The 71,465-nt window shown below is 42.8% G+C and overlaps 3 protein-coding genes, 2 long non-coding RNA genes and 5 pseudogenes across 5 annotated transcripts in view; 6 read left to right on the top strand and 4 right to left on the bottom strand.

Annotated features, from left to right (window-relative positions):
• Positions 1-1,509, top strand: part of LOC148716446 (uncharacterized) — a 1,909-nt gene extending 400 nt beyond the window's left edge. Inside the window, exon 1 of the mRNA XM_088745208.1 lies at positions 1-1,509. This exon is cut by the window's left edge and continues 400 nt beyond it. Within this exon, the coding sequence (XP_088601334.1) occupies positions 1-950 (950 nt within the window). The 3' untranslated portion in view covers positions 951-1,509.
• Positions 1,510-26,029: 24,520 nt separating this feature from the next.
• Positions 26,030-27,768, top strand: LOC111345906 (transposon TX1 uncharacterized 149 kDa protein). The gene has a single exon (XM_022953198.2). The coding sequence runs from the start codon at positions 26,067-26,069 to the stop codon at positions 27,753-27,755; it is 1,689 nt and encodes a 562-aa protein (XP_022808933.2). The 5' UTR covers positions 26,030-26,066; the 3' UTR covers positions 27,756-27,768.
• An 8,000-nt stretch (positions 27,769-35,768) lies between these two features.
• LOC148716444 (uncharacterized) lies at positions 35,769-41,431 on the top strand (annotated as a pseudogene).
• Positions 38,499-41,061, bottom strand: LOC148716445 (uncharacterized). Its single transcript, XM_088745775.1, has 2 exons — positions 40,099-41,061; positions 38,499-39,387 (listed from the first exon to the last, which is right to left on the bottom strand). Exons 1-2 carry the CDS (start codon positions 40,972-40,974, stop codon positions 39,256-39,258), a joined length of 1,008 nt encoding a protein of 335 aa, XP_088601901.1. The 5' UTR covers positions 40,975-41,061; the 3' UTR covers positions 38,499-39,255.
• LOC148716443 (uncharacterized) lies at positions 41,188-43,576 on the bottom strand (annotated as a pseudogene).
• A 7,640-nt stretch (positions 43,577-51,216) lies between these two features.
• Positions 51,217-53,045, bottom strand: LOC148716442 (uncharacterized; annotated as a pseudogene).
• Positions 53,046-56,857: 3,812 nt separating this feature from the next.
• LOC148716441 (uncharacterized) lies at positions 56,858-60,975 on the top strand. Its single transcript, XR_015995579.1, has 2 exons — positions 56,858-56,956; positions 57,569-60,975. It is a non-coding gene; the product is annotated as an uncharacterized LOC148716441 (long non-coding RNA).
• Positions 60,976-62,931: 1,956 nt separating this feature from the next.
• Positions 62,932-64,466, bottom strand: LOC148716440 (uncharacterized). Its single transcript, XR_015995665.1, has 2 exons — positions 64,373-64,466; positions 62,932-63,633 (listed from the first exon to the last, which is right to left on the bottom strand). It is a non-coding gene; the product is annotated as an uncharacterized LOC148716440 (long non-coding RNA).
• On the top strand, positions 63,294-64,553 carry LOC148716439 (uncharacterized; annotated as a pseudogene).
• Positions 64,554-70,196: 5,643 nt separating this feature from the next.
• Positions 70,197-71,465, top strand: part of LOC111340643 (uncharacterized) — a 2,897-nt pseudogene continuing 1,628 nt past the window's right edge.

Here is a 71,465-nt window from a genome sequence, read left to right as displayed (position 1 = left end):
CTTTTAAGAGCCGTGCAGCTAAAGAAGCCGCTCTTGAAACACCTTTTGTCGTGATTGCCGGTCTCAAAGTGTTCTTGGGCGACTGCGAAAATCGTTTGGTCCTCGTCAAGATCCATGAAGCCCCCGCTGAACTACCCGACACTGCCGTGATTGGCCGACTCAGCCACTACGGTCGTGTCCTTTTATTTCGGCGCGACAAAATTGCACAACATATCGAGAATGGAGTAAGAACGGCTCGAATGGCGCTACATCGAACTATCCCTGCCAACATCAACATAGCTGGTGAACCTATTAAAATATGCTACCCAAATCAGCCAAAAGCTTGCCGGAATTGTGGAGCTACTGACCACATGGCCAAAGACTGCTCTGCAGTCCGTTGTTTTAATTGTGAATGCCCTGGGCATCGAGCTCAAGAATGTAAAGACTCGCCAAGATGTTCCGTTTGTTTAGCGGACAACCATTCCATGCCTCAATGCCCCTTCCTGCTCTTCAGCGCGAACGTCGATAGTGAGCCAACGCCACCTAAAACTGAAGAGGAAAAGAAACAAGAGCGAGCCCAGCGCGCCAAGGAAAGAGAAGAAAGGCAGAAAAAACTACAACAACAGAGAGAACAACAGCGACAACAAGAAGAACAACAGAAATTACTAGAAAAGCAGAAACAGCAAGAACAACAGAAACAACAAGATCAAGAGAAACAACGAGAACAACAACGCGACGAAGGTAGAAGAGAACGACCAAGAGAACGAAGAGACGAGCGAGGGAGGGACGATCGAGAAGAACGAAGAGATGACCGGAGAGACGACAGAAGAGAGAGAGATAGAAACGATCGAGATTATTATCGCGGCCGCGATGACCGCGATAGATCTTCCCGCCGTGACTACTCTGGCTCCGAAACTGATGATGATGGATGGGAGAGAGTTAAACCTAGGAGAAGGCGGTACAGACATTAATTTTTTATTTATATTCAATGAGTAAGCTTAAAATAATTTCTCTAAATGTGCGAGGACTCGGGTCCTCCAGTAAAAGTCGAAAAATTATTCAAGAATTAAATTATTCAAACTGTGACATAATCCTTTTACAAGAAACACATGTCTCATGCAAAAAACAAGCGGAGGAATTCGAAATACTCTGGCGCGGCAAATGTCTGTGGTCCTTCGGGACTGGCAGGTCTGCCGGTGTTGCCATCCTCTTTTCTCTAAACTTCCCAGGCAAAATTATCCGTTTTTTGACCGATTCCGAAGGAAGAATATTGAGCTTACTCATTGACTACTATAATTCTAAACTAAATTTAGTAAACATTTACTCTCCCAATACTATTTCGGATCGTAAAAGTTTTTTCTCTTGTCTGCACAATTACTTTCTCCCCCAAGGGGATCTAGTGATCGGGGGAGACTTTAATTGTGTAGACAATGTCCTAGATAAATTAAATTGTTCCGCCATCCTATTGTCTGATCAAAAACTTCTCCGATCCCTTTGTGCTGACTTCTCACTTACAGACATTTGGCACAAAAACAACCCGCGCAAAGTAACTTTCACCTGGTCTAACAAAGACCATACCCAGGCATCTAGAATTGACCGCTTTCTCGTCGCTAAAGGCTTAACCTTAGTAACGAAATGTAATATTCTTCCATGCGTATACGACCTATCCGATCATGACTTTGTAAAAATTAAACTAACGACTAACCCTTCTAATCACGGTCCTGGAATTTGGAAGTTCAACAGCTCTTTACTCTCAGATGTAGAATTTAAAAACATTATGTCAAAATCGATTAATAACTTTAAGCTTAAAATTCCCGAATTCGCCTCCCTTCGCGAATGGTGGGATGCTCTAAAAATTGAAATCCGCAAAACAAGTATTTCATACTGTATCCGTAATAGCAAATGCCAAAAGAATCCTAATTACTAAGCAATTAACCCATGCTAAAAACGCTTTACATTCTAATCGCTTAAATAACCCAGGTGTAATTAGCGATTTGGAAAGCCAATTGTCCTCTCTAATCTCGAAAGAAGCCGAAGGAGCTAAAGTCCGCTCCCGAGCACAATGGTTCGAAGAAGGCGAGAAACCAACACGCTATTTCTTCCGTCTGGAGAAAAAACGAGCTGACATGAATAGTTTTGAATCTTTTTTTGACGAGAACGGTGTTCTCAGAAATTCTCAAAATGATCTTGAAAGAATTTTAACCAATTTCTACAAGAATTTATTCACCAAAGATCCTCTTGATATGCGAATTCAAACTGAAATAATTGACGACCTCGAATTTTCACTGACTGATTATGAGCGCAATCTATGTGAAGGCCCTTTTTTTAATAAAGAATTACTTACTGCATTGGAAGGCCTTCAGACCGGCAAGTCACCCGGTTCTGATGGTCTCCCAACAGAATTTTACTCGTGTTTTTGGAACGATTTGAGCGAATCTCTCCTTTCTGTTTTGAACGAGGCCTTTCTTGCTGGCTCCCTCGCGGATAGCCAGTACGAGGGCCTCCTACGACTCATCCACAAAAAAGATGATCGACGCCTCGCAAAAAATTGGCGCCCAATTTCCTTGTTAAACACTGACTACAAGTTAGCATCTAAAATCATCACTGAACGATTGAAAAAAGTCATGAACTCCATCGTGCATTCAGACCAAACGTGCGGCGTGGTCGGCCGCACTATCTTCTCAAATTTGGCCTTACTTCGTGATGCCCTTGACATGATTGACAAAACTAATGAACCAGGTATTCTCATTTCCTTAGATCAAGAAAAAGCTTTTGACCGAGTTGACCACGAATTCATGATGAGAGTATTGCGTAAATTTGGTTTCGGCCCCTCCTTTTGTGGGTGGGTCGAACTATTTTATTCTAAAGCCTTCTCTAGAATCATTGTTAATGGCTCCCTGTCCCCCCCTGTCCACTTAAGAAGAGGGGTGAGACAAGGATGCCCATTATCTCCTCTCCTTTATGTGCTAGTTTCAGAAGTATTATCAACGCAAATCCGTAATTGTAAAGATATTGAAGGTTTCCTGCTCCCCGGAGCAGGGGGCCTTCAATATAAAATATCCCAGTACGCTGACGATGCTACTTGCATCTTAAAATCCGAAAGATCTCTTTCTTCACTTCTCCGAGTCGTATCAAAATTTGAACAAGGATCTGGCGCTAAACTGAACACGTCCAAATCTGAAGCAATGTGGTTAGGAAAATGGCGAACTAGAATTGAATCTCCCTATGGCCTCAAATGGGTCACTAAAATGAGAGTGCTTGGTGTTTACTTCTCAAACGGCCTCGTCAATGTCGACGACGACAATTGGCGGGCCAAATTAGACAAACTAAGTTCGGTTCTAAATCTTTGGAAACAAAGAGACCTGTCTTTTATCGGTAGAACCTTAATTGTAAACACTTTAGGCGCAAGCCGTTTATGGCACGTTGCTAAAGTCATCCCCCCACCCCGTTGGGTGCACGATAGCTTTAAGTCGATCATTTGGCCTTTTATCTGGAAAGGAAAAATGGAAAATGTAAGTCGCGATCGCTGTTGTGCGCCCCCATCCTCTGGGGGCCTCAACGTCGTTAATTTTAAAGCTAAGTGCGCTGGCCTGCGCCTTTCTGTTTTTTCCAGTTTAAGAGATGACTTTGGCACATCCAAATGGCATTACCTAGCTCGATATTTTTTAGGACATAAGCTAACTATTCTAGATCCCCGTTTTTCTTTTCCCACAAATTCTGGCCCCTCTTCCTTCCTTCCTTCCAATTACTACCGGCTTTGTTTAGATAATTTCCGTACCTTGCATCAGAAAACTGGTGCCTTACCTGATTTACTCACCAGTAAGAATTTATATCTTTTGTTGCTTGACCCCGTCTGCGTTGCACCCCGGTGCTCCGGTTTTTGGGCGTCTGCTATGGACCGCCCCATCAATCGTTGGGCCTGGGTGTGGCGCAAGTCTCGCCTAAAGCTAATTGAGAACAAGAAGAACGATCTAATTTGGCTATTGATCCATAGAATGATCCGCGTAAGATATCTCCTAAAGTCTTGGGGATACATCAATAATGATAAATGCGCGATCTGCGGTAAAACAGAAACTATTGAACACTGTTTCTTGGGATGTCCCAGAGTTGTGAAAGTCTGGGACTATTTCTCTCCCCTTTTTCGTGTTCTACTCGACTCCCCCTTCTCTATCTCCCCTACCTCTATCTATTACCCCTTTTCCCTAGACCAATCTACCACCAGTATATCCTTATCTAACTTTCTCAAGGCAACCATCATATATTGGTGTTGGCTTGCCAGAAATAAAGCTACCTTCGAAGGTTCTCTTTTGAGCTCCAACGCGATTATCGACTTAATTAAAAAAGATGTCCAACTCAGAATTCTTAGCTGCGACACTGATACCTTAAGGAATTTTTGGTCTTTTAAAAACGCATTTTGTTCGGCCGATGCTGGTAAATCTGTCTTCTTTCCCTCTCTTGCTCCCCCCTGAACCTTTGTATATAATAAAACTTGTTAAACCTCGCCCATGAGGGGTCCTTACTCCGGGCTACAGGCCCGCGCGCTGTTTGCGCCCCACATGGTCTGAAATATCTCTTTGTAAATAGTAAATAGAAAACTTTTAAATAGAACTTTGTTACCTCTTAAAGGTGGGCGCTTACTCCGGGCTGTTATAGCCCGTGCGCTGTTCGTGCCGCCTGTAAGAGAAAATGTCATTAGTTAATTGAGACCTGTAATTACCTAAGTAACTCATAATTTAATTCGAATACTTTAATCAATTAGAATTGTAAATAGATATCATTGACGAAATAAAACTGCCTGGTCTCCAGGCTTTTATATTTTTTAAAAAAAAAAAAGTACTGTCTGCAGTTATATATATATATATATATATATAGATATATATATATATATATATATATACATATATATATATATATACATATATATATATATATATATATATATATATATTGTGGGAGGAAAAAGACAAGTAAACTATAAACTGATGGGGCCCAGAAGGCCGAAACAGTACTGTCTGCAGTTAGATATAGCTCTTTGGCGTTCAAAGCTCTGCTTTCATGTACAAATTGAGCACTGTGGGATGAGTCATCGCCGCTAGCATTGTGCATAGCTCACTAGGCTCTTCTAGTTTGAGCACTCTGGCGTGGCTTAGACGATACCACAAGTGTGGGATCGTTTGGGGATACATATCGGTTATCTCCCATCCTAGTATCAGCACTGCACTGACTCGACTTTTGCTTGTTGGTAAGTGTTCGCTCCTTTCCCTAGTGGTTGGGAGTTTGTTTTGGTTTGTTTTTGTGGTTTCTGAGGATTTTTGTTGGATAAGTGAGTACCTGCCGGGAGGGAAAACTTGCAACTTTCTTCCTCCTTGGCAGTGTTTTTTCTTTGGTTCTGTTTGGTCGCCCATCCCTTTTTGGGATTTCTTGGGTGGAGCCGAACTTACCTTGGTCTCACAATGGTTGTTGCTTTTAAGAGGTCAATCGACATTGACTGTCGGGGGCTCCCTGAGGGGTTGTCTTTCCCGGACGTCATGCCCTTGATCCTCGGGTTTTTTGAGACTGAGTCTCAATATGGTGTTGCGGCAGTTCAAGCGTGTCCTGGTCGTGTGGCCAGAGTCACTTTTGTTGCTGGTGGTGAGCCTGCTAAGGCTCATTTTGAGGAGTTAGGTGTAGTGGTACTGGATGGGGTGGAGTGTAGGGTGGCTCAGCCCCCGCCCCCCCCTCCCCAGATGTCAACCGTTGTGGTTTCCTGGTTCCCTTTTGAGGGTCCAAATGAAGCCATCACCTCTGCCCTGTCAGCCTATGGCCCCATTAAGAGCGTGAGGCATCAAGTCTGGCCTGATAGACCGTCTGTATCCACAGGGTCTAGGATAGTTTCAATGGTGGTGAAGAAGGAGATTCCAAGGTTTATCTCCGTACGTGGGGCTAGATGTAAGGTTTGGTATAGGGGTCAGCTCCTACGGTGTGACTTGTGTCACAAAGTTGGCCACCGTTCCTCTGAATGCCCTGTCAAGGGTAAATGTTTCAAGTGTGCTAAAGAAGGTCATCTGGCCCGGAATTGTCCCAATCCAGCAATGGCCCCTGCGGCTATCGAGCCTGTAGCTGATCCCGTGGCTGTTCCTCCAGCGGAGATCACTCCCGCCGAAGAAGAGACCCCCGACACTGTTATTGAAGACTCTGAGGATGAAGTTGGTTCATCTCCAGACTCAGATGCAAGCGAAGACCGGTTCGCCTCTTGTGAGGCGACTGGAAATGAGGTTATTATACCAGCAACCGAGGGCTTTGCTAACCCTGCTGACTCTGACATGGCTGGTGAAAGTGGTCCCTGGACCACTGTTTCCCGGAAACGCCCTGCTTCCTCTGCTCCCGTTTCAGTTAAGAGGACTCAACAGGCCCCGTCTAAAAGTGCTGCGGTTTCACCCATGAGCGATTTCCGCAATAGTGGCCCGGATGTTTTCCTTGAAGTTCCGGAATTGGCAGCCTGTTCTGCAGACCACCGTACAATCCTGTGGGAGATTGCGGTTGATTATCGTAAACCGCCTGATCAGCGAAAACGTTTTTGCCGTTGGACTTCAGATCCCCGCTTTATTGGTTTGAAAGATGAGGACTTTAAGACTGCTATAAAATTTTTCAACAAAAAGTTCCCAAAGTAATTAATTAAGGTCATAAAAAGAAAAACAAAAGAAAATAATTAGTTAAGTAATGAGCGGGTGTGTTTAATTTTTGGGTGTGAGTGTGTTAATTTTTAAGTGAGGTGGGGTTCGATTCCCCAGCGAGTTTGGCGTCTGGTGGCCCTCGTTTCTGGTGGTCTCCTTCCCTAAGGCATTGCACGTAAGCCAATGGGTTGGGATTAGACATGTAGGTCGGCGGGATTGCACCTCCCTTCATCGGGGCCCGGCCGTCCACCTTAAACATAAAAAAAAAACTGCACTGACTCGACTTTTGCTTGTTGGTAAGTGTTCGCTCCTTTCCCTAGTGGTTGGGAGTTTGTTTTGGTTTGTTCTTGTGGTTTCTGAGGATTTTTGTTGGATAAGTGAGTACCTGCCGGGAGGGAAAACTTGCAACTTTCTTCCTCCTTGGCAGTGTTTTTTCTTTTATTCGGGTCGGTCACCCATCTCTTTTTGGGATTTCTTGGGTGGAGCCGAACTTACCTTGGTCTCACAATGGTTGTTGCTTTTAAGAGGTCAATCGACATTGACTGTCGGGGGCTCCCTGAGGGGTTGTCTTTCCCGGACGTCATGCCCTTGATCCTCGGGTTTTTTGAGACTGAGTCTCAATATGGTGTTGCGGCAGTTCAAGCGTGTCCTGGTCGTGTGGCCAGAGTCACTTTTGTTGCTGGTGGTGAGCCTGCTAAGGCTCATTTTGAGGAGTTAGGTGTAGTGGTACTGGATGGGGTGGAGTGTAGGGTGGCTCAGCCCCCGCCCCCCCCTCCCCAGATGTCAACCGTTGTGGTTTCCTGGTTCCCTTTTGAGGGTCCAAATGAAGCCATCACCTCTGCCCTGTCAGCCTATGGCCCCATTAAGAGTGTGAGGCATCAAGTCTGGCCTGATAGACCGTCGGTATCCACAGGGTCTCGGATAGTTTCAATGGTGGTGAAGAAGGAGATTCCAAGGTTTATCTCCGTACGTGGGGCTAGATGTAAGGTTTGGTATAGGGGTCAGCCCCTACGGTGTGATTTGTGTCACAAAGTTGGTCACCGTTCCTCTGAATGCCCTGTCAAGGGTAAATGTTTCAAGTGTGCTAAAGAAGGTCATCTGGCCCGGAATTGTCCCAATCCAGCAATGGCCTCTGCGGCTATCGAGCCTGTAGCTGATCCCGTGGCTGTTCCTCCAGCGGAGATCACTCCAGCCGAAGAAGAGACCCCCGACACTGTTATTGAAGACTCTGAGGATGAAGTTGGTTCATCTCCAGACTCAGATGCAAGCGAAGACCGGTTCGCCTCTTGTGAGGCGACTGGAAATGAGGTTATTATACCAGCAACCGAGGGCTTTGCTAACCCTGCTGACTCTGACATGGCTGGTGAAAGTGGTCCCTGGACCACTGTTTCCCGGAAACGCCCTGCTTCCTCTGCTCCCGTCTCAGTTAAGAGGACTCAACAGGCCCCGTCTAAAAGTGCTGCGGTTTCACCCATGAGCGATATCCGCAATAGTGGCCCGGATGTTTTCCTTGAAGTGCCGGAATTGGCAGCCTGTTCTGCAGACCACCGTACAATCCTGTGGGAGATTGCGGTTGATTATCGTAAACCGCCTGATCAGCGAAAACGTTTTTGCCGTTGGACTTCAGATCCCCGCTTTATTGGTTTGAAAGATGAGGACTTTAAGACTGCTATAAAATTTTTCAACAAAAAGTTCCCAAAGTAATTAATTAAGGTCATAAAAAGAAAAACAAAAGAAAATAATTAGTTAAGTAATGAGCGGGTGTGTTTAATTTTTGGGTGTGAGTGTGTTAATTTTTAAGTGAGGTGGGGTTCGATTCCCCAGCGAGTTTGGCGTCTGGTGGCCCTCGTTTCTGGTGGTCCCCTTCCCTAAGGCATTGCACGTAAGCCAATGGGTTGGGATTAGACATGTAGGTCGGCGGGATTGCACCTCCCTTCATCGGGGCCCGGCCGTCCACCTTAAACATAAAAAAAAACTGCACTGACGAGGCTCAGGTCTCGCATGGTAAGTGTTGCTTCATACTCTTGTAGTTTGAAGTTGGTTCTGGTGTTTTTCGAGGTCTGAGTTGGATAAGTGAGTACCTGCCGGGAGGGAAAACTTGCGACTTTTTCCTCCCTGGCAGTGGTTGTTTTCTTTGGTTCCGTTTTGGTCGCCCATCCCTTTTTTTGGATTTCTCGGTCGATCTGAACTTGCTTTCCTTTTTGCTTTTTCTCTGTTTCGGTCACCCATCCCTCTGACTTGTCTTTGGGTTGGGTCCGAGTTTCAGCATGGTCGTGTCCTTTAATAGGACCATCGACGTTGACTGTCAGGGGCTCCCTGAGGAGGTACTTTTCTCGGAAGCGGTTGGTTTGTTGCTGGGTTTTTTTGACCGTGAGTCTGACCATCGGGTGGCTGCGGTGCAGGCATGTCCTGGCCGTGTTGCGAGAGTCACTTTTGCTGAGAACGGCGATGCTGCTAAGTTATTTTTTGAGGAGCTAGGTGTCATCAAGTTGGGTGATGTAGAGTGTAGGGTGGTTAAACCCCCTCCTCCTCCTCCCCAGCTTACTACTGTTGTAGTCTCTTGGTTTCCCTTTGAGGGATCAAACGACGCCATCAGCGCAGCTTTGTCTGCATATGGTACGGTCAAATCTGTTCGCAATCAGGTTTGGCCCGGAAGGCCTTCAGTGTCCACCGGGTCACGCATTGTCCAAATGGTTATTAGGAATGTCATTTCACCGTTTATTTCTATCCGTGGCGTCCGCTGTAAAATTTGGTATAGGGGGCAACCCCTCCAGTGTACTACTTGTCATAAAGTTGGTCATAAGTCGGCGGAGTGTCCCCTTAGGGGCAAATGCTTCCGATGCCGTCAAGGTGGACATCTAGCTAGGAACTGTCAGACGACCGTGGGTGCTCAACCTGCTGTAGACACATCAGTAGAGATGGACATACCCTCGTCTGTAGCTCAAGAAAATGATGTGACAGCTGAGACAATTGCTCCCGTCCCTAATGACGTTGTTGCTGAGTCTGAAGAGTGCGATTATAACCTTGAGGCCAGCGAGGACCGTTTTCCAACCTGCACATCGGTTGACCAAGTACCATCAGACAATGTCTCCCGTAAACGCGCTGCTCCCCAGACTTCTCCGGTTTCAAAAGGAACTGTAAAGAAGCCTGCTACAACGGATACAACCCAGTCGATTTCCGTACCAGTCGCTAATAAGATAACCGTGCCACCCTCCGTTACGTCGGTCATTTCTTCCAAGTCCAGAAGTGAAATTCTCGAATTGCTATCCACACCTCCTGGCCTTTCAGGTGATAGAGTAGACCTCCTACGGTTAACATCACACCTTCAAGTTCCTCCTGGTTCAATTGCCTTTGTTCTCAACCCGCAAAATGGTCCTCCTAGACATGTGCTAAAGTACACTCCGAAGAAATAGTTTAATATTAGTTTAAAAATTTAAAACCTAAAAATGAAAACTAAAAAGTAGTTTAAGTTATTTAAGTTATCGAGTGTGTGTGTTCAATTTTTGGTGTGAGTGTGTTAATTTTTGTTGAGGTGGGGTTCGATTCCCCAGCGAGTTTGGTGTCTGGTGACCCTCGTTTCTGGTGGACCCCAACCCTAAGGCATTGCACGCAAGCCATGGGTGGGATTAGTCCTGTTGGTCGGCGGGCATTGCACACGCCCTTCATCGGGGGCCCGGCCGTCCACCTTAAACATAAAAAAAAAACTGCACTGACGAGGCCCAGAAGGCCGAAACGGTACTGTCTGCAGTTAACCAGGACCCCACCATTGAGCATTTTGATAAAGTCAAAATTTGGGGACAGAAATGGTTTAGTGAAGGACAGATAAGTCAGGAGATTGCCACTTGGGTTGCCAATTTGGAACCAAAACCGGGGGTGGCTTTTGGCAATGTGAAGACTCACAAAGAGGGCAACCCTCTCCGCCTAATTACATCTTGCTGCGTAACGGCAATCGAAAGACTTTCTGCTTTTACTGAATTTTATCTTAAGCCTCTCGCCCAAAATCTACCCTCGTTTGTTAAAGATACCACTGATCTTATCAACAAGATCCAAACATTTAATTCTGAGAAAGGTCCTTTACCACCTGGGTGTCTGTTGGTCTCCTGGGATGGCGTGGCTACGTTTCCCAATATTGATAATAACTAAGGCATTTCAGCTGTTAGAAAAGCTCTTGATTCTAGATCGATCAAATTTCCATCCACCGAATGCATTGTTGAGGCAATCGAAATTTGTCTCCAAGCCAATAATTGTCAATTTTCCGGGAAAAATTTTGTGCAAAAACATGGTACGGCTATGGGCCCCAAAAACGCATGCAGTTATGCTGAATTATGGGATTAATTGATGAGAAAGCTAAATTTGGAGGTGGTGTGAAACCATTGTTATGGTGGAGATATAGGGATGATGTTTTCGATGTTTGGACACATGGTTTGCCTAAGTTATTAGAGTTTACCGAGTACATCAATTCCCTCTATCCCACTATCAAATTTGAGCTGGAGTACTCTGAACACATCCTCAATGTCCTGGATCTCACACCGCACCTTCAAGATGGGTTCATAATTACTGATATTTATGCTAAGCCTACAGATAGCCATCTTTATTTACCCTTTTCCAGTTCGCACCCGGCATACTGTAAAAGGGCAATTCCCTACGGAGTTGCTTTATGCATTAATCGTAACTGTTCTACGGACGAGTTCCTTTACAAGAGATGTATTGAATATAAAGGGTATCTTAAATCCCAGGGTTATAATGCAGATTTGGTAGACAATCAATTTGACAGAGCGTTGAGATTTGAAAAATCAGTACTCCTCAAGAAAAAAGTCAAGTCCAACAAAAAAGTATTCCCGTTAGTCCTCGACTAAAATCCTATCCTCCCTGATATTCAGAGGGTTATCCAAAAGCATGCTCATCTCTTAAGATCGTCACCTGAATTATTGCAAATTTTTCCATCAAAATCGATTTTTCCAGCATATAGCCGTTCCAAAAACCTCAAAGACATTTTGGCGCCTTCTAGATTGTGTATGAGTGGGAAAGTTAGTCAGGCAGAGAAGGAAACGGGAGGTTGTTTTAAATGCTCCTCTAGATGCGACCTTTGCAAGAATTTTTTAATTCAAGATTCCAAATTTAAGAGTTTTTCCACAAGCCGAACCTATAAGATTTGCCAAAACCTGTCTTGCTCTTCCAGAATTGTTGTCTACTTGGCCTCGTGCAAGAAATGCAATTTACAATACGTGGGTTCTACTTCCACTGAATTCAAAGTGCGTTTTCGTAATCACAAGTCATCTATGCGAACAAACAAAAAAACGTGCGAGCTTGCAATCCACTTCAATTGTACCAAACACGAAATTTCTGAAATTAATTTTATTGTTATTGAGAAAATTATCAGCCAAGGGGACGCAGCTTATATTGATAGATTATTACTTACGAGAGAGGCCTACTGGACCGCACAACTATGTACACTCAGTCCCCACGGACTTAACAAAAGACGCGAATTCAGATCCAAAAATCGCGTCCGCTATAATTCTTAATTAGGGCGTCATTTACACAATGTAATTGAGTTCTTCGCAACCATTTGTGGTTATTTCGCCTATTGCACATTCTTGCCTTTTACTCATTATTACGTCCTATTATTTAGGTCTGGAATGCATTACGCAATACTATTTTTATTTCTTACGTTTAGTATAAATTCAGGTCATTCTGTAATCCTACTAGGATTTTTAGTTTTTAATTTCTATGTAAATACGTTCCACCTGAAGAAGGCCGAAGGCCGAAACGTCGCCACATTAAAGCTGGAACAGTTAGAAGTTTACTTCATGTTTCATCGTTTTACACTTACTTAACATTTTCATTGAAGCACTGTATCCTCCGCGGATCCTTCTACTGGGAGCTCATTATTTGGTTTACCGTTTTATTCTGTTTATATACATAAAATACTAAAAAGTGCTCAATAGCAATACAAATGATAAAATATTTTTCCCACAAACACAAATTGCATCTTTTAGCTACATTGGAATACGAACTAGCTTGTTTCACCTTGCGCCACTTAATATTAAACTTAGTGTCCTTATCTTTAAGACTCCATATATATTTGCTAAGTTCAGTAGCATGCCTGTAACGTTCGTTTCGGAATGAACACAAGTGGTTCCTGTAACGCATTTTAAAAGCCGTGTCACAGAGACCAATGTACGTTTCCTTTGCGGTTTCTGTGGTGACCTCTGCCTGGTAAATTATGCTTTCCATGTTACAGTTCCCATCCATGGGGCATATGTCAGGTATTCGACAGTTGCAGCTTTTCCTAGCTCGATCATTAGCGCCTGCGAGTTTCCGGATTTCAGATTTGTTGTGGTTAGATGTGACAGTTCTAATGCTGCCCATGCAGCTGTAGCTCAGTTTAAGGGTGTTCCGGTTGAAAATTTTGTGAAGAGGATTAGTTTTTGTGAAATGCTTATCAATAAGTGCAAGGAAGCATTTTCCGACGTTAGTTTCCACGTTCTTGCTGTATGGTGGGTTAAACCAAGTAATATTCCGCTGCCTGTTTCTTTGTGGACGTGGTGCCTGGTTTGATGCAGCGTTGAATGACAGGGTGTAGCTGTACCCACTTTTTTTGAGAGCTTCTTGATAAATAGGTTTAGCGCTATCGAAGCATTCTCTGTCGGAAGATATCTCGGAGAGCCTCCTATTGATTGATTCAGGGATGTTGTGCAGAATGGATGGTGGGTGGTTAGATTTTTTATGCACGTACAGGGGGATGTTGCCTTCCTTAGTAAAAGGGTAATACTTCCCACTTGAGAGGTCAAGCGTGACGTCTAGAAAATTGGTTTTGGTGATGTTAGCCTCGACTGTGATTTTTAAGTCATTGTCGCGGAAGACTTTGCAAAAACCTTTCTTGATATTCTCTATTTCCTGCGGTGTTCCATTGAGGGCAGCCAAACCATCATCCCGGTATAAACCAATATTTTGACCATACTTCTCGGTAAGAATCGATAAGAGAAAGCATCCAACCAGCTCACACGTTTCCGCTCCATCGAAGGACCCCATGGTAACATCAAAGAGGTTGCTGGCAGATTTTTTCTCCCATGGGAAATCATCGTTAAATAGCAGAGATCGTTTTGCATGCAAGATAATTTCACGCTCATGGCTGTTGATTGAGCAGTACTTAGAGGCAAAATCTAGTGCTTTGGAAAGCAACTTCTCAGTGATGGAGGGGTAGAATTCACAAACGTCGAAACAGATGAATGAAAGAGAGCTCTTGTTTTCTAAACTATTAAACCATTTGAGGACACTTGAGGTGTTTTTCCACTGGTTTACTTTACTGCTGGCGATGATAGCGTTGTTAATTTCATCGAGGAGATGCTTACTGATTTTCCCAATTTCAGGCTTAGAAGGGTTTATTAAGCGGCACGATGGATTGTCTCGAAAATGGGGCTTATGGTCTTTCAACGTGATGAATGCATCTTCCTTAGCCAATTTCTCAATGCGGTCGTCTAACTTGAGTCGCTCAGCAATTTTGGCAGACTGGGAGTCTAACTTGTCAACAAGATGATCGCTTGACTTTTTGTAGGTTTTGGTAATGTTCTCTTGAAGCAATTCGTCGTATGAGGAAGGATTCATAGTATAGAAATTATTGGTTTTATCGGCGGAAATGAGGAGGGTGCCTGGCTTCTTAATCTTGTTCTTAATGTCACTATGTAGCTTACTTTGAAAACTGCATTTGGTGTCCTTGAATTTTATGTTCTGGATGAGCTGGGTCATAGCATCTTCAAAAGGTAGCAACTCGTTGATTTGTAGCGGAGAGTTTCTGGATTTGAAACCGTATGACTCGTTTGTTGTGGATTCTGTATTATTTAAGAAATGGTAAGCTTTCCACCGCATCCGACGTAGGAAATGCTCTGTCTTCTCGATGAATCTCTTCAAGTATTCGTTCTTTCCTGGCAGTGGGATATTCTTGGTTGAATAGTTCAAATTCACCTTCTCGATATTGATAGGAGATGAGTCAGACACAGTGCTCGACAATAATAGGAGCGAAATAACCAAAATAGCGGAATGAGATCGTCATCTACTAAAAAGTGCTCAATAGCAGGGCTAGAGCCATGGATAATAATACCTCAAGGTTTAGGTCACTTGAACTTTTACTGCAACTCTGAGTTTCATGCCTCTTACGAAGCAATCGTCAGTTTGCGTTACAGGCATGCTACTGAACTTAGCAAATATATATGGAGTCTTAAAGATAAGGACACTAAGTTTAATATTAAGTGGCGCAAGGTGAAACAAGCTAGTTCGTATTCCAATGTAGCTAAAAGATGCAATTTGTGTTTGTGGGAAAAATATTTTATCATTTGTAAACCGCAGATGGCAAGTTTAAACAAAAGAAATGAGCTGACATCAGGTTGCCGACATGTCAGGAAATTCCTGTTAAAGAACGTAACGTTACGATAGCGCGTGCAGTATGTTGCGCGCGCATGTACACATTGTTTTGTCTTTTAAATTTTGGTGGATTGTAACCGTTATTTCTGGCAGTTGCCTGACGATTGCTTCGCAAGAGGCATGAAACTCAGAGTTGCAGTAAAAGTTCAAGTAACCTAAACCTTGAGGTATTATTGCGCATGCTCGCTGGTTTACTCTAGTTTGAGCACTCTGGCATGGCTTAGACGATACCACGAAGGTTAGGTCGTTTGGGGTGACCGTCTCGGTTCTCCCCCATCCTAGCATTAGCACTGCACTGACTCGACTTTTGCTTGTTGGTAAGTGTTCGCTCCTTTCCCTAGTGGTTGGGAGTTTGTTTTGGTTTGTTTTTGTGGTTTCTGAGGATTTTTGTTGGATAAGTGAGTACCTGCCGGGAGGGAAAACTTGCAACTTTCTTCCTCCTTGGCAGTGTTTTTTCTTTTATTCGGGTCGGTCACCCATCCCTTTTTGGGATTTCTTGGGTGGAGCCGAACTTACCTTGGTCTCACAATGGTTGTTGCTTTTAAGAGGTCAATCGACATTGACTGTCGGGGGCTCCCTGAGGGGTTGTCTTTCCCGGACGTCATGCCCTTGATCCTCGGGTTTTTTGAGACTGAGTCTCAATATGGTGTTGCGGCAGTTCAAGCGTGTCCTGGTCGAGTGGCCAGAGTCACTTTTGTTGCTGGTGGTGAGCCTGCTAAGGCTCATTTTGAGGAGTTAGGTGTAGTGGTACTGGATGGGGTGGAGTGTAGGGTGGCTCAGCCCCCGCCCCCCCCTCCCCAGATGTCAACCGTTGTGGTTTCGTGGTTCCCTTTTGAGGGTCCAAATGAAGCCATCACCTCTGCCCTGTCAGCCTATGGCCCCATTAAGAGTGTGAGGCATCAAGTCTGGCCTGATAGACCGTCGGTATCCACAGGGTCTCGGATAGTTTCAATGGTGGTGAAGAAGGAGATTCCAAGGTTTATCTCCGTACGTGGGGCTAGATGTAAGGTTTGGTATAGGGGTCAGCCCCTACGGTGTGACTTGTGTCACAAAGTTGGCCACCGTTCCTCTGAATGCCCTGTCAAGGGTAAATGTTTCAAGTGTGCTAAAGAAGGTCATCTGGCTCGGAATTGTCCCAATCCAGCAATGGCCTCTGCGGCTATCAAGCCTGTAGCTGATCCCGTGGCTGTTCCTCCAGCGGAGATCACTCCCGCCGAAGAAGAGACCCCCGACACTGTTATTGAAGACTCTGAAGATGAAGTTGGTTCATCTCCAGACTCAGATGCAAGCGAAGACCGGTTCGCCTCTTGTGAGGCGACTGGAAATGAGGTTATTATACCAGCAACCGAGGGCTTTGCTAACCCTGCTGACTCTGACATGGCTGGTGAAAGTGGTCCCTGGACCACTGTTTCCCGGAAACGCCCTGCTTCCTCTGCTCCCGTTTCAGTTAAGAGGACTCAACAGGCCTCGTCTAAAAGTGCTGCGGTTTCACCCATGAGCGATATCCGCAATAGTGGCCCTGATGTTTTCCTTGAAGTGCCGGAATTGGCAGCCTGTTCTGCAGACCACCGTACAATCCTGTGGGAGATTGCGGTTGATTATCGTAAACCGCCTGATCAGCGAAAACGTTTTTGCCGTTGGACTTCAGATCCCCGCTTTATTGGTTTGAAAGATGAGGACTTTAAGACTGCTATAAAATTTTTCAACAAAAAGTTCCCAAAGTAATTAATTAAGGTCATAAAAAGAAAAACAAAAGAAAATAATTAGTTAAGTAATGAGCGGGTGTGTTTAATTTTTGGGTGTGAGTGTGTTAATTTTTAAGTGAGGTGGGGTTCGATTCCCCAGCGAGTTTGGCGTCTGGTGGCCCTCGTTTCTGGTGGTCTCCTTCCCTAAGGCATTGCACGTAAGCCAATGGGTTGGGATTAGACATGTAGGTCGGCGGGATTGCACCTCCCTTCATCGGGGCCCGGCCGTCCACCTTAAACATAAAAAAAACTGCACTGACTCGACTTTTGCTTGTTGGTAAGTGTTCGCTCCTTTCCCTAGTGGTTGGGAGTTTGTTTTGGTTTGTTGTTGAGGTTTCTGAGGATTTTTGTTGGATAAGTGAGTACCTGCCGGGAGGGAAAACTTGCAACTTTCTTCCTCCTTGGCAGTGTTTTTTCTTTGGTTCTGTTTGGTCGCCCATCCCTTTTTGGGATTTCTTGGGTGGAGCCGAACTTACCTTGGTCTCACAATGGTTGTTGCTTTTAAGAGGTCAATCGACATTGACTGTCGGGGGCTCCCTGAGGGGTTGTCTTTCCCGGACGTCATGCCCTTGATCCTCGGGTTTTTTGAGACTGAGTCTCAATATGGTGTTGCGGCAGTTCAAGCGTGTCCTGGTCGTGTGGCCAGAGTCACTTTTGTTGCTGGTGGTGAGCCTGCTAAGGCTCATTTTGAGGAGTTAGGTGTAGTGGTACTGGATGGGGTGGAGTGTAGGGTGGCTCAGCCCCCGCCCCCCCCTCCCCAGATGTCAACCGTTGTGGTTTCCTGGTTCCCTTTTGAGGGTCCAAATGAAGCCATCACCTCTGCCCTGTCAGCCTATGGCCCCATTAAGAGTGTGAGGCATCAAGTCTGGCCTGATAGACCGTCTGTATCCACAGGGTCTAGGATAGTTTCAATGGTGGTGAAGAAGGAGATTCCAAGGTTTATCTCCGTACGTGGGGCTAGATGTAAGGTTTGGTATAGGGGTCAGCCCCTACGGTGTGACTTGTGTCACAAAGTTGGCCACCGTTCCTCTGAATGCCCTGTCAAGGGTAAATGTTTCAAGTGTGCTAAAGAAGGTCATCTGGCCCGGAATTGTCCCAATCCAGCAATGGCCCCTGCGGCTATCGAGCCTGTAGCTGATCCCGTGGCTGTTCCTCCAGCGGAGATCACTCCCGCCGAAGAAGAGACCCCCGACACTGTTATTGAAGACTCTGAAGATGAAGTTGGTTCATCTCCAGACTCAGATGCAAGCGAAGACCGGTTCGCCTCTTGTGAGGCGACTGGAAATGAGGTTATTATACCAGCAACCGAGGGCTTTGCTAACCCTGCTGACTCTGACATGGCTGGTGAAAGTGGTCCCTGGACCACTGTTTCCCGGAAACGCCCTGCTTCCTCTGCTCCCGTTTCAGTTAAGAGGACTCAACAGGCCCCGTCTAAAAGTGCTGCGGTTTCACCCATGAGCGATATCCGCAATAGTGGCCCGGATGTTTTCCTTGAAGTTCCGGAATTGGCAGCCTGTTCTGCAGACCACCGTACAATCCTGTGGGAGATTGCGGTTGATTATCGTAAACCGCCTGATCAGCGAAAACGTTTTTGCCGTTGGACTTCAGATCCCCGCTTTATTGGTTTGAAAGATGAGGACTTTAAGACTGCTATAAAATTTTTCAACAAAAAGTTCCCAAAGTAATTAATTAAGGTCATAAAAAGAAAAACAAAAGAAAATAATTAGTTAAGTAATGAGCGGGTGTGTTTAATTTTTGGGTGTGAGTGTGTTAATTTTTAAGTGAGGTGGGGTTCGATTCCCCAGCGAGTTTGGCGTCTGGTGGCCCTCGTTTCTGGTGGTCCCCTTCCCTAAGGCATTGCACGTAAGCCAATGGGTTGGGATTAGACATGTAGGTCGGCGGGATTGCACCTCCCTTCATCGGGGCCCGGCCGTCCACCTTAAACATAAAAAAAACTGCACTGACTCGACTTTTGCTTGTTGGTAAGTGTTCGCTCCTTTCCCTAGTGGTTGGGAGTTTGTTTTGGTTTGTTTTTGAGGTTTCTGAGGATTTTTGTTGGATAAGTGAGTACCTGCCGGGAGGGAAAACTTGCAACTTTCTTCCTCCTTGGCAGTGTTTTTTCTTTGGTTCTGTTTGGTCGCCCATCCCTTTTTGGGATTTCTTGGGTGGAGCCGAACTTACCTTGGTCTCACAATGGTTGTTGCTTTTAAGAGGTCAATCGACATTGACTGTCGGGGGCTCCCTGAGGGGTTGTCTTTCCCGGACGTCATGCCCTTGATCCTCGGGTTTTTTGAGACTGAGTCTCAATATGGTGTTGCGGCAGTTCAAGCGTGTCCTGGTCGAGTGGCCAGAGTCACTTTTGTTGCTGGTGGTGAGCCTGCTAAGGCTCATTTTGAGGAGTTAGGTGTAGTGGTACTGGATGGGGTGGAGTGTAGGGTGGCTCAGCCCCCGCCCCCCCCTCCCCAGATGTCAACCGTTGTGGTTTCCTGGTTCCCTTTTGAGGGTCCAAATGAAGCCATCACCTCTGCCCTGTCAGCCTATGGCCCCATTAAGAGCGTGAGGCATCAAGTCTGGCCTGATAGACCGTCTGTATCCACAGGGTCTAGGATAGTTTCAATGGTGGTGAAGAAGGAGATTCCAAGGTTTATCTCCGTACGTGGGGCTAGATGTAAGGTTTGGTATAGGGGTCAGCCCCTACGGTGTGACTTGTGTCACAAAGTTGGCCACCGTTCCTCTGAATGCCCTGTCAAGGGTAAATGTTTCAAGTGTGCTAAAGAAGGTCATCTGGCCCGGAATTGTCCCAATCCAGCAATGGCCCCTGCGGCTATCGAGCCTGTAGCTGATCCCGTGGCTGTTCCTCCAGCGGAGATCACTCCCGCCGAAGAAGAGACCCCCGACACTGTTATTGAAGACTCTGAAGATGAAGTTGGTTCATCTCCAGACTCAGATGCAAGCGAAGACCGGTTCGCCTCTTGTGAGGCGACTGGAAATGAGGTTATTATACCAGCAACCGAGGGCTTTGCTAACCCTGCTGACTCTGACATGGCTGGTGAAAGTGGTCCCTGGACCACTGTTTCCCGGAAACGCCCTGCTTCCTCTGCTCCCGTTTCAGTTAAGAGGACTCAACAGGCCCCGTCTAAAAGTGCTGCGGTTTCACCCATGAGCGATATCCGCAATAGTGGCCCGGATGTTTTCCTTGAAGTTCCGGAATTGGCAGCCTGTTCTGCAGACCACCGTACAATCCTGTGGGAGATTGCGGTTGATTATCGTAAACCGCCTGATCAGCGAAAACGTTTTTGCCGTTGGACTTCAGATCCCCGCTTTATTGGTTTGAAAGATGAGGACTTTAAGACTGCTATAAAATTTTTCAACAAAAAGTTCCCAAAGTAATTAATTAAGGTCATAAAAAGAAAAACAAAAGAAAATAATTAGTTAAGTAATGAGTGGGTGTGTTTAATTTTTGGGTGTGAGAGTGTTAATTTTTAAGTGAGGTGGGGTTCGATTCCCCAGCGAGTTTGGCGTCTGGTGGCCCTCGTTTCTGGTGGTCCCCTTCCCTAAGGCATTGCACGTAAGCCAATGGGTTGGGATTAGACATGTAGGTCGGCGGGATTACACCTCCCTTCATCGGGGCCCGGCCGTCCACCTTAAACATAAAAAAAACTGCACTGACTCGACTTTTGCTTGTTGGTAAGTGTTCGCTCCTTTCCCTAGTGGTTGGGAGTTTGGTTTGTGGTGTGCTTGGTTTTGGTGAGGTCTAGTATCAGTTAAGTGAGTACCTGCCGGGAGGGAAAACTTGTGATCTTTTCCTCTCGGTCAGGCTTTTTCCTTTTTCGCTTTTGGTTTGGTCACCCATTCCTTTGCTTGTTCATTGGGTTGGGGCCGAACTTCAGGATGATTGTTTCCTTTAGTAGGACAATCGATGTGGACTGCAAGGGGCTCCCCGAGGGGATGCTTTTTCCTGAGGCAGGAAAGTTACTCCTCGAGTATTTTGATCGTGAGTCTGATCATGTTGTGGAGGCAGTGCAGGCGTGCCCTGGTCGCGTTGCCAGGGTTACTTTTGCAGCTGATGTGGCCAAGCTTTTTTTTGAAGAATTGGGCGTGGTTAAGTTAGGCGAGGTGGAGTGTAGGGTGGTTACACCTCCTCCTCCCCCACCTCAACTTACCACTGTGGTTTTGTCTTGGTTCCCTTTTGAGGGCTCCAATGAAGCGATACGTACTGCGTTGTCTGCTTTTGGCATCGTCAAGTCTGTCCGTCATCAGTCTTGGTCGGGTAGACCCTCGGTCTTTACTGGGTCTAGAATTATTCAGATGGTGGTTCAGAAAGTTATTCCACCCTTCATTGGTATTAGAGGTATACGTTGTAGGGTTTGGTACAGGGGGCAACCCCTGCAGTGCACTGTGTGCCGTAAAATAGGCCATAAGGCTGCGAGTTGCCCTTCCAAGGGCAAGTGTTTTAGGTGTTCACAGCAAGGTCATTTTGCTAGAGATTGTAAGGCCACCGTCACAGACGATGTCGAGCCATCCTCTATGCCTGAAGAGCCGCCTGCTGACAGTGCTGATGAAGCCTGCTCGCTCTCAACTGAGGCGAGTGAAGATCGCTTCACCTCTTTAAACGAGGGTGAAGAACCACTAAATGATTGTGTACCGGCAACACAGGGTTTTGCTAACCCTGTTTCTGATATGGATGTCGGAGAGACGAGCTCTGCTTCTCGGAAGCGTTCAGCCTCCCCAGCTCCCACTTCTGCTAATAACACTGTCAAGAGGACCCAACAGGCCCCACCCACTGATTCTGCTGCTGCAGCCAAGCCTATTGCTGTTACTCCTTCAGAACTTTCCGCTGCTTTCTTAAAGGACCCGCTGCTTCGCTCTTCTCCATCTGAGGAACGCGTTTTTTTGGCCGAGATTGCGGTGTTACATCACCTGCCTGCTCCTGCTGGTAAAGATATTTCCGTTTGGTACTCTGATCCGAGATATGTTTTTGAACAGCGTGAAGTTGCTACTGCCTTTAGGCTTTACCGGTCACTTAAAAAATCTAAAGAACCAAAATAAAATATAAAATTAACTTAGGCTTAATAAGAAAAACTAAAAGAAAAATTAGTTAAGTTTTGAGCGGGTGTGTTTAATTTCTGGGTGTGTGTGTGTTAATTTTTAAGTGAGGTGGGGTTCGATTCCCCAGCGAGTTTGGCGTCTGGTGACCCTCGTTTTTGGTGGTCCCCTTCCCTAAGGCATTGCACGTAAGCCAATGGGTTGGGATTAGACATGTAGGTCGGCGGGATTGCACCTCCCTTCATCGGGGCCCGGCCGTCCACCTTAAACATAAAAAAAAAACTGCACTGATGAGGCCCAGGATTTACTCCTTCACCTCCACAGTATTCACTCTACTTTGGGATTCTGCGCAGGATCACTCTTGGGGCACGGACTCTTGTGAGTATTTGTCTTTTGGTCGATTTTAGTCCTCTTTCGCCTTTTTATATCTTTCGGCGTTTTTCGGACTTCTTCGGCAACCCTGCCGATTTCCGGCTTCGTGCCGATTTCGGAGGGTTTTTTCGGTCCTTTCTTCGGCCTTTTTCGACCGTGGTTTCCGGGTGTTCGGCGTTTTCCGATTTTTCCGGTGTGTTTTCGGCGGAAAAAAATTTTTCGGTCGCCCATCCAGTTTTGGGCTGTGTTGCGTGGGGCCGAACTCACGTTTCTTGTTGAGTTCTGGGCACTACAAAATCTTAATTATGGTTGGTTTCCAAAGAACCATTGACATACGTTGTAATTTGTTCCCTAATGGGACAAGTTCCACACAAATAATTAATTATATAGATGCCCACTTCCAAGAGAAAACTGGGCATGTTGCTAAAGTTGTGTCTATCCAGCAGTGCCCCGGTTTTATTGCCAGGGTGACTTTTGATGATGAAAAGGGTGCGTTAGCTATGTTCCACTATCAGGAATGTGGGTCGGTGGTTCTTAATGGGGTCGAATGTGAGGTCATTTCTCCCCCCCCACCACCCCCTCAAGTTAGTATGGTCGTCGTCCACTGGTTTCCTTATGAGGGCCCAGTGGAATCAGTTAAGAACGCGCTTTCAAGCTATGGTGAGATCAAGTCTGTCCGCCATCAAATGTGGCCTGGCAAGCCGTCAGTCTCTACTGGCTGCCGTCTTGTCAAAATGGTTGTCAAAAAGGAAATCCCTCGTTTCATTTCCATCGGGGGTATTCGCTGCAAGGTGTGGTACCGTGACCAGCCTTTGCGATGCGATATTTGTAGACAAGTTGGACACGCGGCAAAACAGTGCCCTGATAAGGGTAAGTGCCGCCGCTGCCACAAGGCGGGGCATTTTGCTAGGGAGTGTACATCTGCATGGATCCTTCCCCAGGCCCCCCCGGTGGCCCCTGGGGCCCCGGTTGGTAGCGCAGGTGGGGAGGAAGAGGCTGGCGATGATGGGGGTGACATTGATGAGGGCGATGCTGCTGAGGCGGCTGGTGATATCGAGTGCGAAGACGCTGTCGATGGTGATAGTGAAGCCGAACCCTTGGTGGGTGAAGCGGCCTCCCAGGTGTCAGGCATGGAATTGGGCACCCCTGTTTTGGACTCCAGCGGCCAACTGGTACAGGCACAGATTCCTGTCGTCCCCCCAGCCAGTGGTGACCCTGTGGCCGATGGGATAGCGGCTAGTACCCAGGCCTCGGTGTCGGGTGCTCCTCTCTTTGAGGATGAGGCTTATGTTACCCAGGCAGTCCAAATGCTGTCTGTTGCAGCTAATAGTTTTGTTAGACAACTTGCTGATAGTGCCCCACAAGAGGTTGAGTTCGCTGAGTATCTAACCAATGCCAGCGCTAATACTGATCTTTCTCCTCGGACTGGATCAGAGAGTAATGTCAGTAATTGTAAAGGAAATAGTGAGGCTCCGAATGATGAGCAAACTAGAGGGGCAGACGCCTCGGGTAAGACCCCTTCTGGGTCAACTGAAAATAATGATAGTGAACTAGTGTCTAGTAATGAAGTAAATGGTGGTACTGACAGTGCCCCTAATTCAATTAGTGTAGTTAACGTTAATCACGGTAGCGCTACTGATAATTTATCTAGTAAAGGGGAAACTGCAAGTGTGGTCCCTGCTAAAGTAAATAGTAAAGAGGATGAGAATGCCAAAAAAGGCTCTACTAGTGGTAAAGGTACCAGTAAGAATAATGTTAGCTCTTTGGCCCTGGCCGACGAGCTTTCCGAAATGGATACAGCTCCGGCCATGGCTACTCGTAAGAGGCCTGCATCGGACGCTGGTTCTGAGTCAACCCCCCAAGACCCGGATCCAGAACCTCCGGCTACGTCGGCTTTGTCCCGGCGTAAGAAGCTTGCAAAACCATCTGCAGCAGCATTGGGTAAGGCTGGCAAGAGGTCCTCGGGCGGTAAGAAGAAGACCTAAGCATGATGGCTTCCCTGTTGTGCGCAGTGATGGCTCTTTCCATCCTTACCTTAAACTGTAATGGTCTGCGGGACCAGTCTAAAAGGTTTGGCTTTCTGCAGTGGTTGCGTTCCCTCCCCGTGAAGGTTGATGTTGTCTGCCTGCAAGAAACTCATTGTGTCACTCTGGCTGAGTGTTCTTTGTGGTTTTCATCGTCCGGCTTTTCGTCTGTGTTGGCTCCTGGTTCTGTTCACTCGTGTGGTTGTGTTATTCTCTATCGTTCTTCTTTATCTCTTCTAAACTCCTGGTCTGCCGATGGTCGTTATCTGCAATGTGAATTCTCTCTCTTTGGCAAAGTCTTCCGTGTGGTCTGCGTCTATGCCCCTAACTGCAACCCTGCGCGGAATAAATTCCTTGATGACCTCCATTCAAAAGTCGATCCATCTGTCCCTACTGTGCTTACTGGGGATTTCAACGCCGTCTTTGACCGAGCCCTTGACCGGCGTGGTTCTGAACCTGCAAGTTCATACAGAGACAGTTCCTCTTCGCTGGCCCAGCTTTTCGAGGCATGTTGTGTTATGGATGTGTGGCGTTACCTCCATCCCTCCTCCTCGGGTTTCACCTGGACCAGGTGGGATGGCAGTTTGGCGTCGCGCATTGATCTGTTTGGGGTGCCCTTTGCCTGGCTCCCATCGGTGTCCTCTTGCGCTATGTACTGCTGCCCCTTTTTGGACCACAGTGCCGTAGTGCTGTCTGTCTCTGTTCCCGACGTCGTCCCACCTGGGCCAGGCTACTGGAAACTGAACATATCCATGTTAGATGACCCGGAATATTGCCAGCTCGTTAGGGAAGAGTGGATTTCGTGGCGTCGTACCCTTCCTGGCTTCCCCTCTCTCGCCAAATGGTGGGACCGCGGGAAAGGACGGATAAAAGGCCTTACCATCAGGTACTGTCGCAAAAAGTCATCTCAAACATCTGCATCGAGGGCTGCCCTCGTTCGCTTGATCGATCATCTTCGGGCCAAACTGGATGCTGGCATGACCTCCTGCGCGGGCCCTTACCAATCTGCGCTGGCGGATCTGGCAGCTATGGACACCTACGTTGCCAAGGGTGCTCAAGTGCGATCAAGAGTTAAGTGGGTCGAGGAGGGTGAGTCCTCCTCGGCCTATTTCTTCCGCCTGGAAAAGAAGCGGTCTGCCGACCGCCGCATCTCTGCGCTGAGAGAGCCCGGTGGCTCTATTGTTTCTTCTTCTGTTGCTTTGTGTGCCACTCTCGGCTCTTTCTATTCCGACTTATATACGGCTTCTCCTACTGACACTTTGATCCAATCTTCTCTTTTGGGTAATCTGTCTTCTGTCCTTCCGCGAGATCGGGCTGATAGTTGTGAGGGCCTCCTCACCCCCCTCGAGGTCTATGAGGCTCTCAAGGGCATGAAGCGGAACAAGGCTCCTGGACTGGATGGCCTTCCAGCGGAGTTCTATCTTCGTTTCTGGGACGTAGTCGGTGCTGATCTCGTAGCTGTTCTTAACGACTGTTTTTCCTCCGGTTCTTTGTCTCTCTCTCAGCGTAGAGGTGTGATCTAGTTGTCTTTTAAAAAGGGGGATCGTCTTGATCCAAAGAATTGGCGTCCCATTTCGCTGTTGAATGTCGACTATAAACTGGCATCACGAACCATTGCTGGCCGGCTCCTCCGTGTCATTCACCTGGTCGTGCACCGGGACCAGACGTGTGGAGTGCCGGGTCGGTTCATAGGGGAGAATGTCACCTTTCTCCGTGATGTTGTGAGTTATGCGGAGTCTACGGGCACCGCGGTTGCAATCTTATCCCTTGACCAAGAAAAGGCCTTCGACCGGGTGGATTGGGGCTTTCTGCGATCTACCCTTGTCACCATGGGTTTCGGCCCCCAATTCATTGCTTGGGTAGACTTGTTCTACAGGCAGGTCCAAAGTGCCATTAATGTAAATGGTCATCTGACACCGTTTTTCGGTCTCTCGCGAGGTGTCCGGCAGGGGTGTCCCCTGTCTCCTCTGTTGTACGTTTTGGTTTCGGAGGTCCTTGCCTGTAGTATTCGCTCCAACCCCCGTATCGTTGGCCTTTCCCTCCCGGGGTGTCCCCCACTTTCCCCCATATCTCAGTATGCTGACGACACGTCGTTAATTTTAACATCCGACGATGGGATCAAAGCTGCTCTGGAAGTTTATCATCAGTATGAGCGGGCGTCCGGGTCAAAGATCAATTTCGGAAAGTCCAAGGGCCTTTGGTTGGGCGGCTGGCGGGGCCGTACGGACTCCCCCGTCCCTTTCGATTGGACACCTTCGAAACTCAAGGTCCTTGGAGTGTTTATCGGTCCTGGTAACCTAGAAGAGGATAATTGGCGCCCGCGCATTTCTGCGGTGGACCATGTTCTCAAATCCTGGCGTTCACGTGTTCTGACCTTTCGCGGCAAGGCTCTCGTTATTAATGCTCTCGCCCTCTCCCGGGTCTGGTATGTGGCGTCACTCATCCACATGCCGGCTTGGGTGGAGACGGAGCTTACTCGACTTGTGTTTTCATTCTTTTGGTCTGGCAAGCGGGAGCTCGTCGCCCGCGCTGCAGTAGTGCAGCCAGCTCTTTTTGGTGGTTTTTCAGTGGTCAGTGTTCGCTTCAAGGTGTGGGCTCTTCTGGGTCAATGGGTGAGGAGGTTTGCCTCCTCTCCCTCCAGTTGGGTCTCACTGATGTCGTTTTGGTTTCAGTCTGTCCTTGGTGTCTCTCCTCTCGTTGCGTTTTCCCGCCCTTTTTCTGTTGACTCTAGAGCCTTGCCACCATTCTACCAGTCTCTGATCCTAGCGTGGCGGAAACTTGATGGGTCTTTTGCCACGTCCAGGGATTGCCTTGTTTATGCTTCTTCGTCTCCTTTGGTCTGTTCCCCTGTTGTCAGCATGTCTTCTAAGTCATGCTATTTGTATCTCCTTTCTGAGAACATGGTCCAGCCCCGTTGTGTGTACAAGTATGAACTTCAATTCCCTAATCTTGATTGGCCTGCCACGTGGCGTACCCTGTCTATGTTCGACCTGGATCGTCGTGTCACCGACCTTAACTGGAAGATTGCGCATGGCGTTCTGTACACCGCTCGGCGCCTCTCTCTTTTTGGTTTGTCGGTTTCTCCGTTCTGTTTTTGCGGTCCCCAGGTTGAGTCACTTGAGCATCTGTTTTACTATTGTCCGCTTGCTCAGAGTGTTCTCTCCTGGGTCCAGTCTTTGTTGTTCGTTTTCTCCCCTATGAGTCCTGTCATTCTTTTACGTCATGTTCTTTTCGGGTTTAAGACGAGTGAATTGATTTCTGTCCCTTGGGGTTTCGTCTACCTTCTTAATGTTTCTAAGTACTGTATTTGGTTGTGTAGGAACGATTACCGGTTCCGTAATGTTCGTCCTGGTGCCGTTGCGGTGATTGCGTCCATTAAAGCCCGCTTGAAGTTTTACCTACCTCTAGCCTTCAGGCGGTGCAAATCTAGCAGACGTCGTCGCTTCTTCCACAGACAGTGGTGCGCTCGTGGCGTTATTGCTTCTGTCTCAGGCAACTCTCTGGTCTTCAATCTTTAGTTCTCCCCCTTCTCCCCCGTCCCCCGTGTGTTCCTGTGTCCGTCATGTTGCCTTTTGTGCTGGGTCTCCTTCATTGGTGTACTGCACAGGGGTTTTGTTCCGTTTCAGTCCTGTTGTGTCTGTCATGTAGCCACTTGTGCTGGGTCTCCTTCATTGGTGTACTGCACAGTGGTTCTGTTCTATTCATGTTTTGTCCATGTTTTTGTTTGCTTTTGTCCCTACTGTGGTAGGTAAGTGTGTCAGCGGGTATGCGTGAGTGTGGTATTTTGGTGCTTTGACTAACCATTATCACTAATCTGAGCATGGGAGTTTAATCTTTGAAAGTGTGTGATTAACCTGGGAGGTGGGGTTCGATCCCCCAGCGAGTTTGGCGTCCTGGTGGGCCCTCCGTTTATGGCGGTCCCAACCCTCAAGCCCTTGCACTCTGGCGGCGGGTTTGGATTAGACATTTAGGTCGGCAGGCATTGCACCGCCCTCACGGGAGCCTGGCCGTCCGCCTTAAACATAAAAAAAACTGCACTGATGAGGCCCAGAAGGCCGAAACAGTAAAAAGCTTCTCGGCCTCTTGAGTTAAAAGGCTTATGAAAAGTTTATTTTTCTTGCTTTTGCAGCAATTGGTCAACATGGACAGCCAGGAAAGTGAAAATATCAGCCAGTTTACTACCGATAACTCGACAGCGAATCCAGGAGACGTCGTAGACGCAAGCGTGGTAGAAGGTTCACAGTCCTGGGACGCAGACGTGGAAATCGAAATCCCTGAGGTACTGAAAAATCTGGAAAATAAGGGTGTGAAATTTAAGGCCGTGCCTTTTTTGAATGCTCCTAGTCAAAGTAAAATCACGAAGGATCGCTCTATTTATTTTAGCGTTGATACAATCGTCACATCGCAAATAATTCTCGAAGCTTTTGACGCGGCAGAAATCGATATTGACGCTATCACCGGAATCCAGAGAAAGGCGTCCAATAGATCTTGGATCGTGACTTTTAAGAGCCGTGCAGCTAAAGAAGCCGCTCTTGAAACACCTTTTGTCGTGATTGCCGGTCTCAAAGTGTTCTTGGGCGACTGCGAAAATCGTTTGGTCCTCGTCAAGATCCATGAAGCCCCCGCTGAACTACCCGACACTGCCGTGATTGGCCGACTCAGCCACTACGGTCGTGTCCTTTCATTTCGGCGCGACAAAATTGCACAACATATCGAGAATGGAGTAAGAACGGCTCGAATGGCGCTACATCGAACTATCCCTGCCAACATCAACATAGCTGGTGAACCTATTAAAATATGCTACCCAAATCAGCCAAAAGCTTGCCGGAATTGTGGAGCTACTGACCACATGGCCAAAGACTGCTCTGCAGTCCGTTGTTTTAATTGTGAATGCCCTGGGCATCGAGCTCAAGAATGTAAAGACTCGCCAAGATGTTCCGTTTGTTTAGCGGACAACCATTCCATGCCTCAATGCCCCTTCCTGCTCTTCAGCGCGAACGTCGATAGTGAGCCAACGCCACCTAAAACTGAAGAGGAAAAGAAACAAGAGCGAGCCCAGCGCGCCAAGGAAAGAGAAGAAAGGCAGAAAAAACTACAACAACAGAGAGAACAACAGCGACAACAAGAAGAACAACAGAAATTACTAGAAAAGCAGAAACAGCAAGAACAACAGAAACAACAAGATCAAGAGAAACAACGAGAACAACAACGCGACGAAGGTAGAAGAGAACGACCAAGAGAACGAAGAGACGAGCGAGGGAGGGACGATCGAGAAGAACGAAGAGATGACCGGAGAGACGACAGAAGAGAGAGAGATAGAAACGATCGAGATTATTATCGCGGCCGCGATGACCGCGATAGATCTTCCCGTCGTGACTACTCTGGCTCCGAAACTGATGATGATGGATGGGAGAGAGCTAAACCTAGGAGAAGGCGGTACAGATATTAATTTTTTATTTATATTCAATGAGTAAGCTTAAAATAATTTCTCTAAATGTGCGAGGACTCGGGTCCTCCAGTAAAAGTCGAAAAATTATTCAAGAATTAAATTATTCAAACTGTGACATAATCCTTTTACAAGAAACACATGTCTCATGCAAAAAACAAGCGGAGGAATTCGAAATACTCTGGCGCGGCAAATGTCTGTGGTCCTTCGGGACTGGCAGGTCTGCCGGTGTTGCCATCCTCTTTTCTCTAAACTTCCCAGGCAAAATTATCCGTTTTTTGACCGATTCCGAAGGAAGAATATTGAGCTTACTCATTGACTACTATAATTCTAAACTAAATTTAGTAAACATTTACTCTCCCAATACTATTTCGGATCGTAAAAGTTTTTTCTCTTGTCTGCACAATTACTTTCTCCCCCAAGGGGATCTAGTGATCGGGGGAGACTTTAATTGTGTAGACAATGTCCTAGATAAATTAAATTGTTCCGCCATCCTATTGTCTGATCAAAAACTTCTCCGATCCCTTTGTGCTGACTTCTCACTTACAGACATTTGGCGCAAAAACAACCCGCGCAAAGTAACTTTCACCTGGTCTAACAAAGACCATACCCAGGCATCTAGAATTGACCGCTTTCTCGTCGCTAAAGGCTTAACCCTAGTAACGAAATGTAAAATTCTTCCATGCGTATACGACCTATCCGATCATGACTTTGTAAAAATTGAACTAACGACTAACCCTTCTAATCACGGTCCTGGAATTTGGAAGTTCAACAGCTCTTTACTCTCAGATGTAGAATTTAAAAACATTATGTCAAAATCGATTAACAACTTTAAGCTTAAAATCCCCGAATTCGCCTCCCTTCGCGAATGGTGGGATGCTCTAAAAATTGAAATCCGCAAAACAAGTATTTCATACTGTATCAGTAAACAGAGAACAGCAAATGCCAAAAGAATCCTAATTACTAAGCAATTAACCCATGCTAAAAACGCTTTACATTCTAATCGCTTAAATAACCCAGGTGTAATTAGCGATTTGGAAAGCCAATTGTCCTCTCTAATCTCGAAAGAAGCCGAAGGAGCTAAAGTCCGCTCCCGAGCACAATGGTTCGAAGAAGGCGAGAAACCAACACGCTATTTCTTCCGTCTGGAGAAAAAACGAGCTGACATGAATAGTTTTGAATCTTTTTTTGACGAGAACGGTGTTCTCAGAAATTCTCAAAATGATCTTGAAAGAATTTTAACCAATTTCTACAAGAATTTATTCACCAAAGATCCTCTTGATATGCGAATTCAAACTGAAATAATTGACGACCTCGAATTTTCACTGACTGATTATGAGCGCAATCTATGTGAAGGCCCTTTTTCTAATAAAGAATTACTTACTGCATTGGAAGGCCTTCAGACCGGCAAGTCACCCGGTTCTGATGGTCTCCCAACAGAATTTTACTCGTGTTTTTGGAACGATTTGAGCGAATCTCTCCTTTCTGTTTTGAACGAGGCCTTTCTTGCTGGCTTCCTCGCGGATAGCCAGTACGAGGGCCTCCTACGACTCATCCACAAAAAAGATGATCGACGCCTCGCAAAAAATTGGCGCCCAATTTCCTTGTTAAACACTGACTACAAGTTAGCATCTAAAATCATCACTGAACGATTGAAAAAAGTCATGAACTCCATCGTGCATTCAGACCAAACGTGCGGCGTGGTCGGCCGCACTATCTTCTCAAATTTGGCCTTACTTCGTGATGCCCTTGACATGATTGACAAAACTAATGAACCAGGTATTCTCATTTCCTTAGATCAAGAAAAAGCTTTTGACCGAGTTGACCACGAATTCATGATGAGAGTATTGCGTAAATTTGGTTTCGGCCCCTCCTTTTGTGGGTGGGTCGAACTATTTTATTCTAAGGCCTTCTCTAGAATCATTGTTAATGGCTCCCTGTCCCCCCCTGTCCACTTAAGAAGAGGGGTGAGACAAGGATGCCCATTATCTCCTCTCCTTTATGTGCTAGTTTCAGAAGTATTATCAACGCAAATCCGTAATTGTAAAGATATTGAAGGTTTCCTGCTCCCGGAGCAGGGGGCCTTCAATATAAAATATCCCAGTACGCTGACGATGCTACTTGCATCTTAAAATCCGAAAGATCTCTTTCTTCACTTCTCCGAGTCGTATCAAAATTTGAACAAGGATCTGGCGCTAAACTGAACACGTCCAAATCTGAAGCAATGTGGTTAGGAAAATGGCGAACTAGAATTGAATCTCCCTATGGCCTCAAATGGGTCACTAAAATGAGAGTGCTTGGTGTTTACTTCTCAAACGGCCTCGTCAATGTCGACGACGACAATTGGCGGGCCAAATTAGACAAACTAAGTTCGGTTCTAAATCTTTGGAAACAAAGAGACCTGACTTTTATCGGTAGAACCTTAATTATAAACACTTTAGGCGCAAGCCGTTTATGGCACGTTGCTAAAGTCATCCCCCCACCCCGTTGGGTGCACGATAGCTTTAAGTCGATCATTTGGCCTTTTATCTGGAAAGGAAAAATGGAAAATGTAAGTCGCGATCGCTGTTGTGCGCCCCCATCCTCTGGGGGCCTCAACGTCGTTAATTTTAAAGCTAAGTGCGCTAGCCTGCGCCTTTCTGTTTTTTCCAGTTTAAGAGATGACTTTGGCACATCCAAATGGCATTACCTAGCTCGATATTTTTTAGGACATAAGCTAACTATTCTAGATCCCCGTTTTTCTTTTCCCACAAATTCTGGCCCCTCTTCCTTCCTTCCTTCCAATTACTACCGGCTTTGTTTAGATAATTTCCGTACCTTGCATCAGAAAACTGGTGCCTTACCTGATTTACTCACCAGTAAGAATTTATATCTTTTGTTGCTTGACCCCGTCTGCGTTGCACCCCGGGGCTACGGTTTTTGGGCGTCTGCTATGGACCGCCCCATCAATCGTTGGGCCTGGGTGTGGCGCAAGTCTCGCCTAAAGCTAATTGAGAACAAGAAGAACGATCTAATTTGGCTATTGATCCATAGAATGATCCGCGTAAGATATCTCCTAAAGTCTTGGGGATACATCAATAATGACAAATGCGCGATCTGCGGTAAAACAGAAACTATTGAACACTGTTTCTTGGGATGTCCCAGAGTTGTGAAAGTCTGGGACCATTTCTCTCCCCTTTTTCGTGTTCTACTCGACTCCCCCTTCTCTATCTCCCCTACCTCTATCTATTACCCCTTTTCCCTAGACCAATCTACCACCAGTATATCCTTATCTAACTTTCTCAAGGCAACCATCATATATTGGTGTTGGCTTGCCAGAAATAAAGCTACCTTCGAAGGTTCTCTTTTGAGCTCCAACGCGATTATCGACTTAATTAAAAAAGATGTCCAACTCAGAGTTCTTAAAAACGCATTTTGTTCGGCCGATGCTGGTAAACCTGTCTTCTTTCCCTCTCTTGCTCCCCCCTGAACCTTTGTATATAATAAAACTTGTTAAACCTCGCCCATGAGGGGTCCTTACTCCGGGCTACAGGCCCGCGCGCTGTTTGCGCCCCACATGGTCGGGACAAAACTCTTTGTAAATAGTAAATAGAACTTTATAAATAGAAAACTTGTAAATAGAACTTTGTTAGCTCTTACAGGTGGGCGGTTACTCCGGGCTGTTATAGCCCGTGCGCTGTTCGTGCCGCCTGTAAGAGAAAATGTCATTAGTTAATGGAGACCTGTAAATACTTAAGTAACTCATAATTTAATTCGAATACTTTAATCAATTAGAATTGTAAATAGATATCATTGACGAAATAAAACCGCCTGGTCTCCAGGCTTTTATATTTTTAAAAAAAAAAAAAGTACTGTCTGCAGTTAGATATAGCTCTTTGGCATACAAAGCTTTGCTTTCATGTCCAAATTGAGCACTCTATCTAGGATGAGTCATTGCCGTTGCAATTGCGCATGCTCGCTGGTTTACTCTAGTTTGAGCACTCTGGCATGGCTTAGACGATACCACAAAGGTTGGGTCGTTTGGGGTGACCGTCTCGGTTCTCCCCCATCCTAGCATTAGCACTGCACTGATGAGGCCCAGAAGGCCGAAACAGTACTGTCTGCAGTTAGTTATATATATATAACCAAAAAAGCGGAATGAGATCATCATCTACTAAAAAGTGCTCAATAGCAGGGCTAGAGCTATGGATAATTGTACCACAAAATTTAGGTTACTTGAAATTTTACAGCAACTCTGAGTTTCATGCCTCTTGCGAAGCAATCGTCAGGCAACTGCCAGAAATAACGGTTACAATCCACCGAAATTTAAAAGACAGAACAATGTGTACATGCGCGCGCAACATACTGCACGCGCTAGCGTAACGTTACGTTCTTTAACAGGAATTTCCTGACATGTCTGCAACCTGATGTCAGCTCATCTCTTTTGTTTAAACTTGTCATCTGCGGTTTACAAATGATAAAATATTTTTCCCACAAACACAAATTGCATCTTTTAGCTACATTGGAAAACGAACTAGCTTGTTTCACCTTGCGCCACTTAATATTAAACTTAGTGTCCTTATCTTTAAGACTCCATATATATTTGCTAAGTTCAGTAGCATGCCTGTAACGTTCGTTTCGGAATGAACACAAGTGATTCCTGTAACGCATTTTAAAAGAGGTGTCACAGAGACCAATGTACTTTTCCTTTGCGGTTTCTGTGGTGACCTCTGCCTGGTAAATTATGCTTTCCATGTCACAGCTTCCATCCATGGGGCATATGTCAGGTTTTCTACAGGTTGGATCTTTTCCTAGCTCGATCATTAGTGCGTGCGAGTTTCCGGATTTCAGATTGGTTGTGGTTAGATGTGACAGTTTTAATGCTGCCCATGCAGCTGAAGCTCAGTTTAAGGGTGTTCCGGTTGAAAATTTTGTGAAGAGGATTAGTTTTTGTGAAATGCTTATCAATAAGTGCAAGGAAGCATTTTTCGACGTTAGTTTCCACGTTCTTGTTGTATGGTGGGTTAAACCAAGTAATGTTCCGCTGCCTGTTTCTTCGTAGACGTGGTGCCGTGGTAGTCGTTGTACGATTTTTATTTACTCGTTGTGAATAAAAGTCGTACGCGCTCACCAACCGTGAAATAACCTATAAATAAATATATATATATATGTATATATAAGCGAAATAGGCAACGTAGGATCCATGACAGTGCTCGACAATGAAGGAGCGATTACAGTAGCAAATGGACTACTCAAATGACGCACATATGGATTTTAATACAGCCTGTTTCGTACACCAACAAAAGTTGATCCACTCATCAGTTAAACTCCATACACACTCCCACTCATCAGGAATCCACTGATGAGTGGGCGACCACGAAACAGGCTTGTAGGGATGAACTTGTAGTTTACTTGTCTTTTTCCTCCCACAATATATACTTCGCTCTACTTCTATGTATTGAGCACTGTTCTACGAAAATCAAGTCACACTTTATATATATATATATATATAATTATTAAAAACTAGATCATTGGATAATGCAATTCAAGACTTTTTATTGGCTTAGCTATTATGGTATATCAGCCAATATACCATAATCTACAAATAGGGCAAGCGTACGTGTCAGCTAAAAATTAAAAGGGAGCTAAAAATTTGATAAAATTTAATAACTTAATTTAACGTTTTTAATAAAACAATTATTCCACTCGCTCTTGTTGGATATGTTATGATTATAGCCAACTCGGCGCTACGCGCCTCGTTGGCTATCCATCATCTCATATCCAACGCGCGCTCGTGGAATAAGTGTTAATTATACCTCAAGATTTAGGTTATTTGAACTTTTGCAGCAACTCTGAGTTTCATGCCTCTTGCGAAGCAATCGTCAGGCAACTGCCAGAAATAACGGTTACAATCCACCGAAATTTAAAAGACAGAACAATGTGTACATGCGCGCGCTACATACTGCACGCGCTATCGTAACAAAAGAATTCGAAACGCACTCAATGATAAGCCAGCATTGAAACGAAAACTTTCCATGGACGATATACTGGAAAATGACGAATCCGTGAAATTCTACACGGGATTTCCAACATTTTGGCCTGTCTTATGGCGATATTTAATCTACTGAAACCTGTAGCCGAGAAACTGAAACACTGGGACAGCAATAAGGGGAAAAAAGTAAATTTCCAATACAGACCTGTAAAAAAGAGTGGCAAAAGGAGAAGTCTAACCATCTTGCAAGAATCTATTTTGACGTTGTTAAGACTTCGATTGGTTTTACTTGTTCAACACCTGTCAGACACTTTTTCCATCTCTAAATCTTCTGTTTGTAAGGTGTTCACCACTTGGATCTCCTTTCTTGCGATTACTTTGAGAGATGTTTTGTTGATTTGGCCTTCTAAAGAAATCGTTCGCCTAAACTTGCCCAGGTCATTTAGAAATTATCCATCCACTAGGGTTATAATTGATTGTACGGAGATATTCATTCAGAAACCTACCTCTCCTGCTGCACAGCGAACCACGTGGAGTGAATATAAGAGCCATAACACTATGAAAACGTTAGTTGGAATAACTCCATCAGGATTTTTCAGTTTTGTGTCAAAATTGTGGAGTGGAAGTACAAGTGACCGCAAACTCACCCAAAAGAGTGGAAGTTTGGAATTGATTGAGGAAGGGGACCACATCATGGCTGACAGAGGATTTGCAATCAGAGACTTGCTTACAAAGTGAAAGGCCTTCATAAACATGCCTCCCTTCTCTAAAAAAGGTAACTCAATCGTTATTGCCTAATTTCATACCGTGAGGTATTGGGTCGAGTGCGGACTTTCGCAGACAAACTCAAAACAAACATGGCGTCCGCCACGAAGTGCCACGAAGTGCCACGAAGTGCCTCAAAGTATTGTAAAAACAATTGGAGAACTCCAGAGATATCGTATCACCGTATGACGAAAGTGCAACGGGCTTCAAAGGAAGTAATTGATCGATATATTGATGTTGTTGGCTGTAAAAAGAAAGAGGAAGTGAAGTGGACACGCGTTGTGCTTTGCTCGGCTCACTGGAGCAAACAACCTGCAAGGGTTGAAGTAGATTTTCCACATATAAAGTTCACTACACAATATCGCCAAAGTGAAACGAAATGGCACTGGAATTGTGCTGCTACGTTATGCAAAAACTCATGGAGAACAAAAAAAATGTTGCTAGCACGCTGGAGTACTACAACTTGTCTGATGTGGAAAAGGAGAAAACCCTCAAAAATACTTACGACAAAATTCTTAAAAACAAGAAGGTAATCATAAAAATAGCTGATCTCAAGTTATATTGATTGTATTAACTCTGGATTCATCGTCTGCTTAAAACTAAACTTTTATATTTTAAAGAACTTTAACTAGTTAACGTTTTTAGATTTTATTCGTAATCAAATTCAGGTCGACTAACTAGAATCCTAGATTTTCCTGTAAACTCGCACTGCTGCGTGTTATTTTTTATTGGTTCTTTCAGGTAAACTGGAAAAAAGGGGTGATCTGCTCAGAGCATTGGTCGAACGGATTCAGGTCTTCTCTAGAGGATCTACCTGACAGGTCAACAACTAAGACATATGCTGAATCCCTGGCATCCTACATAACACCTCCAAGAAATATTGCCTCTGCCAAAAGATGCTTATTAGATGAGGGTAGAACATTGCAAGAACCCAGAAGGAAACTGCAAAAACTTAATCTTAAAGATCCAAAAGATGAATTAATCAGGACAATCTCTGAAGAAAACACTGAGCTTAAAAGAAAACTTTTAATTTTGAAGGAGAAGATGAAGGAAAAAGAAAATGAAATGGCTAAGATGGTTAATGAACTGGATGACCTTAAAACTGACCAAATGCAGTACAAAAAAAAACTTCAGTCATTCCAGTTTGAATTTGAAAGATCTCGTTTTACATATGAGCACATTATGAAGAGAGGTCACTGCTTTTATATGACTGGACTAAACTGATGTTGAGTTTCATTGTTTGTTTGACTGTACCGAGCCATTTCTAAGCTGTTTGGTAAACCCAGATTTGAAATCTAGTGATTTGTGCAGCCGAAAAATGGATACCAAAACTGAGCTCATGGCGTTCATGACAATTTTACGACATTCTCTCCACCTCGGAATCATGGGATGGATGACAAACACAAGTATTTCAACCCAGTCAAGCATGTTTGTTGCCTGGTCGGTATTTTTAGTTGAGGTCTTTGAAAGAATTGGATTGACTCCATTACCTGGTGAAGCAGAAGCCTTTATTCCAACTGAGTTTATTAATGCAGGATTCGAGGACACATCTTGTCCTGGCGATTGCACAGAGACAAACATCCTGGCATCCGAAAACTTTGATGTGAATAATATCACTTTTAGCCAGTATAAGAACCACACCACTGGAAAGACTGCAGTGTGGATCACCCCACAGGGATCCCTGTTACAATGCAGTGATACCTATCCAGGAACAATTTCAGACAATGATATCACAGAACAGTGTGGAGTGCTTGATATGGTGAGGAGGTGTTGTACTGACTGACAAGGGATTTGGTATCACAGAAATGTGTCTTTAGAAGGGCTTGCATCATAACCGACCACCTTTAAAGTTTGGTGCTCAGTATGATGAGTCAGAGATCAGTAAAAACTTTGATATTGCCACCCTGAGAATCTACAATGAAAACTACATAGGGAGAATGAGAGACTGGGCCATTATCAATGCGTGCTGGCCTTCCAGTAGAATCGATCTCCTTGGCTATGTGCACAAATTACTTGCACACATTGTAAATATTTTCAAGAGGCCTATTGGACCAAAGGAGACAGAAGGTAAAGCAGATAAATAAGCCGTCAACTGAGCAAGTTGCAGAGTCTCAAGTTTTGTTTTATTGAGCCATGCAATATTGATATTGCTGATTAGATACAATCCAGGCTAAATATCATGAATGTTCTTTTGTTCAGAGAAACTGCTACCAATGCCCATGACGTGCAAAGGACATGAAATCTAATTTGAAAGATTTAACCTTCAACTGAACATCCTGGTAACTTAAAGTGCCACTATGATCAAAATTTCGCATTGCATTTTCTTTTCACTTCTGAAAACTAGAAGTAAGAAACACTTACCATGCCAAGTTTAATTGTAAACCCCTCAGTGATACTATTAAGAGCTATGCAAAGGAGCCACAATCTGGATTATGATCTACATGTTTAGTTTACAAACTATACAGTTGAGTACATTTCAGGAAAAAAATGTATGTCCTCTATCAACAAAATGACACTCTTTTTATTCCTTTAGCAAGTCCATTAATCCATGACCTAAGAGGGCGAAGTCTTTCAAAAGTTGCAATGCCTCCTAGAAGTTGCTCTCCTAATTTCTTAAGATAGGAGTGTTCATCATAATGCCAATCTGTAAAAATTGTGTTCTGCAGCATGTGATCTGTAATATCTTTGACTACATTTACTAGTAAGTCATTTCTTTTTACATAGAAGAAATGGGAGATGTCTTTCTCCGGCAAATAAGACTGGAAAAATGTGATATCACCATTGGTGCAGGCCATTTGGAAGTTAGTCTGAACTAAGTGAGTCCCTGAAATTTTCTCTAGTGGCATCTCTGAGTTTCCAGCTCTTGTTTTAACTTCAACAAAAAATGCCTCGCCAATGCCGTCTGGGCTTGCTCCGTATCGGGGGTCTTGTGGATGCTTAAAGAAGCCACAGCTATAGACTGGGGCACCTAGAATAAAAAAAGGGAAAATCTGGCATCAACCCTCCCTCATTTAATTTATGATAATTTATAATTGACCCCATACCTGATACTTCTGTAAAGTTATCCAATGCTGCTTTTTCATACATTTGTCCCCTCTTAAAATTTTTTAATTTCTTTGGCCGATAAGTGCTTTCATCCAGCTTGTTGTTGATGCAAAACCAAGCTGCATCAAACTCCTTGGGCCCATTCATACCCAGTAATGTTGGCAACTTGCTTCCAGTTATAACTCCGATCCTGTTTGCAAACCATTCACTTGAACCTTGAACCACATCAACATAGTTACTTCCACCAATAACATCAATCTTTTCATACTTAGAGAGCTTTACTGATATGATTTCATCACTACTTTGAGAAAGTAAACTGAGCAAGTCTTCAGACTTGTCAGTGGAAAATAGAGACCAGTTTGTTTTGCTGGCATTCTCTTGAACATCATTAGATTCTGGTTGACAGGGCCCTAACTTTGAGTGCCATATGTCCTGAGCATTACCCTTGTATCTAGGCATGAGTAATGTCTCGTCATAATACACTGAGTGCTTGGCATAATCACGCTCCTGCATGATTTTAAGCATTTCTGTATTCAAGATGTTTTTTTAAGCCAGATTCTATTTTGTACTTTGTCAAGCACTCGAAAAAATGATTTGAGATGTCAATGTTAGTACTTTCAAGTTTATCTTGTACCTTGTGACTGATTTCACCTACATCTCTTGTAAACCAATCACTCCTGTCAATGTCAGTCACAGACTCGGAAGAATGTGTTTCAACTTTTTTGGTTGATCTCTTGTGGTAAATGGCTTTCCTTGCTGATCGAACATTTCGAAAGTACTTCAACCGAATGTGAGATGCTGCTTTTGCCTCGTCAGAGGTACTGGGGCAGTGCCACTTTTGGAGTTTCTGGGTGCAAGTCAAAGCCAAAAGAAAGTTGTTGTGTTCGGTAAAGTATTTAAGCTGAAGAAGAACAAGAACTGCATGGCAGCAGAGACCACAGGCACCCACAGGACATTCACATGCCCTTTTCGGTTTATTTCCCTCAAAAAGCACTGTAACTGTGCGAGTTACGTCTGAAGAAAAACTCTTCAAAACGCTGGCTTTTACGTATATTGACAATCCTTCCCCTTGTATAGCTTTAATATGCTTAACTCTTCGAGACTGGAACATTCTGTAAGCCTTTCTATACTGCCCTTTTCTCCCCTGGCGCTTATGCGATTGATATGCATCTATTTCACCTTGTCCGATCTTGGGAAAGAGTGAAACGTCAAATTTCCATCTTGCTGTAGCTCGAGGAACGCTTTCTCTCGGCAGTGACGTCGGAAACTTGAACTTCTTATCGATCAAAGTTATCCTTTTTTCAATCAAGGCATCGTCCTGTAGTGGGGACAACCGTTCAATGATGGCTTCTTTTGTGCCCGATGTTTTAAGCTGTAGCTTAGCGCAAAATTTGGATAAGACATCACAATCCAGGGACTTGATATTTTCCTCTTTTATCTGTTCTTTTATAAGGTCAAAACTGTAAACTTCTGATGAGGACGCCTCTTCCTTAGTAGCGGCGTGCACCATGTTTCTTTTTTAAATTTGTCCGCGAAAGTCCGCACTCGACCCAGTACCTCACGGTATGAAATTAGGCAATTGCTATTTACAGGACATTCCCCCACTTACCCACCATGCACACAACAGTCATTAGTACTTCCTTTCCTCCCATGGATGTTTGTAACTTAAGAGAGTCACATTATAAAGACAATCTCAACTTGAAATAAAGACTTAACAAAAAACTGAAAGGTCAATATTAATCATTAATTTTTTATTTCTTGCAAAATAGGTCAGCAACTGTCCAAAAAGTCACTGAAGACAACAAGATCAATTGCCAGTGCAAGAATTCATGTTGAGAGAGCCATTGAGACTGAAAGACTTCCATACTCTACAAGGAAATCTGCCTATACCACTTGTACCTCTTGCTGATAAAATATTAATAGTTTGTGCTGCTTTGTGTAGCCTACTACCTCCACTTACAAAGTAGAACTCTCCAGTATGCTTCCAATTTATCATAGAAACAACTACAACTAACTTCACGAAGCAAAGAAATCTTTCAGATTTATCTTACCCTTAACTTAACCCACTTAAAACTGTTGGTTCAGTTCACAAAGAAAGGATGTTTTTTGGAATTAATCCACAGAAGATAACACTAGTTTACCAAAAAAAAAAAAGACTTCTGATACCACAATCACTTCCGTCACGTTTACAATATATGCATCTTGAAGTACTGTCATATATTTCTTGAGTTCAAAACAGTACAACATGCAAAAAAACAAGTGTATTCTCTAGCCTGCAAACAGGTCATTAAGACTATTTTGCATCTTGTAAGTGTATAAATTGACTTTATGATAGACAGAGCTTGAATTGTTACTCAAGTGTGAGTAACCTCTTCAAGAATCTTTCCACTGAGGAGTTCAGGCACCATGTGTTCCAAAAAGAACTTTGATAGCTTCCCCACCATTTTCCCACAGTTCTTTGTCAAGTTTAACAGGTACCACTAAGATTCCCTTAAGAGTGTAAATGATAAGATTACACTGTTCTAATCTAGCTAAAGCTAGCTGTCCTTGCATTTGATAATTCCAAGATGTTTCTTTTTTTTACATAATATTTGCCAGCCACTACATCAAGGCAGTGAGCTGCTTCAACATGGGGTTGTAGATTTCTCTTGCTAAAAATGCTCTTGACCTCTAAAAGTGTCTTGGCACAACACTTACAAACTTGAATTCTGTCTGGAGAAGCTCCCAGATATGGATACTGTTTGTCTACGATAAGGCCACTTCGAAAAACCTCCAAACCCCTATGTTTTGTTCTATGTTTCTTGATATACTCTTTGATGGCCACAACTTCCTTCTCATGACCCCAAGAAAGCTGATGTGGGGTGCTGTCCTCACTAAGAGGACAATAATTCATTAACAACTTCACTGTACTTTTGGAATTGGTTGTCTCTTTCATGTGGCATACCTTGTAAAAATTGGAGACAGTTATCCTCCCTGCCCTCTGTGAAAACCAAAATTCTGAATTACTTGTACTTTGACTCAATGTTTTCTGAAATATTACCTCAGTTGCAAACTCAGAATGATGCAGAAACTCTAAAAAGCTACTACAATGCTCATACGTAGGATTTTCCAAACTTTCACAATTATTTTGAGCAACAAATATGTCAGCTAACTCTTTAAGGGAATACACCTCTGCATATTCTACTATTTCCTCATGATCAATGTCAGCAGATGTGATCTGGTCCAAGAGTTCTTCCTTGCTCACAGCCTGGACTGGGGGTTTTGTTATAAACTGCATGCAAAGCTACACATGAAGGGGCAGCTTCTAACAAAGTATTATAAAACTTCTCTTGGAATGACTGGGAGAGATTATCAGAGCACAAAGGGTTAAAATCATGAGGTCTTGGACAATCCTTAGATATTTTTCCATATTCTGATTTTTGAAATTTAACAGTTTCTATTGGAACAGCATTTTCTGTGATTCTTTTCCGTTTCACCCAAAGGCAAGAAACTGACGTGCAAGTCTCCAAGTCATTTCTTCTAATAGTTGCTTCCAAATCAAACAGAGCAGCAGCTGTATGTCTGCATACACCATCAGCACTATTATAAGAAACAAAAGAATAGGACACTAGTCTCTTATACCTTAAAGAGTCTGAGTTCATTCGCACAGAGATCAAATAAAACATTAAAAAGTAAAAACCATCAGTTCATTCGCTTGTAAGGAAAAGGAAAAAATATGGCACACACACGACTCACCCGCCCTTGCAAGCACAGTAGGCAGAGTAAATGCTTCCAGTATATTGAAGAACGATAAAACCCCAGTAGAAGTCTTTTCCATCTTCGGTTTTGGACCTTTCAGTAGGTTTTACTTTGAACTGGAAATAACAGTATCCATCCTTTTTACCTGTCTCGTCATCACTTAAATCGTGGTAGTTCAGATCCTCCACATGCCCGTCTACAAACAAGCGAAAACCCTCGAGACTTTTGTACGAACGTAAACAGTCTTCATCGCAGCCATCTTTTCCAACAAGATAATAGTAAATATCAGGAAACCTGAAGTCTGGAACACCAGTACAGTCATGAGTCCAATCCTTGAGCGAAAGTGGATGGGGAAGTAATTTTCCTCCTGGCATTGTTATCTTGGAATTAATTAACTCGGGAAAGTATTGCAGACACATTCTTTTTTCAATCTCGATCGCTCAGCGAAGCGTTGAGGGGGACGACACAATAATGGGCAAAGTTGCCGAAGGCAAAGGAAAAACTCGTGGCAAAAATGGGAAAAAAGAGAATGTGCTGAGAATCAAGAAAACGAATCGACAGAGAGCTTTCAAAATTACGATTCGCGGTCATTAATGTTTTTGTATCAGGGCTTGGTACTTGCATAAATAAAAGGAAACTTCGATTTTAACCTATGAATTGCGCGCATGCTTCTTAAATTAAACGAGAATTACCTGTAAGTTGAAGTTTGATTGGGATTCTATCCTGTCATCAGTCAGGAACGAAGGAGTCACAGGAGAAGCACGCGCGCTTACTTATCTAGCCATTTTTTAAAACCAACTAACCGGCCCATAGATGCACAGGAACGAAGGAGTAGGGGAAAAAATTGGAGACCCTCCCCCCCCCCCCCGAGGGTCGTGGGAGGGCATGTGACTCCTTCGTTCCTGACTGATGACAAGATAGAATCCCAATCAAACTTCAACTTACAGGTAAGTCTCGTTTAATTTAAGAATTCTATCCTATCATCAGTCATACGTCACTACGGAGTCACATGAGAATTCAAAGCGTGCGAATGTGGGCCGAGTCTTACACATGACACGGGTCCAAGTCGCCAAAGATGATCGTTGTTATAATGAATGATAAAATGGTCAAAAGGCTAATACGCGATCCATTTATTCTGTGAATTCACGGACATAGGAATGTTCTAACGATAACAAGAACGAGAAAATAAGTGAATCATCGATATTACAAATCATTGGCAGTGTGCTGAGTTGTAGATTGAGCGTGGTCTAGGATATGGCTACCACATATCAAACTGTTTCCCCACTGCGATGGACATTTGTTTTTGTCGGTTCCAGCCTGGCGCGGCCGCTAACCCAGATGCCCTCCTGAGCAAATTTTCAAAATGGCGGACAAGCCAAAGAGAGAGATAAGAGAACTAAAGCGATTCTGCAACGAATACTCAGCATACACCCCTGTTAAAAGGGTCATTTCACAGAGAAAAGATACAAAATTGTATGATGTTGAAGTCACGGAGGTTGACAAACCCAACAAGAGACTGAAAATTCACTACATTGGCTACAGTACACGCTTCGATGAGTGGAGACCCTTCGGGGACGGTGAAGCATCTGAATATTTTCCTTCGAAATTGTATAGATTAGTAGGCTGCAAAAAAATTTATTGGACGACGTTTAGGGTAAAAACAACAATCTAACCTGAAAAAATGTATTTATTCCGACTCTTTCGGAAAATAACTTTACAAATCGTACTTGTTTATTTCGTAAGTAAACGATGGTAAATTAATACACGAAGCGCTTTCCGAGCTACCCGATTCTTCTCCCACTGCTTTCAATCAAACAGGGTGCGGCCAGTGATCCGTCTAATTATCGCCTGATTTCTGTGCTACCAGTGGTCTCAAAAGTAATCGAACGTCATATGCACAATTCTTTATATGCTTTTCTTATGGATAATAACTTGTTTTATTCTAGACAGTCTGGGTTTCGTGGGATATACAGTACCGAGACTGCTCTAATTAAGTTAGTTGACGAGCTTTTGTTCGGCTTAGATAACAATCATGTATGCGGCATGGTCCTGGTCGATTATCGAAAGGCTTTCGACATGGTGGACCATAAGCTATTGTTGCGCAAGTTGGGGCTGTACGATATAGTCAACCGTGTCACTCTTATTTGTCGGAGCGGAAGCAAATTGTCCGTGTAAATGGGAGTGAGTCAAGCGAAGCTTTGATGTTGCATGGGGTCCCTCAGGGAAGTATTTTAGGTCCTTTATTTTTTATTTTGTTTATTAACGATTTGCCCCTGTATACAAGTGCTCAGTTGGACCTTTATGCAGACGATACGATTGTCAACGCTTTTGCGGATGTGAAAAACTTAGCCAACTTAAGTTCATCACTAAATAAGTCTGTCTCTGAAATTCAATTATGGGCTTCAGCAAATAAGCTCCCATTAAATGAAGACAAGACTAAAGTACTCACGATCACTGGGAAAAGATGTGTAGCTGACATAAATGGAAGTGACATAGCTGTTCCTGTAAACGAAAAACAGCTCAATAATGTGGATTGTGCTACCTTATTAGGAGTAGAAACTAACAGCAAATTGTCATTTAATGAACATATTGAGAAAGTATGTAAAAAGATGGCCTCTAGAATCGCAATATTGCGTAAGATTCGAGCCTGTTTACCTCTTAAACAGCGACTTCAGTTTTATAATAGCATTATTCGCCCTGTTATGTCTTACGCTAACGTGGTTTGGGCAAATTGCGACAAAAAGTGGGTTTATAGGGTCTTAAGATTGCAAAAAAGTGCGGCACGAGTTATTTCTTTTGCCGATCGCACGACACCATCAGTTGCTTTGTTTAACAAGCTAGGTTGGATTCCGTTTTATAAGCAACACAAGATAGATAAATGCATAATAATGTATAAGCGAATTAATGGGCGTTTGCCGAATTATCTAAATGAACACTTAATTTTGAATAATAAGCGGCACTCCCGCAACACTAGATGTTCAAGCATTAATGCTGTTTGTCCTAAATAAAAAAGAGAATCAGAGGGAGGACGCTTTTTCGCTGTTTCGGCTGCAAGACTGTGGAATAGTATACCTATTGAAATTAGGAAACTAGATTCTATAGCATGTTTTAAAAAGAACATGTTTGCCAAAATTTTTAAGGAACAACAATGTTTGCATCATTTTACTATTTAATAATATCTTCTTAATTGAATCTTGTCTTATTTTAAATGCATATTTTAAATGTTTACATATTTTAGCTTACATATTTATCTGATTGTATATAGATACAATGAATATATGAAGTTCATATATTTTGAACTGCGGTATTAAATACGTATGATGCTCGATCCTTCGCAGTAGATATCGCTATTTATGCAATAGCGAAAATCAGACCTGAAAAAAATCCGGCCTGTACGGGATTAGAACCACTGACCTCTGCGATACTAGTGCAGCGCTCTACCAATTGAGCTAACAAGCCAACTGGGAGCAGGCCGTTAACTTGATTCGTAATAAACCCGTGATGATAAATCAGATACAATGAATATATGAGCTTGTTAGCTCAATTGGTAGAGCGCTGCACTAGTATCGCCGAGGTCAGTGGTTCGAATCCCGTACAGGCCTGATTTTTTTCAGGTCTGATTTTCGCTATTGCATAAATAGCGCTCTCTACTGTGAGGATCGTGCATCATACGTATCTACAACCGCAGTTCAAAATAGATGAACTTTATATATACATTGTATCTAATGTATTTGTGTAGCTACCTCCCCTTTGTAAATTAGTTGTAACTCTTGAACTCGCATTTGTTAATTTTATTTTCATTTGTTCCCTTGATCATGGCGTCATGAAGTCGACGAAACGTCGGGATGTTACATCGCTCGTTTTTACCTGTCTATGTATTAATAGAAATATTTAAATTGTAATATTCTTTTACTTTATTTTATCTATTTATTTATTTATCGCTTAATTAATGATTAATCTTTTTACAAATATTGTACATAGATTAACCCTTTTCTTAATGTTATCTATTTTATTATTACATAGTCTATTGGTCATGGGCCTTCCCTTTGATAGACTTAAATGTAGATGTAGATGTAGACTGTATCAGACGAAATAGCATTTGACTTTAAGGAACTGATAGACTATGCAAACGCACTAAAAGTTACAAAGAGATCTCTACTCAAGTTATCAGCCAAAGTTTCCGACCCTCTGGGACTTTTAAGTCCGTTCACTATTACAAGGAAATGCAAGTCTCGGTCCCTCTGTTTGGAAAAGTTAGATTGGGATATCGAACTACAAGGAAGACATCAAAGGCTGTGGAAGAACTTTGTGTCTAGCCTGATACAACTAAACAATGTACGTGTACCTCGTTGCTACTTTAATTCAAGTATGGTATCAACCGATATTCAAATTCATTCCTTTAGTGATGCATCAAAGAGGGCCTATGCTGCTGCTTTCTATTTGCGATCAGAGTACGAAGATGGACATGTTGAAGTCAAATTACTTTCTTCAAAAACAAGAGTGACACCCATAAAACAGCACACCGTACCAAGACTGGAAGTACTAGGTGAAACAATCTCGGCAAGACTTGTCTGCACCTTGTTGAAGTCGCTCCCACATGAAATTAAATCTACCTTTTGGTTGAATTCTACAACTGTGCTTTGTTGGATAAAGCAGGAGAAACCATGGAAACATGTTCAACCATGGAGAAACCATGGAAACATGTTCAAAGTCGTGTTTGCGAAATTTGCCTAAACCTTCCCTGAAGCGGTATGGAATTATTGTCCAGGTGCCCAAAATCCAGCTGATCTGCCTTCTCAAGGCTTATCTGGAAAAGGCCTTAAAGAGAGCTCACTCTAGCGGAAAGGACCACAATTTCTAAGGAACCCAGACAGTGCTTGGCCAAAGTCACCAACAATGAAAACAAACGATGAGGAACGTATGAATGAACTAGTCAAATACCCCCTACATGTGACTCATTCTCTCATAAACACTCAAGAACGTTCAACCTCAGTGAACTTCACTGCAGTTATTGATCCCAAGAAATACAGCTCATTGACAACATTACTTCGCATTTGAGCCTATGAAGTCAATCCTTTCAGGCAGTACCAGCAAACCTGCAAAAGAGTTAAGCGCCTCCGAGATTAATGACGCTGAGACATACTGGATAAAGACAGTCCAAGCAAGTAATTTTGACGCCAAGATCAAGTTCCTGACTAAGAATTCTCGTATGGCACGATTACGGAGAGTCAAGCAATTTGGATTGTACAAGGACAGCAGAGGTGTCTATAGATGTAAAGGTAGACTAAACAATTCAGACCTCCCAGCCACGAGCAAGAATCCGACATTGTTGCCTTCCAAGAATGACTTTGTAAGCCTATTGATAAAGGATGGTTATGCAAACGTTAAGCCCAATGGAGTCAGGGACACACTAACAACCCTGCGAGAGAATTACTGGATGTTGCATGCCCAAGAAGCAACCAAGAGTGCGTTACTTGTCGAGAATTTGAAGGTGTACCATTTAAACCTCAGTCTATCCCTGACTTGCCTGACATACGCATGTCAGACGCTCGTCCATTTACGAATACTGGTGGACACCGCGGAAATACGTTTTTCGGGGTCCGGTACAGTATTTTGCTGGTCAGCGGTACACCTTGCGAAAACAAAAAAATGCCGGTAACTTTGTAATGGTTTTCGCCGCGAGTCTCACCTGCTTCACAAAAGTGTAAAACTTAGAAAAGATACTGCAAACTTAGCCTTAAAACTCGCCCAAATCTAGGAATGTTCATGGTCTCTATTATATAATTTTCCAAAACTTAACGGAGGTTGCACACGATGTGAAATTGTCGTTGTTTCGTGAGGTATTACTAGTGATCTGCGAGTCCGTTGAAACAGTGGATTGTTTTTTAGGAGATGTTGCGTGCTAAGGCGAAAACCAGACGGCTAAATAGTGGTTGCAGTGGTGTTCTGAGAACACCAACCCCTCAGGTTTGTAGAGCTGGTGGCATTCGACCCAGTGAGTTGGTCTGTCAACTGCATTTCGACTGCATTTCGACCGCATTCGCCGAGATGACGACGAAACCTGCTCGTGTCCGTCGACTTGCAAAGCCATCATATCCCTGCACGCTTTTACAACATTCTGGACCAAGTTGGACAGAAAAGTTCTACTTACAAACTAGGGACACGGTGGTGTAATCTGTGTAGGGCTGAGGACCGCAAGAGATTTTAAAAACTGGCCTCCACTCGGGGAGGAATTAAACGAGGTATGGATTATCAGAGAATATCCATTTGGTACCGTACTTTAAAGGGAGGGTTGATAGATGAAAATTTTTCATGTTTTTTTAAGCAACAGTATTAACTTCCAACCGTTTTGGAAGCTCATAATTATGGAAACCAAGGTGGACCACGATCGTCAACTGTATTTCGTTAACTTCTGATAAACAAGACTATTTCAACAGTTCACTGGTTTCTAAAAATAAATACCGTTGCAGATGTGTGATGCCAAAATAACTGAGAGTCAGACAGACACCGTCAAACAAGAGTACGATTGTACTTAATGTGTTATGTGAACTGCCACAGTCACACATAAACAATTTTTCTTTTTCCATAGGCCGTTTTCTTTACATGTACCTCTATTCTCACCTTTATTGTAACACTTTTGTAACAGGTGTGTCAAGAAACAGAAGAGATGGATTTTGAAGCTGGTCAACAATTTACCTCTGAGGTACAGTCTTCACTGTAAACAGTGTTTGGTGTAATAAGTGAAACTACTTTTTTACTTACATGCGACTTAGTTCACATCGTTTTGTGCAGTATATACTATCTGGTTTAGAGAACTGCAGCAAGCTTTTCATTTCGAATAAACTTCTACAAAATAAAGTGAATTGAGTTGAGGCAGTCACACTTTTAGGCTCCTTCTTGTGAATCATACAGATAAGTCTTGGCTTTTCCATGACCAGTTCTTAGACATCAATCACATTACAGTAACTGCTATCAATTATCACTGGTTACGCTTGATTTTCATATATACCTGAAAATGTTATTATTCCAGACTAATCAAGAAGGCAACCAAGATGTAAGTCTGGTGTTGGATACATTCTCAAAATAACAACAACAATAATAATAATAATAATAATAATAATAATAAGTGCAGGTACTTTATTTACCAATAATTTCCATAAAATCCTCTACAATAAAAAATATTAACAGCGTAAAAAACGATAAAAAATGACTCACTTTCGGCTCACATCTACTTTTTTTTTGAATGTCAAAGTGTCTAGAAAACTATAAATAACGGAATCATATCTGAACAGATTCAAAGTCTAATAATCTGATAAGTAAAAGCATGTCTAAAACTATACAGAAAAGAGAAAGGTGAATGGCAAATCTAGAACCCTATATACAAGGCTGCTAAAAAGCATTAAACAATGTCAGTGGCTCCCTCGACAGCTACGATTTCAACGTCACAATTACTATAGTCATACGCAGCGCGGCGCTTTACCCGCGATCCTCGAAGGCAAACTGAGGCCGGCCGAAGGAGGGCAAAGGATGTCTTTGCTCGGGTCCAGGAAATTGTTTGCGAGTATCGTTCCCCTTTCTTGGCAGCTATCAGCTCGGCCAATCGGCTGTGGTATCTTATGCATTCCATCCCCATCCCTCCCGTAGTTGTAAATGCAAGCAGCGTGAACGAGCCATGCTCAACATCCAACACTCTCCTTGAGTACAGCCGCTTCTTGTCGTTTTCATGGATGCGATAAATCTGCTGTGGTTCCTGGTCCCAGTAATACTCGGCATTAGGGTGGCAAACCCTCACATCGAAGACTGCCGAGTTCTGGGGATCTCATTATAATAATAATAATAAATATGTAGATCTTGGTATTATAGCATAGTATTACAGCATAATGTTGAAGAAAAGAATGTTTACTACGGTAAAAAAGCCACCTACAGCTTATCCCTTTATAATAATAATAATAATAATGATAATAATAATAATAATAATAATTTATTATTATTATTATGATTATCATTATCATAAAATCCTCTACAATACAAAATATTAACAGCGTAAAAAACGATCCAAAATGACTCACTTTCGGCTCACATCTACTCCTTTTTTTTTTGTCAAAGCGTCTGGAAAACTATAAATAATGGAGACAAATCTGAACAGATTCAAAGTCTAATAATCTGATAAGTAAAAGCATATCTAAAACTATACAGAAAAGAGAAAGGTGAATGGCAAATCTAGAACCCCATATACAAGCCTGCTAAAACTCATTAAACAATGTCAATGGCTCCCTCGGCAGCTGCGATTTCAACGTCACAATTATTATAGTCATACGCAGCGCGGCGCTTTACCCGCGATCCTCGAAGGCAAACTAAGGCTGACCGAAGGAGGGCAAAGGATGTATTTGCTCGGATCCAGGAAATTGTTTACGAGTATCGTTCCCCTTTCTTGGCGGCTATCAGCTCGGCCAATCGGCTGTGGTATCTTATGCATTCCATCCCCATCCCTCCCGTAGTTGTAAATACAAGCGGCGTAAACGAGCCATGCTCAACATCCAACACTCTCCTTGAGTACAGCCGCTTCTTGTCGTTTTCATGGATGTGATAAATCTGCTGCGGTTCCCTGTCCTTGTAAGACTCGGCATTAGGGTGGCAAACCCTCACATCGAAGAATGCCGAGCTCTGGGGATCCCAGAAGCCACGCGCCCGAACGTCCAATCTTGCGTCTTGTGCTCTATTAGACCCTCTGCTGAGTTGTTCTTCAGTGATGTCTTGGAGCACTGGCTCGACCTCGACATTGGTACACACTATACTTAAAAGGTCGGCCTCGAGGTCTCTCAACTCATTATGCCGTTGGATAACAAAGCCCCCTCGTTTGCAAATCATTGCGTGGTCTACTGTGAAGTTTTCCCCACAGGCACACACTGATGGAATGTCATCGAACGGCCAATCATAGCGTAATTTAACAGCATCGCGAAACTCTCTCTTGCTGAGGTTGAAACCATGTTCTTGAAGGGGAAGAACTGTGAGCCATACAGAGGAGCCTTTTTCTTGCGCTAGCTCTAGAGCTCGCTTGATCTTCCGTGAAACAATTTGTTTTAGATTATCTGCAATCTCTGAAAGTCCTTCAGCTTTTCCATGTTTGACAGCCTGACCCCCGACTCGATGAGGGACTCGTCGGGTAGTTGATGAGTTTGAGCCATGATATGTTCGACAAGAGAAGATGTCACCTGAATAGATAAGGCATGTTCGCGTGCCGCCTCGTGACATGGGTTGCTCAAGCTCAGGCCGCCTAGGCGAACGGCTAGTGCTAGAACGTCTCTATCCAGTTTGCTACACTTGCGCCCTACGATTGCTGGTATAAGGACCTGGGAAATAGCCTCTTCAAGTGGCTCCAGAACATCTTGGACATCAGGGAGAGTTCTTAGGGAAGTACGTCCAACGATGCTTTTAACCAAACGTGTATGCGGCATAGCTGGCCTGCGGTTGAATCTGTGCAAATTCAGCCAGCTGAACAACTTCACTGACCCAGCTAGTTACTTTCTCGTTGACATAGTCTTGCAGATAATCTCTTGAGCCTATCACAGCTCCAAGATGCTTCTGCCCTTCTACTGTCACGTTAATCGCTGTATCTTTAAAGGCTTCTCTAACAAGTGCCTCCTTTTCTGGCTTTGCAATAATCCAGCACTTTTTTCCGTTTGGAAAGTGGCCAATGTCTGGACCGAATGTATTAAGACCAGCCCACCATTGCTTGATTTCTGAGATTGTGCCAGCTCCACAAGCATCATCTGCGAACCAGCATTGCTTTGCATCTGACATGGCCTGTAGACTTGTTATCAAGGGCTGGGTGCTGAGGGCATATAATAATAATAATAATAATAATAATAATAATAATAATAATAATAATAATAATAATAATAATAATAAGAATAGGAAGAAGAAGAAGAAGAAGAAGAAGAAGAAGAAGAAGAGAAGGCGAGGTGAGGTGTAGATTATGCGGCAAGGCTCCGGAGAGTGTGGCACATATCTTGTCAGGATGCAGTGCGCTGGCCAAGAGCAAGTACCTCTCTAGACACGACGCAGCACTGAAGGTACTGTTTTACGAACTGTTGAGGGATTTATAGACGAGATACCACCCTGGTACTCACCCGACAAGCCGAAGCCCGTGTATGAGTCAGAGAATTGTAAAGCTTATTGGGTTGTCCCTATATATGCTGATCAACAAGAGGTCAGATGCAATAGGGTGGATGCACGCATTGTAAATCATATGTGCAAGAGAGTTGTGACGCTGGAAATGAGCTGCCCGTTGGTTAACAATCGGACAAGAAAGGATGAAGAGAAGACACTGAAGTACGAACCCCTTCGCTGGGAACTAAGGCAGCAGTTCCCAGGCTACGAGGTGAAGCAATATAACATCATTATGGATGCCCTCGGGGGGGAGGGGTGGTCACGGGAGTTGGATGTCATGATGCGCGAGCTGGTGGGAGGCAGAAGCACAGACGTACTGCGACAGATGCAGAGGGCAGTGCTCTCGGGCACGCTGAATATTGCCCGCACTTTCAAGGTGGCAGTTTGAATTCCTGTTAGAAGGAGGACCGTAGACACAACGGAAAGCTTTTTAGGATTAGTTAATGTCCATTTATTTTTTTACTCCATGGCTCACAGGTTACGGTTTTTGCCCTGTGCTGCCTGATTAGAATGTAGCATTCAGTTGATTTCTCTGCGACATAATAATACAAATAATAATATTTAACGAGGGAGCCCAACTCACCATAACGGTTTTCAGTGGGGCCCTCATTAACTAATTAACTAAATTAATTTAACTAATTACCTTAATTGATAAAATAATAGTAATAATAATAGCAATAAATAAGTAAAATAAATGTCGTATATGAGCACGATCCTTCGCAGTAAAGCACTATTTGAGCAATAGTGAAAATCAGACCTGAAAAAAAAAAAAATTTCAGGCCTGTACGGGATTCGAACCACTGACCTCTGCGATACTAGTGCAGCGCTCTACCAATTGAGCTAACAAGCCAACTGGGAGCAGGCCATCAAATTAATTCGACATAAACCCGTAGATGATAAATCAAACAACAACAAACATATGAAACATATGAGTGAACTGCGGTTATGAGACGTATATGAGCACGATCCTTCGCAGTAAAGCACTATTTGAGCAATAGTGAAAATCAGACCTGAAAAAAATTTCAGGCCTGTACGGGATTCGAACCACTGACCTCTGCGATACTAGTGCAGCGCTCTACCAATTGAGCTAACAAGCCAACTGGGAGCAGGCCATCAAATTAATTCGACATAAACCCGTAGATGATCGTGCTCATATACGTCTCATAACCGCAGGATACTGCCTTGGGGTACCCCAATAGGCATTTCGGTCACTGCAGAGTGAGTATCTCCAACCGATGTGATTTGTGACCCGTTAGTGAAATACGATCTAAACCACTGGGTGGTAGAACTGGTAAGACCGATGTTCGTCAGCTTTCGTAGTAGCAAGTGATGATCCACTGTATCAAAGGCCTTGGATAGGTCTAAAAAAACAGCTCCTGCAAAGGAACCAGCGTCCATATTCTCAAGAATATTGTCTTTGAAATGAGCCAAAGCTGTCCCGGTTAATAACTTCGGTCTGAAACCAAATTGTTTGGATGTAATGATCTCATTATTCTTAAGATAAGCATACAGTTGGATGTGCACGGCTTTTTCTAGGATTTTACTTATCGTTGGCAGTACAGTAATGGGTTTGTAATTGTAGCATCGCAGCGATCACCTTTCTTGAATATTGCTGTAACTTTTCCAAATTTCCAAAGGAAAGGAAAGACACGAGTTTCACTGGAAAGACTGAATAATCTAGTTAGGCTGGCAGTGATAACTGTGGCTGAATCTTTCAGCAGACGCACACTGATGTTATCGAGGCCGATTGCTTTATTGGTTTTGAACTGTTGTACCTCACGAATGACGAAGTCTTCCATAATTGGCTCGAAAGTAAATTCATAGGTTAGACTTGAGTTTACCATAGGTGTCGAGAAGATGTAGGACCTGTAAGACTTGAGCTTCTGCGCTAGTTTATTCCAATGGTTGAAAAATGGTCACTGAGAATCTTGGCTATAGATTTATTGCTACAGTATTGAACACCGTCGGCTTCAATGCAGGAGATGGGAGTTCTTTCTTTGCGAGACGTTCTGTCGTTAAGAGTTTTCCATAACGCTCTTGGATTAGTCTTGTTTTCGGTAATAAGCTTAGAATAGTATTCCGATTTACATCTCTTTATCTCCTTATTTATGTAATTCCTAAGTTCCTTATAGCGTGATCAATGATGGCCAGATTTTGATTTCAGGGCTTTACGATGGTAATGATCTCGTTTGTGCATAGCTTTAGATAGCCTTGCATTCATCAAAGGAGAATGGACTCCTTTAATTCTTGATTTTCTGATCGGAGCATGACTATCAGCAACCTGAGTAAAAAGTTTGTTCCAATCATCGACCGCGGAGTCAATGTCATCCTTGTTTAGTGCTTGGTCCCAGTCAATATCTCTCAAGTCATTCAGAAATTCCTTCTTTGAATAATGCTTGTTTGACCGATGTTCAATGGTTCTCCCTAGCTGGAGCCTTGGGAACACCTGATTTGATAACACAGAAGATCAAAAATTGGTCGCTTAAAGGTAATGGAATAACGCCTCGGTCACCAACACGATGAGACGTATTAGTAAACAATAAGTCAATCAATGGTGATGATCTTTCCGTTATTCGTGTTGGTTTACTAATTAGTTGGTCTAGGCGATAAATATTTGTCACCTGGAGAAGTTTGCGCTTCTTAGCTTTATCATTATTCATCTCAGAGCATAAAAAATTTATGTTGAAATTCCCGAGAAAACAAGCTCGGTCTTCTCAGGCACAGAAGACATAGATGTATTTAAATCTTGAAAAAAAGTTTCCACGTTCAAATCAGGTGCTCTGTAGATTATCCAGATAATCAGTTTCTTGCATTTAGGCCAAGAGATTTCGATGGCACAAGATTCAGGTAGAGAAGCGCCAACATCGGGTCTGATTGGATAAGTAATACCATCTGGAAAATAGGCCATAGTACCACCGCCTGTTTTGTGAAGTCGGTCAGATCTTACGCAAGAATAACCAGGAATCTGAATTTTGTTATCTGTAATCGATGGCTTCAGCCATGTCTCCGACACTGTAAAAACATCGAAGGGCCGATTGAGTAGCCAAAGTTTCAACGAGTCCAGTTTGGGATGAATACTTCTTATATTCAGATGGGGGACTTTGGGTCCTCTGAACCGCGTAAATCTCTCACAGACAGACTTGGCGGTGCATAATAGCAATAGTCTAAATTACAAAAATTAATTTCCTTGCCATGTCCATAAAAGTTGATATCCATGGCAAATATCAAATTCAATAGTTTTAGCATTTTGTTGAAACAATCAACTCCTGAAATAACACTTGTGTGTACAGGTACAGTACAGTGTTGCTGTATAACAATTTTGATTGGACCTAAATTGTATTTATATCTTTAACAGAACCAACATTCAAAGACTTCCTACAAGCTCTGAGCAAGAAAATGGAAAAATGCTTAAATCGGCAGAGACTTGTAAGCCAGCCAGTTTTTAAAGAATTCATAGAATCAAATTCCCCAAAACTGTATAAGATCATCCTTGACAGTATTCTCTCTGAACGTCATGGGGAAAAAAGAGCAGACCTGCAGGAGAAAAGGGCAACAGCTGTTATATGGCAGCTATTACATTACAGGTATTTTTAGTAATAGGCCACACTGGTACTTATATATGAAATCAAATTCTAATGCAGCCCTCCAACTCCACTGTGCTTCCTTTCACTTCCTTGCCTAGAACTGCTTTTGGATGAACTATTTATGCATCTCTGTTCAACAATTAATGTGCATTTCTAAGTGATCAAATGTGTAAAACCAATTTGGTCCGACAATCAGAAAACAGAGACATGGTGAATTCCTGGATGAAAGTTCGATCATCTTAGAGTTGCACGGCCTCCAATCTAGTGGAATGGCTCTTAGAAAAGTGTTAGGATTTGCAAGGGATGGGAAAACTAACACCCAGAAGAGACACAGTATTGCATCTAGTCAACCGGAGAGGGCAGAAGACATGGGTTGCAAAGCAATTAAAAGAGTAATTAAAATTTGTGAAAATACGTGTCAATTTCATATATTGTTTTATACCTGGATTTTCCAACAGAAAACTCCATCCGTTGAATAATTATATTTTCTGCTTTGGCTTAGCAGAAATCCTTTCAAATACTATGCATGGTTGATTTCCACAACATCAACACAGTTAAAAAACCAACAGAGCAAATACTTACTAATGCTTTCCATATGACAACTCTTCTCAGGGATATACAGTAATCTGTGGATGCAGTTCCTCGACCGGTTGACACAGCCAGCTTTCACAGATGTGTAAGGGTTCCATCTCCTGGAAGTCCACCCCAGCTGTGCAGGAGGGATATCCACCAGAGCTGTCATAACAGAAATTAGAAGATTTTGGCCTAAATTTAGTAAAAAATTTCTTCCTTGAGAGCTTGGCCAAACCATACAAGGAAATTGATCTCTCTGTGATGTAGCAATCTTTTAAAGAGCTAAGGCAAGACAGACAACGTCTAACTATTTCACTAACAATCCAAACTGTTGCCTATAGCACAAGTGCACTTTGATGAATGAGTGTATATTTCAGCACATCAGTATACATGTATATTACTGCAGATACACTAAAGAAACCTTGAACAATCATTTATGATCATGAAGAAGGAAAAAAGAAGAGATCACCAACATCTACAATGCAAACTGGTGTAAAATTTGTGGCATTCTTGCTTAATGCAGTCCAGTCTTGGAAGAAGTATGGAAAGTGCAATGATTTGTGGACTTCATTGAATACGCAGTGTCTTATTAAGTCAGTTTGTCTGCTAAATATCTGCTTGTGCATTTAGTTAAAAAGAGTCTCTCCTACAACATACACAGGCTTGTTTTTAATCATTTAAGTTTCTAACACTGCTATCTCTTTAATAATAATTTATTGGTTATTGCAGGATTTATTCAAGAGAAAATCACGAGGAATGTCAAACCTTGAAATCAACATTACCAATTGATGAGATTGAACAGACACTGGACAGTAAGAATGACTACCAGGCTTGCCACCAGTACATTTTTGATGTAATACCAGAATTCAAAGAATTCCTTAAATCACATGTGGTTTCCACTGTGCGTGGCTGGCCAACATGAACAAAAAAAGATTGTTTGCCATGCTAATATAGATCAAGAAGTTATTTCCGTAATCCCTGAGTTGGGTCAGTTTCATGTGTATTTGAACCATTCAGAAGATGCAGTAAAGCAGTACTATCCCGCTTTCAAAGAGATCTATGCATCAGTGTTTAGTCAGAGGATTAGATTACCTGAAAAGCCCACGCTAGACAAAGTGGCACTGTGCATTGTGCTAGCATTTTGTGGTTAACTGAGAATCCGCACACAAGTTATTCAAACATTTGGACAATGAAAAGACACCGAATACAGTTGTCTCTTACATCTTTTTGAAGAGCTCAACCCTCTGTGTTTTCTGCATTATCCTGTAATTGTGAGAAGTGAGCAATTTCCACAGCTTGCTTCCTCTATGAAGCGTCTAGCCATCATGTTTGTAGCAATGGACAGACACCACTACAATAAGGCATCGCTTTCATGGATCAGCAATGAACAATACCAACGGGAAAACTTCCCTGCTTATCATGCTGCCAAGTCTGCTCTTTGTTCTCTTTTGAATGAGAAGAAGGTTGAGATCTTCCACTCCACTTTACGATCAAGAATACGAAAAACAGACAAGGGAGATAAAATCCAAGAAACTGCAAGGCTGCACATTGCAAGATCTAATTTTGAGGAAGATGAATTCGAAAAGACCTATGTCCCACAATATCTAAGAGGATATAGTGACCAAGACTTCCTTGTACTTTCAAGTTTGTATCAGTAGAAGATCTAAAGGGCTTCTGAGAGTTTTAATTGATCCCCTTAATTCGCCTGCTTACATTTATCAATCAAAGGTTCTGTGAGCCAACTCGTGAATTGGATAAGCCAATGTAATTTGTGTCGTCAATAGAAATGGGTGTTTGATTTCCATACTAGGGTATGAATCGTTAGACTGGTAAATGAGCATTATGAGGAATATCATGTGAAACTACATTAGGCCTCAAAGACAGAAAATATGGCCTGATTAGGATTTAGTGCAAGACAATCACTGTTCCAGATTTTACTGTAAAGGTTTGTTGAATGAAAGTTCAAAAGAGTGCTGTTTAGTTTATCATAAAACCATTGTTCCAATGTTGAGCTCAGTATTTACTTGCAATGCAAGCATAGAGATAGGCATGTAAAAGCTTATGCGCTGGATGGAACGCACGGACCTAAGGATAAGCCTATATGCATAAGATTATCAAAACGGTTCCTTTTGTTTATGCTTATACTGTCTAGTTAAGACTTGGTTAGCATAAGCGTAAGGATTAACATAAGCGAAAGACTTTCAGGCAATCAGCAAGCACTATACTGCTTATACCAACCATGTCCCTATTTAACATAACATCGACTAAGCGCTTGTGCTCATGTTTATGTTGCAGCTGTGCCCACCAGCGCATTAGCTTATGTTTTTGCCTATGCTTGTGTTGCAACTGAATACCACGCTTGAAGCCTGTTTCGTACTTCCGAGATAATTATTAGCACGAGGATGAAAACAAGTACAAGGATGTTCACACCACTCTAAAGTTTATGTTTCTCGGAATTCTTATTGTAAGTCAGTGGATACTCAAAACAAGGATTTTCCCTTAATTTGAGAGTCAATTCCTTGAAAAGTAAAGATCAAGATTTCTGCTTTTAAGAAATTATACTCTCCAATGCAAGTTCCTCAGTTTATAAAGAATACCACCATTAAAAATAATATTTACATTCCTTGTTTTAAGAATTATGACTTTGAATTCTCATTTTAAGGGTATTTCCACTATTGAATAAATATCTCAAATCCTTGCTTTTAGCAAGTATTCATTCTATGTAGAAAGATTCTTCTTCCAACTAGATTTATGATAAATACTTGCCAAAATTTCAGAAATATCTGTGGAATTGTGCTTGTCAAATTCCCGAGGAAATATTTAACAATTATTCGCCGAAGGCGAGGTGAATATCGTCCAATAATCCCCGAGACGAAGTCTAGAGGATTATTCGACAATATTCACCGAACCTGAGGCGAATAATTGTTTTAGTATAATTTCAGAGCTGAGCAACAGAGAAATTTCTAAAATCATAACATTTTAGTAACATTTATTAACATTTTATTTTAACATTTTATATAAGCCGCGTGGAGCGGTTTATATAGCGTAATATAAGGAACCGCTCGACCAATCAGATTGCTGGAAACTCTTCGCTCAGCTCTGAAAATATACTACAACTAAATATAATTTGAAAAACTTTTTTACCTTAATTTTCCTTTCAACACACTCAATATCTGTGATTCACGAAACAAGACCACAGTTTTGAGTGTTCCTAGTTTACCCTAAATATAAAGCAGTAGGAATATCCTTGTTGCATGCAATTCACAAAAATTTTTAATTTCAAATGACAATCAAAGTGGTTTTCAAAACAAATCATAAATTCATAACTTCCAGAACAATAAGCATGGAGTGTAAACTGCTACCATTTGTAATTTTTACTTACAATCATGTGATTATTATACGAAAAACTACTGAACCAGAGTAAAGCATCTCAAACTAAATGTAAACCACTTGTTGACAGAAGTAATTATAGTCATACACCAGCAAGGATGATTCAAAGGAAAGGCTACTATACCTATTCCTTGAGGAATTTGTGTTTGTCATGAAGCCACTATATACTGTTTATTTTAGTATTGGTAAATCTGCATGAAGATTTTATTGAATAGTTAAAAATTCAGCATATGAAGTTGACATGTAGCTGTGCCATTTCTTGAAGAATTGGTGTTAAGTATAAAGCCATGTCTTTTTGCTGTACATTTGATATACATCAAATGAAGTGAGGTGTAACTTAAGTCTTGCTTCAAAATAAAACTTGCTGCTGTGCATGTATCCTAAGTTCAAAATAATGCAAAACATTTTAAAGAAAGCACAATTTGGGTTTATCATGTCAGATTAAAAGTTGTTGTTGAGTTTGTAGTATGACCTGGCTAACCTGTGTTACATGCACAAAATATTGATAGAAAGAACCACTTCCTGGGGTTAAGATCCTTGTCTTAAGGACATGGGGATGATGTATTATTGAACAATCTTTGAGGAGTAAGTGCTCTCTTTTGAGATCTTTTCTTACTCATTTTGAAAAAATTAGGTCTTACTATGCGAAACTTCAGTCACCTTAAGGCCCTGTTTACATGGGAAGAGGGTGCCCCTAGGGGATAGGGTTACCCTACTTGGTAGGGTTGAAGATAACGAGCGTTTACATGGTAATTTGAAACCCTAGGGGCGAGGGCTGACACTATAGCCAGGTCACCCAGCAAGGAAAACAACCAAAATGATGGCGGGAGATAAAGTTTTGGCGGTTAATTCGATTCTTTTTGGATAGTTGCTGGACATTTTCGACGTTCTCCGCAGAATTCTCGGTTCCCAAAAGACTATCAACGTCTTCTCTATTATCTTCCGAGTCAGGAACGAGTTTTGTAAGCTGGTAACGGCGAAAATATTCACCTGGTTTGTAGCTAATACTAGCTGTGGATGCTGTTCCACTGTCCGCCATTTTGTTTCGCTGAGATGCCTGCGCTGTGCGTCAGCGGTATGACTGGACATAGCTCTACCCCTAGGGATAGCCCTAGGTTTTGCGTTTACATGGGCTAATGGCGGCAAAACTCGTCCCTACACAGTAGGGTCACCCTACCCCTAGGGTCATCCTACCTCACATGTAAACACGCAGTATAATTACAATAGAGAAGGGTCACCCTACTTGCTAGGGTAACCCTACTATGTAGGGGCACCCTCACTCATGTAAACAGGCCCTAAGGTACGGACTCTGCTATCAGTTTTAGGCAGTATTTGTCACTCACTGTCAGTGCATATTCCTTGTTTTGAGAACTGATAATTAAACTCATTTTGAGTGATATCAATCCTCATCTTTCGAACTTCCTGTTCCTCACTCCACGACGCATTTTTAAGAAAAAATCCTTAATTCAAGGTATCTGAAAACATACAAACTTAACAGTGCACTAACAACATATGCATACGCAGTGCGAGTTACACTATTCAAGAAACAGCATATCGATTGATTGAACTTATGCTTGAGCTTCTTTCGATGCAGTTCCCACTTGTGAACCACTTTCCAACGTCGATACAGCTCCAAGAATACCAAACAAGCCTCAAACAAGTCACTTTACAAGCAGTTGGCTGTGAACGACATTTCAATATCGGACTATCGGCGAGCAGCGACTTGAGTCGTTTGAGCCCGCGGTTGAAATTACCAAAAGATCAGCGTTTTAAATGTAAAATTCATAGTTAGATAAGGTTTCATATCAAGTTTTCAATGTGCTTCGGTGGCCTTACGGTAAAAAGCAGTGCCGTAGATGTCAATCCCAGGGTGGCGATGTAGGCGGTTCAAACCCGTCGTCCTCGGATAAATTTTGCGTTTTGCTTAACTTCCTATCTTTGTTTTCTTTTTTGGACACAATAATCATTTTCCTGGATACATACATTTAAAATAGAAGTACTGACGCCATAACAAAGGTCGCCAGCTCGTTTGTTTATTACTTGCCAAAAACTGTCAAATGCATTCAAAAGCCTAAAATAGAAAAAATTTTACAGGAATCGACCAACCGAGTGAGCGAGCGAGCGAGCGCCATTCATCACATCATACCTACGACTCGCTCTTGCGCATGCGCGCAATTCATGAGTTAAAAGGAAGGCAAAGATACAAGTATGTGCACAGCAGCTTTGGAAATACACTTATATTTATCATCAGATTATGTTGCTGTCAATATAAAGTAGAGTGTTGTGTATTCTAGCTTCTATCAAAAAACAGGTAAATAACTTTTGCACTTGACCTGTGTAATCAACAGGTTTGGCATCTGAGGGAGTCCTGGCCATGTTTGAGAGAGTAGTGCTGAATCTAGGCAAATCTTACATGTTACCAAGGCCACTGAACAGAGTTGGACGGCCTAATGGCAAAGCACCATAATACCTAGCAAGTTTTTGGAAGGAATTCAGTACCAAGTCGTTATCTTTGGGATACAGATGGCCTTCCTCCAGACCACAACCTTCAGTAGATTGTGACGCAGAGGCATGTCATAATCCATCTCACGCATCTATCCACCGACTGTCCTGTGGCGACACCTTTCATACTCTGTGCATGTCTGATGAGGGTGGCAACAGCCTCGGATGCATCATATGTCTCCCCAACCTGATTTCTGATATTCAGAAGCTCTCTGAGGCATGGAATAAAGGATTATTGTCAGGTATTGATGGAGATGATGGTGGAGTAGAAGTACATGATACATACATACATACCTACATACATACATACATACATACATATGTTAATTGACCACTCCCTACGGCGGCTTTTCAGAGCCAATTCCCACCCAGCAACCACCCCAGGGGAGGACATCCATCACACAGTAATCTCGTGCGTGGGAAATTTACGTCTCCTACCCCTAACCCTGCAGGAGACGGGACCTACATTTATTCGTCCCTATCCGAGAAGACTAGAGTATCTAACCATTTCTTGGTATAGAAAGGTAGCGTATTCTTCTCACTTGTTTTAAGACCTTGAGTGCTGGTCCATGATGATGATGATGATGATGATGATGATGATGATGATGATGACGATGATGATGATGATGACGATGACGATGATGATGATGATGATGAAAATGATGATAATGGTAGCAACAGATCTCCCAAGTTAGAAATGCCAAAGGCAAAGGATCACAAGTATTTCAAGTCATACCTGTTTATAAAAAATATTCAGGAAAAAGTTGAAAAGATGAGATCAGCTGTCAATGCCCAATTCATAACTCACGAGGAATAACCAAAAGGTTGTCATTAGCTTGTAACATGGAAGGGATAGTCTGGAATAAGGGAAGGGGATGGTTGCACAGGGGTTAATCAATAAACAATTTTGCTAGTTTCAGCAATATGGTAGATTTCATTGATAAGCAATACCTATCTGAGAAGTTTACTGTTGTTCCAGTGTCGAAAGAAGTAAAACTTAACCACATCCCACGATTGCAAACGCTTCGTGTCGACAAATACAGCTGTTGGGCAAATTAAAAATATTAAAAAAGGTAGTAATTAGAGTTTCCAGCAAACGTACTAAAAACTTGTAATAGAGATCTAAAATCGCTTTTTAACAATTAGACGTTCTTATATCCTTACGAGCTTCTTCTATTCTTCTATTTACAAGTAGCCTTGAATAGCCCGTTTCAAAAGGTGCAGAATGTCAGAAAGGTGACCGAAACAGAAAAATCTTTATCAATGCAAATAATTTCCAAACTTATCAAGCGCCACATGTCGGCGCAAAGCTAAATGATTATCAATACTTTCCAAACGCGACAATGGCTCTGAATCACCTCTATCGCTACGAACAAATTACACTTTAAATCCAACCGGTGTTCAAACTTTCTGCCTAAGTATTATACATAACCAGCCTTATGCTTTGCCTGGATACCCTTTCGCTGTTTTAGACACTACTGAAGGCGAGGAAAGTAACATGGTCGACGCTTCATCAGCCGGAGTTCGCAAAGTTCATCGTAGAGAAGGCCCTATGGTGGGGAGGCTTCTGGGAAAGACTGATCCAAAGGCGTGAAGAAGAGCTCCCCAAAAAACCTGTCGGCTGCCTGTCGGTCAACTGTCGGCCGACAGATTACCGACAGGTTACCAACAGGCTACCGACAGCTAACCGACAGGCTACTGACAGGCTACTGCGTGTGAAAACACGCAGTAAACGTGTCCCAGAAACGATAATAGTCCCGATAAACAAGAGTTAAGCTTAGCCTACTGATTGATCGATCAGTAGGACAATCAATATAATAAGGTTTAAAGGTGATTTAATCTAAACCTCAGAAATCCAAGGGGAAAGAAAGCTACTTTGGAAGCTTCTCAGTCGTGTCGCTGAACTCCACGTACAGAGTGGAGTCCAGTCCGGCCCTTATGATACATCCTATATGTATCAGTGATGTTTACCTTTTGACTAACAAAGTTCTCTAGTTTTGCAGGTTCGGACACATAAGCTTTTGGATAACTTTACGTTCCTCTTAAGAAAAAGAAAGTGATTTATGTACCCACGAGTTTTGTCTTAATTAATTACTATCTTTCAAAATCCGATAATTTGACTTGAATGCTCGGATGCGTGTGTCCCAGTCCCCCTCCAATTACTAGTTAATTAGAGGGGGACTGGGACCTAGGTACACATTTCAAAATGGCGGACAAATAGCTCGTAGCGAGATCGTAGTTAACACGTTGAAAATTTGGCTGTTCTTGGTGGTGTTCGCGCTAGGATTGGTTTCTACAACAACTGTACATACTAAAGTTTCCCATACAGTGCGCAGTGTATCTTTTCAATTCACTTTCATGGATAAATAAGGTAAAGTTTACGACACGTTGTAACCAACAAGCTACCGACACTTCACCGACAGGTCACCAAATGTCGGCCGTCTGTCGGTCGACTGTCAGTCAACACTTTCGACTAAAACTGTCGCCCGACAGGTTTTTTGGGAGCTCTTCTTCACAATTACCAAGAAAACAGTAGGAAGGATGTCTCTAAACTACGATGAACTGAACAACCTACTGGTGGAAGAGGAAAGTCTGATCAACTCATGACCTCTCACTTACAACTACGATGACGAGGAGTCTATTCTCACATCCTCTGACGCCGTTCCATTTGATCAGTGGTCAAAAGATCCGTTCTATGCCAAATTATGAGCACTTTGAAATAATGAGCACTCTCAATACACCAACGAAAAGACAACGACATCACAAGCAGTTGCTTCAAGAATTCTCAAGGCAGCGGAAACGAGAGTATATTTGATAAGTTTATGATAGAACTCTAAAGCAAAGTCTGCCAATGGCAAATGTTCCTCCATGGCTGTAGGTGACATTGTTATTCTCAAGAATGACTCTACTCCCAGGGCGTTCTGGAAACTGGGCAAAGTGGAACAGCTGATGCCAACAAGAGATGCAAAGGACAGAGCTGCTATTGTCGAGGTGTCAAGTAACAACGGAAAGACTCAACCTTCGAAGAGAGTGGTTCAGCAATAGTTCCTATCAAAGTACGAATGGAATCAAACGACAGTCAAGAACAGCAAACCCCAAGTATTCAGCTACAAGAACCACAACCAACAAGTAACAGCAATTCAATTAACCAGCAACCTCACCGTAATCCGGCAATTCAAGGAGAACTTTTGAGCAGAAACCTTTTAAACGATTAAGTTTAAGTTTGACCACTGTAGTGTGGTCAAGGCGGGGAGTGTTGAAACTGCCTCACCACTGCGCGTGGCACGGGTTCAGTCATGCGCAGCGTAGGTTCAATGAAAAATGTAACAAGGTTTCGAGTAAATTAGTTGAGTTTCATTGATTAAAATGGATATTCAAGGATAGTTCAAGTCATCATTACACTTACAATTGCAATGGACTAATATGTTACAAAACCCCTCAGTCAGAATCAGTTCGGCCCAAACCTTTGGCAACAATACACTGTGGTTCTAAAAGACACGTTGCTGATAACAAAAACAATATTCAACATTGCTAACACTGAGATCAGAATGAGCCCCCAGATTGGCCAAGCCAGTACCAGGTCGCTTAAAGAGAATATTCTTTTGCACTGCCTCAATCCATGATGTTGTAAAACACGCAGAGCTAAAAAAGCCTTGCAAATTTTGTCAGTTTGCAAACCTTTTTTCTCTCTCTCTGGCTCGCATTGATCATTATATGTGAGAATGTGAAAATTATCGTAGACATCCCGAAAGGTACAAAATTTTAACGAAAACCTTTGTTTGCACTGAATTCATGGTTTGTGCAGAGGTCCTTAATAGCTTGTTACACATTCTGTTCCTCCAAAAGTTACAAGTAGAAGGGAGAAGACAATTTCAATGCAGAGCAGAAATAAGGATTAATTAAATGCAGTAGGTAATCAAAATTACAAATTAGAATCAAGTCATTAATGTGAAATCATGTTGAATTATACAGATGAAAAGGGCGAAGTTGTGATCGAAGGTTACGAGGTTATAATTGAAGATTGCATTGCTGAGTCTGTGTGGCTGAATTTCTGTGGTCCCAACTCCAAAAAAAAAATACAGCAGTACATACCGTCTGAGCTAACCGCAGTACATACCGTCTGAGCTAACCGCCTCCCGGTTAGCTCAATGGATAGAGCGCTAGACTGTAGTGCGGGAGGTCGAGGGTTCGAGCCCCGGCCGGACCAACACTCAAGGTCTTAAAATAATTGAGAAGAATTTGCTACCTTTCTACTACATCAAGAAATGGTTAGATATTCTAGTCTTCTCGGATAGGGACGAATAAATGGAGGTCCCGTCTCCTGCAGGGTTGGGGCAGGAGACGTTAATTTCCCACACACGAGATTACTGTGTGATGAATGTTCTCCCCTGGGGTGGGATGGGTGGGTTAGGACAGCAGGTCCACATCAGCTATTACAGCTGCCAATTAATCAACCTGCTTAAACAAATAAATGAACTTCACTTCACAACTACATACCTGACTAACAATGGGACAATTATAGAGAGAACTGAATGCGAGAAATAAACCAATATAGTCAATACAGGCCAAAAGGGAAATATCGTAAATATAAAATAAGAAAAGACTTACTTTGGTGTAGCTCCTAACGATAGTAGATGAAGATTTGAAAGTAGCAGCAGCAACTAATGGCGGTGAAACCTGAAATACAACATCGATACATGTCCTCAAAAGAAAGTGATTGAAATGGCAAACTTATTAAGTAATAATCATTTACTAATGAAGGATTAATTGTTAAAAAGAAACCAGAACAGAACATAATAGAAAAGTACAAGAACTACGTGTTTCAAAACTAACACTCACGAGAATACAAATGCTATAATATTTTCTGGACCAAAAGCTATTGATAAAATGTAAGGAAAATAAGCAAGAAATACTCTTTATTCCAAAAGTCTTAAGATAAGACCATTCAAAAGCGAAAAAGCTGAGGAATTTCTTAGATGCACAAAACCTGGGTGATATATGCACCATCGTTGTTTACATCAGTTCACGGCAATAGTGTTGTGCTAAAGATTCTGAAAGTTAAATAATTTAAACACAAAATCTTCGATTTAATAATACCTTAAAAACATATGAACACTTACAAAAAATCAAATTTATCAGTCTAAATAATAGTCAAATATCGCAGAGCCTCACTTGAAGTCAGGAAGTTCTGTTTTCATTTTCCGGCCTTTCCTTACACTTTCGAAAATTGTATTTTTGGTTCCTCCAGAACTAATTCCGTCGCTTTTACGCTTAAATTTAAATCTATTCCTGGAATATGTACCGGTAGCTTCCATTTAAGCTCCAAAAGGTCTACCCTGATTGAGATAGATCGAAAGAGGTAACAACTGTATTCACGCCACAAAAAATTCGAAGTACATGAAAGCAACTAGCTCGTACTAGACATATGTATGCCTTTCCATACCTATCTTTTCAAATTATGTTAAAAATGTAGATACATTATTATCAATAGACTTTTGAAAAGTGGCTAGAACTTTAGGATTAGGCGCTATAGAAGTAATTGTATCATTATAGAAAAGCCAGTTTTGGAATTTCCCTTAAAAAAATGTTGACACTCCAGACCAGAGTAAAATGTGTCATTTAGGCATGGCTTCCTAGATCACAAAAGCAACATTTTTCCAGAACAAGTTAATGTAATTTTGAAGTGAGAGGAGTGGTCTCTAGCTTAAATGATGAAACATATCCTGGAGAAGATGCTCTGAAAAAGGTGGGGAAGGTCTAGCCAAAGAATGAGTACTTGCATCCTGTGCATACCGTTTGTGTCTGTTTGAATGTGCGTAGTGCATAGACAACCTCGTATCATAAAAAACTTTTTATTCAGCAAGAAACATTACGTATGTTTAAAAGAAAGACAACCCTCAATTGACTAATTACCTTGGATTACTCTTGCAGATACAGAGTCTTATTTAGTCTGGGAGTGACATAATTACTGGACACATAGGCTGCCGTCTGGTCAGACAATCTTATTACAGTGCATGTCAAAATAAATCCATTAACTCCGTTTCATGTCTGCAGTTTTGCCACTTAGATAAAATTTAAGACACCTGACTCTCTTCACAGCCTGCATTTCTAATACATTACTTGTCACCCACTCCTACAACCTCATGATCCACTTTTTGATCAACGTTATTTTGCAGCCATTCTCAATTAGAAACAAAGGAAACTTGAGGCTTTCCCTGTCCTTGATAGGCTTCTTCCGAATACTTCTGCACCCACCGCAGCCTCAAGGTAAGCGTGAAGGTCTCTTTGACTGAACAAACCGATTCTTTCCCTACCTAATATTTGTTCTTCGTACTTGAAATTACTCTGTACATACTATAAAAGGTTTGAGATTAATTTTTTTCAAATTGTGACTGCAGACAAATAAAGTGTCACATCACAGCTGTGTTAACTACTCTCATCTTAACTGGCCAATTGACCATTGAGAGCTCGCAAACTATCTCAATTATTTTAAAAAATATTTTATCATCAATTCCACCTTTCCGCTTGTCCTTCCACTTTTTCTTGAACACAATCAAAATGGATCCACTAAAATATTCCAGAGGTGGAATTGAATTGTGAATGCAGGATAGCATGGCATTTGTAATGTCATAGATTATTGTCATTCTCTTCTGTCTGGTCCCCATCACAAAACCAGATTCAGAGGCGACAGTAAATCCACAACTCAGTTGCATGCCTCCCCACTGGTATTAAAAAATGTGATTGCATCTCAGCCATACAAGGATCGGATTGGACAATGGCAGCGAGCAGACAGTTAGTTTGTGGTTCTGATGATGATCGTGACTCACTCCCAAAAACCGAGTCTTGTTCACTAAACTCTAAGGTCTGTGAACTGGATTATCTTCATTTTAATGGTGACAAGTTATCGTAATCGAATGACCTGGAATCGCTTAAGAGTTTCGTGGTTAATTTTTTAAAACTACAAGGGAAGTGGCTGACGCCTGGTGGAAACACGAAACAATTCAAAAGTTCCAACGGTAATAAGTAACTGGTATAACAGGAGACAATAAACTCTGAACTTTCAGGGACACGATGGCCCTGCTTTAAGGGACAAGTTAGTGGAACTAGTACGAAAGAAGCCGGGAACGTCTACGGGTTTGCAAGTCCTTGAACCTTTGGTATCAACGGAGCAAACAATGCAACCATCACTATCAAATGAAACCAACAGTTGTGACCAAAATAGTCGGATATTGATCGACGATGAGAGTCCGCCAAATTGTACTCAAGAGTGACCAAATCCAGAAATTGTGACCGACATTGAGGAACTAAAACTTGATTTACTAATACTTCAAAAAAAGTTGAAGAAAATACAAGGCTTTTGTCCATTATTAATACCAAATATCAAGACGAAAATACTTCTTGTACCAAACTCCTTCATTACAAGTAGAGGTGCCAAACGTTATTATCCTTGGTTTCCAAAAAAGACAATGCAATCAAAGAGTTGGAAGAAAGATGTTTGACATTTGAGAGCCGCGTTTTCTCCTTAGAACAAGAGAATGATTCCCTTAGGCTTGCATTAACCATCATTATGCAAGAAAAGAATGAAGTCAAAAACAACCAGCCAAATTAAGTCAAGTGAATGTCGGGTCCATGTGGATGAGTCGCGAGGCAAAAATGGAAATGCAAAATGTAGCCAGAAGTCAGTGCGCTCTAATATTACCAAGACTCGAAACAGTTTTGAGCTCCTTCGGCAAATTAAGCGCCTCCCGGTTAGCTCGATGGATAGAGCGCTGGATTGATGTGCGGGAGGCCGAGGGTTCAAGCCCCGGCCGGACCAACCCTCAAGGTCTTAAATTAATTGAGAAGAATATGCCACCTTTCTATGACATCAAGAAATGGTTAGATATTCTAGTCTTCTCGGATAGGGATGAATAAATGGAGGTCTCGTCTCCTACAGGGTTAAAGGCCCATTTTCATCCGAGAACCTTTGCAGTCGTTTGTTTTTGTTTTGGAATCGCGCTATTGTTAAATGGCGAACTCTGATAGTCATTCACAAACACCATTA

Source organism: Stylophora pistillata, chromosome 14 (genome assembly GCF_964205215.1).
Source record: "Stylophora pistillata chromosome 14, jaStyPist1.2, whole genome shotgun sequence".
NCBI classification, from domain to species: domain Eukaryota; kingdom Metazoa; phylum Cnidaria; class Anthozoa; order Scleractinia; family Pocilloporidae; genus Stylophora; species Stylophora pistillata.
This window is presented reverse-complemented; position numbering and strand designations above follow the sequence as displayed.

Bases quoted from the DNA above. Each gene is read 5' to 3' on its own strand.
- LOC111345906 (XM_022953198.2), top strand. From the start codon at position 26,067: ATGGGTTTCGGCCCCCAATTCATTGCTTGGGTAGACTTGTTCTACAGG.
- LOC148716445 (XM_088745775.1), bottom strand. From the start codon at position 40,974: ATGGTGCACGCCGCTACTAAGGAAGAGGCGTCCTCATCAGAAGTTTAC. The intron at 39,388-40,098 runs GTACAAGATAAA...TTTTTATTCTAG, and splicing joins TAGGTGAAATCAGTCACAAG to GTGCCCCAGTCTATAGCTGT.